This window comes from Hypomesus transpacificus, unplaced genomic scaffold (genome assembly GCF_021917145.1).
Source record: "Hypomesus transpacificus isolate Combined female unplaced genomic scaffold, fHypTra1 scaffold_199, whole genome shotgun sequence".
NCBI classification, from domain to species: domain Eukaryota; kingdom Metazoa; phylum Chordata; class Actinopteri; order Osmeriformes; family Osmeridae; genus Hypomesus; species Hypomesus transpacificus.
The window spans coordinates 1-55,256 of NW_025813741.1; the positions used below are offsets into that span (position 1 = coordinate 1).

At 50.6% G+C, this 55,256-nt stretch overlaps 5 protein-coding genes, 1 long non-coding RNA gene and 1 pseudogene across 10 annotated transcripts; 6 read left to right on the forward strand and 1 right to left on the reverse strand.

Moving 5' to 3' along the window:
- The first annotated feature begins 749 nt into the window (after positions 1-749).
- Positions 750-3,947, forward strand: LOC124489719 (annotated as a pseudogene).
- Positions 3,948-7,694: 3,747 nt separating this feature from the next.
- Positions 7,695-11,154, forward strand: LOC124489718 (E3 ubiquitin-protein ligase TRIM16-like). 3 transcript variants are annotated; one of them, XM_047052123.1, is made up of 7 exons: positions 7,695-8,399; positions 8,826-8,921; positions 9,140-9,373; positions 9,656-9,672; positions 9,721-9,815; positions 10,059-10,139; positions 10,260-11,154. In XM_047052123.1, the coding sequence occupies exons 1-7, from the start codon at positions 7,800-7,802 to the stop codon at positions 10,784-10,786; spliced, it is 1,650 nt and encodes a 549-aa protein (XP_046908079.1). In that variant the 5' UTR covers positions 7,695-7,799; the 3' UTR covers positions 10,787-11,154. The 3 variants fall into 3 exon arrangements, with proteins under 3 accessions (XP_046908079.1, XP_046908077.1, XP_046908078.1); XM_047052121.1 differs by having other exon boundaries at positions 9,656-9,815; XM_047052122.1 differs by having other exon boundaries at positions 7,700-8,399; positions 9,656-9,815; positions 10,059-10,118.
- A 2,395-nt stretch (positions 11,155-13,549) lies between these two features.
- On the forward strand, positions 13,550-17,119 carry LOC124489717 (E3 ubiquitin-protein ligase TRIM16-like). 3 transcript variants are annotated; one of them, XM_047052120.1, is made up of 7 exons: positions 13,550-14,440; positions 14,836-14,931; positions 15,155-15,388; positions 15,548-15,707; positions 15,826-15,851; positions 16,057-16,078; positions 16,223-17,119. In XM_047052120.1, exons 1-7 carry the CDS (start codon positions 13,841-13,843, stop codon positions 16,741-16,743), a joined length of 1,659 nt encoding a protein of 552 aa, XP_046908076.1. In that variant the 5' UTR covers positions 13,550-13,840; the 3' UTR covers positions 16,744-17,119. The 3 variants fall into 3 exon arrangements, with proteins under 3 accessions (XP_046908076.1, XP_046908074.1, XP_046908075.1); XM_047052118.1 differs by having other exon boundaries at positions 13,552-14,440; positions 15,826-15,885; positions 16,019-16,078; XM_047052119.1 differs by lacking the exon at positions 16,057-16,078 and having other exon boundaries at positions 13,552-14,440; positions 15,826-15,885.
- Positions 17,120-19,892: 2,773 nt separating this feature from the next.
- Positions 19,893-22,968, forward strand: LOC124489693 (E3 ubiquitin-protein ligase TRIM39-like). Its single transcript, XM_047052071.1, has 6 exons — positions 19,893-20,465; positions 20,704-20,799; positions 21,267-21,404; positions 21,657-21,804; positions 21,903-21,929; positions 22,382-22,968. Exons 1-6 carry the CDS (start codon positions 19,893-19,895, stop codon positions 22,966-22,968), a joined length of 1,569 nt encoding a protein of 522 aa, XP_046908027.1.
- Positions 22,969-35,657: 12,689 nt separating this feature from the next.
- On the forward strand, positions 35,658-38,631 carry fam113 (family with sequence similarity 113; the record flags this gene model as incomplete). The annotated part of the gene is made up of 8 exons (XM_047052072.1): positions 35,658-35,860; positions 36,039-36,120; positions 36,345-36,424; positions 37,345-37,577; positions 37,649-37,799; positions 37,967-38,195; positions 38,273-38,329; positions 38,402-38,631. Coding segments are annotated over exons 1-8 (1,065 nt in total), but the record flags the coding sequence as incomplete, so codon positions are not given.
- A 164-nt stretch (positions 38,632-38,795) lies between these two features.
- LOC124489706 lies at positions 38,796-39,590 on the forward strand. The gene is made up of 2 exons (XR_006958791.1): positions 38,796-38,896; positions 39,085-39,590. It is a non-coding gene; the product is annotated as an uncharacterized LOC124489706 (long non-coding RNA).
- Positions 39,591-40,555: 965 nt separating this feature from the next.
- On the reverse strand, positions 40,556-53,956 carry LOC124489704 (dynactin subunit 1-like). Its single transcript, XM_047052087.1, is given in 31 exon segments — positions 40,556-40,760; positions 40,849-40,938; positions 41,229-41,302; positions 41,837-41,990; positions 41,992-42,048; positions 42,259-42,386; positions 42,519-42,685; positions 42,901-43,043; positions 43,276-43,402; positions 43,540-43,544; positions 43,633-43,758; positions 43,923-44,084; positions 44,476-44,688; positions 45,038-45,106; positions 45,363-45,531; positions 46,008-46,168; positions 46,483-46,635; positions 46,773-46,886; positions 47,065-47,256; positions 47,549-47,653; positions 47,755-47,914; positions 48,110-48,188; positions 48,555-48,759; positions 49,206-49,403; positions 49,910-49,933; positions 50,086-50,235; positions 51,508-51,531; positions 52,356-52,373; positions 53,044-53,075; positions 53,215-53,296; positions 53,677-53,956. Coding segments are annotated over 31 exon segments (3,750 nt in total). The 5' UTR covers positions 53,908-53,956; the 3' UTR covers positions 40,556-40,622.
- Between the last annotated feature and the right edge of the window lie 1,300 nt (positions 53,957-55,256).

Below are 55,256 nucleotides of genomic sequence, written 5' to 3' on the forward strand. Positions count from 1 at the left end.
GGAGACTGGATAATGGAAAGACACAGCGCGCCCTCTAGTGGTGAGACTGACCAATAACACTGGCCTGCATCCAAAAACGACACAAACTGAGCACAAACAATTTAGCCTTTTTAAAGTCAATTTGGAGCATGTTGGGATGCTTATGGACCAATCAAATATTATTTAGTATCTGAAAAATTATACAACCCAAACAAAAAACAAACTGCACAAAACCAGCGCAAACGATTGAGACAACATTGCCGACGTTTTGCATTGGGTGGGGGGGCAACTTCACGCAGGTATAAAACCCTGGCGCGTGCTCTACGTCTGCATTCAAGGCTAGGTCAGGGCAGGCATATGTCGAACAAGCTTGATAACTGAACGCGATTAAAAGCGTGTTATTTGCCGAGTGTTGGCACGTTTACTTGCGTTCGAAATGAAAAAAATATAGCAACGCTAATATCCACTAAACTCTTCAATTTTCCTTCGTTTTTACAGATCCGTCACTATTATTTTTTTTATTTTCAGTATAAATTTACTACCGCAACAGTATATTTGTCAAAGTGATACGTGCAAGTGTTATGAACAAAAATGTTGGATAAAACAATTTAACAAATAACTTTGATTGCAGTTACACAACCTCTTGTGATTTGCTTTCAGTATAGTGACTCCTATCTTTCAACAAGGATTTTACATTTGGGAAAAGCAAATTGTCGGTTAGGACGACTAGGCTACATGGACAACACCTCTGCACACATGATCCTTCTCTTTACTCCCTAAACTCCACCCTCTGACAGAACCATGAAATAACTCCCTCCTCCCACAACAGTTGTTATTCTGAAGAAACGAAACTTATCTCTCTTTCTCTCGCTCCCTTTCCCTCTCTCCACTTGTGTTTGTGTGTGAGAGAGAGCGACCGTCACTACCACTCCAGCATGGCCCAGCAGGGAGTTGTGCTGGACCAGGACCAGTTCTCCTGTTCCATCTGTCTGGACCTCTTAAAGGATCCTGTCACCCTCCACTGTGGTCACAGCTACTGTAGCAGCTGTATCGAGGGCTGCTGGGACCAGGATGAGCAGAAGGGAGTCTACAGCTGCCCCCAGTGCAGACAGAGCTTCACTCTGAGGCCTGCTCTGAAGAGGAACAACATGCTGGCTGAGGTGGTGGAGAAGCTGAAGGAGACAGGAGGAGCCCAGGCCGCCCCCTCTGAGCTGACCAGTCCAGCTGGGCCAGGAGAGGTGACCTGTGACCTCTGCACTGGGCCCAGGAAGCAGAGAGCCCTCAAGTCCTGTCTGGTGTGTTTGTTGTCCTACTGCCAGACTCACCTCCAGCCCCACTACCAGATTCCTAAGATGAAGAATCACAAGCTGGTGGAAGCCACGTCTGGACTGCAGGAGATGATCTGCTCCAGTCATGACAAGCTGCTGGAGGTCTTCTGTCGGACAGACTAGCAGTGTATCTGCATGCTGTGTACCATGGATGAACATAAAGGCCATGACACGGTGTCAGCCAAAACTGAGAGGAAGGAGAAACAGGTAAGACCGGAACCATTAGTCATAAAAGTGTTTCAAGATGGAAGTTTTTATGTGATTAAGATTAAATATGCAAATCAATGTTAAAGTTCCCCTTTTAAGTGATATATGAAACAGGTTATTAATGATAATACCAGAATAATGTAAGAATATTATAAATACTTGTTTGTGTGTCTTTTTTTAAGCGTTAAAAAATATTTTTTAACGCTTTATCAACCTAGATTATTGAATGTAAAAGCATTGGACTGTTTTTATGATCTTATTTGAGTCCAAAGTGTGAACTCCTGTTTGGTCTACGTGGAGAACTATAAAATGTCAACAAGTGCTGACTCATGTCAGGAAAAGCAGGAAGAGTTAACTGCATCCACTCCACCAGAGTCCTGTACTGTAACTCCTACTGTGTTGTTGTCATGTGTGTTGTTCTCCAGGACAAGCTGGTTCTGAGTCAGCAGGAAGTCCAGCAGAGAGTCCAGCAGAGAGAGAAGGAGCTGAAGGAGCTCCAACAGGCTGTGAAGTCTTTCAAGGTCAGCATCAGGATCTCCACTACTGGAGCTGTGCTACTGGGAGATACCTGGATAGGACAGGTGGACTCTCTACATTCAGGAAGACTAATGTCTCTAGAGCGATATCTTCATGTATTTCTCTCTTTCTCTGTCTTTCTCTCCCCTGTCTCTCTCCTTCCTTCCCCTCTCTCCCTGCCCCCCCCCCTCTCTCCCTCCAGCGCTCTGGCCAGGCATCAGTGGAAGACAGTGAGAGGATCTTCACTGAGCTGATCCGCTCCATTGAGAGAAGGCGCTCTGAGGTGAAGGATCTGATCAGAGCCCAGCAGGGGGCAGCAGTGAGTCAGGCTGAAAAACTGCTGGAGAGACTGGAGCAGGAGATAGCTGAGCTGAGGAGGAGAGACGCGGAGCTGGAGAAGCTCTCACACACAGAGGACAACATCCACTTCCTCCAGGTAACTAGACTACCCTGGCAGCTCAGATCTGAAGCTACACTCACTGTCTGATCATCTATGTAGGATCTCTGCTCAAGCTGTGTGTCTGTCCATATGTCATTCTTCCATCTGTCCCTCCCTCTCTCTCTTCCCCCTCTTTCTTTCTTTCTTTCTTTCTCTATCTCTTTCTCTCTTCCCCCTCCCTCCCTCTTTCCAGAAGTACCAGTGTCTCTCCAGTACCAGTGTATCTTCAGATGTCCCCAGCATCTCTGTTCCTCCTCTTCAGTACTTCAAACATGTGACTGAGGTGGTCTCTGAGCTGAGAGACAAACTAGAGAAGCTGATCCAGAGAGAGTGGTCCAACATCTACACCACAGGTGAGCTGGTTCAACACAGCAGGTCTGGAGGAACAGCACATTAAGCCTCATGGACAAACATCATATGATAGGACAGACACCTGTCACATAAGCACATTATTGAATCAACGTGGTAAGGTACTGTATGTGTTTGTTGTACTGTCTTTGTGTGTTTCTGTATGTTTGTGTGTGGGGCCATTGGTGAATGTATAAATATCTGTGTGTGTATATAAATATACAGTATGTGTGCGTGTGTGTCTCCAGTCTCCACAGTGGATGTGTTCCTGCCTCCAGAGCCCAAGACCAGAGCAGACCTCTTATCATGTGAGTCTCTGAAGTGTCCAGGTCTCTCTCCACTGACACGTGTTGAATGATGAATCTGATCCAGAACAACAGCAGCTTTAACATGGGGACACATGAATGAACGTGTTATTAACTCTGATCTGGTCTCTGCTCTGCTCCCAGATTCCTGTCAGCTCACTCTGGACCCAAACACAGCATCTACACGCCTCTCTCTGTCTGAGGAAAACAGGAAGGTGAGACATGTACAGCAGCAGCAGCCATATCCTGTCCATCCAGAGAGGTTCACCTACTACAGTCAGGTGCTGTGTAGAGAGGCTCTGTCTGGACGCTGTTACTGGGAGGTAGAGGGGAGAGGTGACAGTGTTACCATGGCAGTGTCATATAAAGACATCATCAGAACAAACTATTACTCTTTCTTTGGTTCCAATAACAAGTCCTGGAGGCTACGCTGCTCTAGTGATGGTTACACGTTCAGACATAACAATGTTGTTACTGCAGTATCAGGCCCTCAGTCCTCCAGAGTAGGAGTGTACCTGGATCACAAGGCAGGTACTCTGTCCTTCTACAGTGTCATCTCTGACACAGTGACCCTCCTCCACAGAGTCCAGACCACCTTCACCCAGACACTCTATCCTGGGATTAGACTTTATAACCATGGTGACAGTGCAGAGATTATGAAGCTATGGTAGAGGGTCTTGTAGAAGAGTGATACCTTCATACCATCATACAGAACCCCTGTCATTGTTTTAGTTGGTTTATAAACATTGTTCTTTTGTGTGGAAACTGCAAGTGCAGCTCGGATCTAAGACGGATTCGAGAGACCGCAGATAGAGTGCGGCTAGTCTGGTTTGTTACATGTTTTAGATCTATTACTTTTATCACTTGTATTATTGTTTTTGTTGATTTTATGTAAAGCACCTTGAGCTGCAATTCTTGTATGAAATGTGCTATATAAATAAATAAGTCTTACTTACTTACTTGTATAATTACTGCTCTTTCACCTTGATGATTGTATATGATCATTTAGTCTTGGCTCTACTGGACAATATAAATCACTGTCTACTTCCTGTCCTGCTACTCAGTAAATAGAGTTTTAACTAACAATGTGTTGTAATGTTTGGGTACATGTGATCAGCTGAATAAAGACATGTGAAGCTGAAATCTCTTCTTATGGATACCATAGAAGAAGGATTTGTTTATCTGACTCACATCTAGTGTTTAGTCTCTCTCCCCTCTCCCCTCTCATTCTTTTCGCTTATCTTTTCCCCTCCCTCCGTCCCTCCCTCCCTCCCTCCCTCCCTCCATCCATCTCTTCCTCTTTCTCTCAGTGCAGTAACAAAGATTCCCCAAGAGAGGGCAGTGCAATCACAAAGCTAAATTTGAAGCTTTTTTCACTCTGTGAGCCATCATTTCTGGAAAAAGTGGAATTTTACTGTCCACGTATTGGAATGTGTTTTTCATACATGTTAACACCTATATTATGTTTATTAATCTTTTAGATAGTTGAATTATGATTCTAAATAGTGTGTGGAGTTTCTCTCTCTCCGTGCTTCCATATAGGAGCTGTTTGACACGCAGCGACAGGAGAAACATTCTGTTGTTGTGAGAGGAGAGGAGTAGTAGGAAGTAGGAGAGTTGTCTGGTAAACACTTCCTGCTCACAACATCGTTTACACTTTGAGTCTGTTGAGTGTTAAATATATGCTTTCTGTTCAGATAAATACGACAAGAAACTTGCCAGCTTGTCACATTCACAAACTGACATTATCGCAACACAAGGCAACATTTACAGTCGAAATTATTTAATATACAAATTGCTGCTTTCTTTGAAAATTCAGTGAAATCTTAGGTTATAGTAAGAAAAAAAAGGTTTGACTTGAAGTTTTTGTTTTTTTATCACAGAAAAAAACAAGGTTCTGCCAAGAACAGCAGTGATGACCATGTCTGTGACATCACAATACACAATACAAACAAGCCTGTATAGAATGTTTAACATCCAGTTTGCATCAGAGCAGAGAGTTAGTTTCCATGTGGTTTGCATTCTGCTCTAGTCTGTGAACAAAGGAAACTTACATTGACATTTAGTCATTTAGCAGACGCTCTTATCCAGAGCGACTTACAGTGAGTACAGGGACATTCCCCCCAAGGCAAGTAGGGTGAAGTGCCTTGCCCAAGGACACAACGTCATTTCGCATGGACAGAATCGAACCGGCAACCTTCTGACTAATAGCCCTATTCCCTAACTGCTCAGCTGTCTAACCCCCTTTGAACCTTCTATACTAAGTGTTGGTCAACCACATCATGGCATAATGTCGTACTACAAAGGACATGTATAATACCTTTGTTAAATACTGTAATGACTATGTTCTGGTGTTCTATAGTCTAATGTGGAGGGACATTTAGAATCCCTCTAGTCGTTTCCCTTCTCCAACACATCTGTTTCAAATGAATTCTCGTTATCAGCCTTCTGCTGAGCTTGATAACCTAGCTTTGGAGGACCAGTGCTGAAGACTGCTGCTCTAGACAGCGTTGGAGCCAAACCCTCCAGGAGGGCATTTCAGGAGGAGCAGGTTTGGAGCAGGGAAACGTAAACCTGCAGGACAGTGGGTCCTGACGACCAGGGATGATGAAGTCTGACAGGTTATGTGTCCCCAGAAACTGGATACATAACTGGCCTGGCTCGGTCCATCACCAGGAAGGTGTTGCCTCAGGGTGGTTTATTTTGTGTTCAACTGAAATGGGACACTGTTTCATGAGGCTGCTGTGGCTCTGTATGTTTGGTTTACTTCCACGTGAACACGGTCCATGTTGTGGTTTAGAGGGCAGGTCGACAGTGACAACATGGTTGCGTTTTTTTTTTTTTTTACTTTCAACTTTATTTATCCTTCAAAGGGAAATGAGTGTGCAGCAGGGGACACAAACATAGAACAGCGCCAAATGACAATAACATTACACAACACAGGACACACAATGAAGACACACCTTCCCCCAAACCCAGTGACAGGGTCCAACTGGGACAGTGGCCTACAACAGGAATCCATCATAATGGCCATAGGCAGGAACAAATTCAATGAAGAAAGAAATAAATACATAATATAGAAAAGGAAAAAAAATAAAAAAATAAAATTAGTCTGATCAAATAAAATGTCAGCCAAGTGAATTCAGGTTCATAATAGCCACAGGAATTAAGGAATCTCTGGCACAATCAGTTCTTCTACAGTGTCAACATTCATGTTATGAATAACAGTTTGTGAACACTGTGCTGTGACTTACAGAAATCAAAAATCATATCCTTGGGGAACATTGATAGATAAACAAAAGTTGTCACTCCAAGCAATGAAATCATCAACTTCCATGCCCCTCCTCCTCATTGTTTAAAAGGCTCACTATAACTGTGTCATCTGCAAACTTCACACATTGCCTATTCTCATACTTACTCCTACATTCAATATCAAATAAAAAGCAATGGTGAAAGGACACAGCCCTGAGGAGAGCCTGTGGAACAAAGTGACGAGGGTAATGAGTGTTCTCATTAGGAAACACACCTAGAATGTTGAGCATCCCGTTCGTAAGTCTCACGGCGAATGTGTGAGACTTGAGAGCAGGGTTTGGGGGTCAGGGTTTGGGGTCAGGGTTTAGGGGTCAGGGTTTGGGGGTCAGGGTTTGGGGTCAGGGTTTGGGGTCAGGGTTTGGGGTCAGGGTTTTGGGGGCCCTACAGTTGGGTACGTTCGCTTTTATCCAAGCGACTTCCAAGAGAGTTTTACAAAAAGAGCATAGGTTAAACATCACAGTCAGATCAAACAGAGAAAGAGAGACTGTATGGATACGCATAAATGTAGTGAGTGAGTATCAGTGGGTGCTTTATCCTTGTGTCTGGACACTGTCTGCAGCTATCTAGATGTGTACTTCTTGGAGACTGAATAATGGAAAGACAGAGCGCTCTCTAGTGGTGAGACTGCATACTAACACTAACCTGCATCCAAAGACGACACATTTACCTGCATATAACAGCACAAACCGAGCACGAACGATTGAGCCTTAAGTCAATGTGTGGGTGCAATGTTGGGGTGCTTAGTGCTCAAATATAATTTAATATCTAAAAATGGACAGCAGCCCAAACAAAAACTAACTGCACAAAACCAGCGCAAACAATTGAGACAACATTGATTGGGTGGGGTGCAACTTCACGCAGGTATAAAAGCCTAGCGCGTCCTCTCCGTCTATATTCAAGGCTAGGTCAGGGGCATGTCGGACAAACTTGATAACTGAACGCGATTAAAAGCGTGTTATTTGCGAGTGTTAGAACGGTTACTTGCGTTAAGCCTACATCGAAATAGACTAAATACAATATAGCAACGCTAATATCTGCTAAACTAATTCTAATCTGACCAATATTGGATAAAACACAAATGTTACAAATAACTTTGATAGCAGTTATAGTGACTCCTAATTTTCAACAAGGATTTTACATTTGGAAAAAGCAAATTGTCGGCTACATGGACAACACCTCTGCACACATGATCCTTCTCTTTACTCCCTAAACTCCACCCTCTGACAGAACCAGAAAATCACGTCCTCCTCCCACAACAGTTGTTATTCTGAAGAAACGAAACTTATCTCTCTTTCTCTCGCTCCCTCTCCCTCTCTCCACTTGTGTTTGTGTGTGAGAGAGAGCGACCGTCACTACCACTCCAGCATGGCCCAGCAGGGAGTTGTGCTGGACCAGGACCAGTTCTGCTGTTCCATCTGTCTGGACCTCTTAAAGGATCCTGTCACCCTCCACTGTGGTCACAGCTACTGTAGCAGCTGTATCGAGGGCTGCTGGGACCAGGATGAGCAGAAGGGAGTCTACAGCTGCCCCCAGTGCAGACAGAGCTTCACTCTGAGGCCTGCTCTGAAGAGGAACAACATGCTGGCTGAGGTGGTGGAGAAGCTGAAGGAGACAGGAGGAGCCCAGGCCGCCCCCTCTGAGCTGACCAGTCCAGCTGGGCCAGGAGAGGTGACCTGTGACCTCTGCACTGGGCCCAGGAAGCAGAGAGCCCTCAAGTCCTGTCTGGTGTGTTTGTTGTCCTACTGCCAGACTCACCTCCAGCCCCACTACCAGATTCCTAAGATGAAGAATCACAAGCTGGTGGAAGCCACGTCTGGACTGCAGGAGATGATCTGCTCCAGTCATGACAAGCTGCTGGAGGTGTTCTGTCGGACAGACCAGCAGTGTATCTGCTATCAGTGTACCATGGAAAACCATAAAGGCCATGACACGGTGTCAGTCAAAGCTGAGAGGAAGGAGAAACAGGTGAGACCAGAACTACTAGTCAGTGACTCATGAGGTACTTGGAAGAAAAAAAAAGTTCAAAGTTGGAACATGTGTGGTTTACATTAAATATAAATGTATATGCTCCAGTTTTATGTCATCTATAAAAATCTATAAACTGGTTTTTAATGGTAATACAATAGAAAACGATTTAACAAAGTTATTAATATATCACATGTATTTTTAAAATACTACAATTCTATATCAACCTAGATTATTGAATGTATAACCATTGGACTGTTGTTATGACCTTATTTAAGTCCAAAGTGTGAACTGTTCGGTCTATGTGCAGAACTATAAAATGTGTGACTCAAGTCAGGAAAAGCAGGAAGAGTTTACTGCATCCAGTCCACCAGAGTCCTGTACTGTAACTCCTACTGTGTTGTTGTCATGTGTGTTGTTCTCCAGGACAAGCTGGTCCTAAGTCAGCAGGAAGTCCAGCAGAGAGTCCAGCAGAGAGAGAAGGAGCTGAAGGAGCTCCAACAGGCTGTGGAGTCTTTCAAGGTCAGCATCAGGATCTCCACTACTGGAGCTGTGCTACTGGGAGATACCTGGATAGGATAGGTGGACTCCCTACATTCAGGAAGACTGGTGTCTCTGGAGGGACATCTTGATTCATTTCTCTGTCTCTCTTTTTATGTCTTTCCCTCTCTCTCTCCTCTTCTCTCTCCTCTCTCCCTCTCTCCCCCCCTCTCCTTCTCTCCACCCCCTCCTCTCTCCAGCGCTCAGGCCAGGCAGCAGTGGAGGACAGTGAGAGGATCTTCACTGAGATTATCTGCTCCATTGAGAGAATGCGCTCTAGGGTGAAGGATCTGATCAGTACCCAGCAGGGGGCAGCAGTGAGTCAGGCTGGAAGACTGCTGGTGAGCCTGGAGCAGGAGATAGCTGGGCTGAGGAGGAAAGACGCTGATCTGGAGAAGCTCTCACACACAGAGGACAACATCCACTTCCTTCGGGTAACTAGACTACCCTGGCAGCTCAGATCAGAAGCTACACTCACTGTCTGATCATCTATGTAGGATCTCTGCTCAACTGTATGCCTGTCCATCTGTCATTCTTCCATATGTCCCTCCCCCCCCTCTCTTTCTCTCTCTCTCTCTCTCTCCCTCTCTCTCTCTTTCTCTCTCTTTCTCTCTCTCTCTCTTCTCTCTCTCTCTCTCTCTCTCTCTCTCTCTCTCTCTCTCTCTCTCTCTCTCTCTCTCTCTCTCTCTCCCCTCTCCCTCTTTCTCTCTCTCCAGAACTACCAGTCTCTCTCCAGTACCAGTGTATATTCAGATGTCCCCAGCATCTCTGTTCCTCCTCTTCAGTACTTCATAGATGTGACTGAGGTGGTCTCTGAGCTGAGAGACAAACTAGAGGAGCTGATCCAGAGAGAGTGGTCCAACATCTACACCACAGGTGAGCTGGTTCAACACAGCAGGTCTGGAGGAACAGCACATTAAGCCTCATGGACAAACATCATATGATAGGACAGACACCTGTCACATAAGCACATGATTGAATCAACGTGGTAAGGTAGTGTATGTGTTTGTTGTACTGTCTTAGTGTGTTTCTGTATGTTTGTGTGTGGGGCCATTGGTGAATGTATAAATATCTGTGTGTGTATATAAATATACAGTATGTGTGCGTGTGTGTCTCCAGTGTCCACAGTGGATGTGTTCCTGCCTCCAGAGCCCAAGACCAGAGCAGACCTCTTATCATGTGAGTCTCTGAAGTGTCCAGGTCTCTCTCCACTGACAAGTGTTGAATGGTGGATCTGATCCAGAACAACAGCAGCTTTAACATGGGGACACATGAATGGACGTGTTATTAACTCTGATCTGGTCTCTGCTCTGCTCCCAGATTCCTGTCAGCTCACACTGGACCCAAACACAGCACATAGAAACCTCTTTCTGTCTGAGGAGAACAGGAAGGTGACACGTCTAAACCAGCAGCAGCCATATCCTGACCATCCAGAGAGGTTCACCAAGTACACCCAGGTGCTGTGTAGAGAGGCTCTGTCTGGACGCTGTTACTGGGAGGTGGAGGGGAGAGGTGACAGTGTTACCATGGCAGTCTCATATAAAGACATCAGCAGAACAGGCGGTAACTCTTTCTTTGGTTACAATAACAAGTCCTGGAGGCTACGCTGCTCTAGTGATGGTTACACGTTCAGACATAACGATGTTGTTACTGCAGTATCAGGCCCTCAGTCCTCCAGAGTAGGAGTGTACCTGGATGACAAGGCAGGTACTCTGTCCTTCTACAGTGTCGTCTCTGACACAGTGACCCTCCTCCACAGAGTCCAGACCACCTTCACCCAGAAACTCTGTCCTGGGATTAGACTTTATAACCATGGTGACAGTGCAGAGATTATGAAGCTATGGTAGAGGGTCTTGTAGAGGAGTGATACCTTCCTACAATAACCCCGTCAATGTTTTAGTTAGTTTATAATCATTGTTCTTTTGTTCTATAATTACAGCTGTAAGTTATAATAGTGTGAATGATTTGATCATTTAGTCTTGGTTCTACTGGACAATAGAAATCACTGTCTACTTCCTGTCCTGCTACTCAATAGAGTTTTAACTAACGATGTGTTGTAACGTTTGGGTACATTTGCTACTCACTATTGAGATGGAAGTGTTTAAAACTGCTGTTGTTTAAGTGATCAGTTCATAGTTGTCTCTCTGCTACTTTGAACTCCTGCTGGTGGTTATAATGGACCTGAACAGCTGAATAAAGACATGTGAAGCTGAAAGACATCTCTCATTATTTACACTGTAGAAGAAGGATTTGTGCTTCCAACACATCTATAGTCTTTAGTCTTCTCTTTCTCTTTTCCTCTCTTCATTCTTCCCTATCTCTTAATCTCTCCATCTTTCTCTCTATTTCCATCTCATCCTCCATTTCTCAATATACTGTTGTACTTTCACCACTAGAGGGCAGTGCAATCATAGAGGTTGATTGACTCAATTGATTTCTCTCTGGAAACTTTATTTCTGGACAGAGTGGAATTAGCTGGCATTTTTAGACAAACATGTTTTCATTATGATAGTTTACATTAGTAAATACTAAACGTGTATTTTCTGGATGCAATATTTCTACATCGCTTTGAATATTAAAAGGTCTGCTAAATGAGAACAATGTTTAATTAAAACATTTTCATATGAACCCCACAGAATTGCCAGTTAATTCTGATTTCAGGACACACATAGGACTGGGGTCCGTGAAACCCCACCCCGTACCTTCAACGCGTAGAGACAGCACCCCCTCCTCACTACCAGGACACACCATAGAGACAGCACCCCCTCCTCACTACCAGGACACACCATAGAGACAGCACCCCCTCCTCACTACCAGGACACACCATAGAGACAGCACCCCCTCCTCAATACCAGGACACACCATAGAGACAGCACCCCTTCCTCACTACCAGGACACACCATAGAGACAGCACCCCCTCCTCACTACCAGGACACACCATAGAGACAGCACCCCCTCCTCATTACCAGGACACACCGTAGAGACAGCACCCCCTCCTCACTACCGGTGAAGCTGTCAGCATGTTCATACGGCACACGCCAGAGCTGCACCGACGGTCAGGGGTGTGGACGACATCGTTAACGTCACTCAGCTTCTTTGTCATCCATGGAGTCAGATGGCTGAGCGGTTAGGGAATCGGGCTAGTAATCAGAAGGTCGCTGGTTCGATTCCCGGCTGTGCCAAATGACGTTGTGTCCTTGGGCAAGGCACTTCACCCTACTTGCCACGGGGGGAATGTCCCTGTACTTACTGTAAGTCGCTCTGGATAAGAGCGTCTGCTAAATGACTAAATGTAAATGTCATCCTGGAAGGACCTGAACACCTCGCTGACAGAGAGGGCCCTCAAAATAAGACAGAAATAAGGCTTTCCTCTTACAACTCTGTCTTACACCCTCAGTCGTCTTGGCACGCCCCCCCCCCCCGCCCCCCTAAGATCAACAACACTTTCTATGGTAGATTCTATTTTATTTCAAGACCTTTGATTGCTACCTTGAGGTGATTCAACCAATAGCAGCGTGAGATACTAAGATCAACAACACTGACATTTTGCACTAAAAACTGTGACGGACGTGTGAGTGAGAGGGTCAAAGGTCAAGGTGCCATGTTATGATGAAGTGGTGTGTCCCAGTTGTATGCATGTTGTACTGCATGCAACAGTACGCACTCTGTAAGGACAGCTGCTGTACTGCATGCAGCAGTACGTACTCTGTAAGGACAGCTGCTGTACTGCATGCAACAGTACGTACTCTGTAAGGACAGCTGCTGTACTGCATGCAACAGTACGTACTCTGTAAGGACAGATGCTGTACTGCATGCAACAGTACGTACTCTGTAAGGACAGCTGCTGTACTGCATGCAACAGTACGTACTCTGTTAGGACAGCTGCTGTACTGCATGCAACAGTACGTACTCTGTAAGGACAGCTGCTGTACTGCATGCAACAGTACGTACTCTGTAAGGACAGATGCTGTACTGCATGCAACAGTACGTACTCTGTAAGGACAGCTGCTCTACCTGCTGAAAGCAGAAGAAAAGGGTTGTGATGTGAGGTGCAGGGACAGACTCCCAGAGTGGTGCCAGGGAGCCGTGTTCCAGGTGAAGCAGGTGTCCGGGTGTCTCCACGACAACAAGATGGTCACCAACCAGACACACACAACCACAGTCTTCTGAATGTGTGTCAGTGAGGAGATGTTAAGATGGAAAGAGAAATAACCGAAGGAGAGAAAGAGAGAGAGGGAAAGGATGAGATACACACATGCAGGCAGAGATGATCACATAAACACACACATGCACAAGACAACGGTGTTCCTGTTTGGGGCTTTTAGACTTTAGTTGTGGGAAGAGGGAGGGATTTCCTGGTTCTGTACTGGTGGTACTGGAGAGAGAGAAAGAGGGAGAGAGAAAGAGAGAGAGAGAGAGAGAGAGAGAGAGAGAGAGAGAGAGAGAGAGAGAGAGAGAGAGAGAGAGAGAGAGAGAGAGAGAGAGAGAGAGAGAGAGAGAGAGAGAGAGAGAGAGAGAGTGAAGAAAGAGAAAAACTACTTGTGTGAGACAGAGAGTAAGGGAGAGAGGGAGATAACAGAGAGGAAGAGACATCCCATCTCCTCAGACAGAGAGAGGGCTGAGTGTGTTTGGGTTCAGTGGGAGCTGACTGGGAGCAGAGGAGACAGGCTGGTTAGAAACAGGAAGTGTCTTACTCCCTCTCTCTGTCTGTTTGTCTCCGTGTCTCTCCACCCTCAGCTAAACTCCACCCTCTGACAGAACCAGGAAATCCCCTCCCTCCTCCCACAACAGTTGTTATTCTGAAGAAACGAAACTTATCTCTCTTTCACTCCCTCTCTCTCTCTCTCTCTCTCCACCTGTGTTTCTGTGTGAGAGAGAGCGACCGTCACTACCACTCCAGCATGGCCCAGCAGGGAGTTGTGCTGGACCAGGACCAGTTCCGCTGTTCCATCTGTCTGGACCTCTTTAAGGATCCTGTCACCCTCGCCTGTGGTCACAGCTACTGTAGCAGCTGTATCGAGGGCTGCTGGGACCAGGATGAGCAGAAGGGAGTCTACAGCTGCCCCCAGTGCAGACAGAGCTTCACTCTGAGGCCTGCTCTGAAGAGGAACAACATGCTGGCTGAGGTGGTGGAGAAGCTGAAGGAGACAGGAGGAGCCCAGGCCGCCCCCTCTGAGCTGACCAGTCCAGCTGGGCCAGGAGAGGTGACCTGTGACCTCTGCACTGGGCCAGGGCAGGAGAGAGCCCTCAAGTCCTGTCTGGTGTGTATGGTGTCCTACTGCCAGACTCACCTCCAGCCCCACTACCAGGTTCCTGGGCTGAAGAATCATAAGCTGGTGGAAGCCACGTCTGGACTGCAGGAGATGATCTGCTCCAGTCATGACAAGCTGCTGGAGGTCTTCTGTCGGACGGACCAGCAGTGTGTCTGCATGCTGTGTACCATGGAAGAACATAAAGGACATGACATGGTGTCACTCAAAGCTGAGAGGAAGGAGAAACAGGTAAGACCAGAACCATTAGTCATAAAAGTGTTTGAAGATGGAAGTTTTTATGTGATCAAGATTAAACATGCAAAGAAATGTTAAAGTTCCCCTTTTAAGTGATGTATGAAACAGGTTATTAATGATAATACAAGAATAACGTAAGAATATTATAAATACACGTTTCTTTTAACGCTTTATCAACATAGATTATTGAACGTATAGCCATTGAACTGTTGTTATGGTCTTATTTGAGTCCAAAGCGTGAACTCCTGTTTGGTCTACATGGATAACTATAAAATGTCAACAAGTGCAGACTCATGTTAGTAAAAGGAGGAAGAGTTTACTGCATCCACTCCACCAGAGTCCTGTACTGTAACTTCTACTGTGTTGTTGTCATGTGTGTTGTTCTCCAGGACAAGCTGGTCCTGAGTCAGCAGGAAGTCCAGCAGAGAGTCCAGCAGAGAGAGAAGGAGCTGAAGGAGCTCCAACAGGCTGTGGAGTCTTTCAAGGTCAGCATCAAGATCTCCACTACTCTAGCTGTGCTACTGGGAGATACCTGGATAGGACAGGTGGACTCTACATTCAGGAAGACTGCTGTCACTGAAGGGACATCTGGATTTATTTATCTGCATTTCTTTTTGTCTGTCTTTCCCTCTCTCTCTCTTTCTCTCTATCCTACCCCTTACTCTCTCTCTTCTCTCCTTCTCTCTCCCTTTCTCCCTCTATCTCCAGCTCTCAGGCCAGGCAGCAGTGGAGGACAGTGAGAGGATCTTCACTGAGCTGATCCGCTCCATTGAGAGAAGGCGCTCTGAGGTGAAGGATCTGATCGGAGCCCAGCAGGGGGCAGCACTGAGTCAGGCTGAAGGACTGCTGGAGAGACTGGAGCAGGAGATAGCTGAGCTGAGGAGGAGAGACGCTGAGCTGGAGAAGCTCTCACACACAGAGGACAACATCCACTTCCTCCAGGTAACTAGACTACCCTGGCAGCTCAGATCTGAAGCTACACTCACTGTCTGATCGTCTATGTAGGATCTCTGCTCAAGCTGTGTGTCCATCTGTCATTCTTCCATCTGTCTGTCTGTCTCTCTCTCTCTCTCTCCCCTCTCCCTCTTTCTCTCTCTCCAGAAGTACCAGTCTCTCTCCAGTACCAGTGTATCTTCAGATGTCCCCAGCATCTCTGTTCCTCCTCTTCAGTACTTCAGACATGTGACTGAGGTGGTCTCTGAGCTGAGAGACAAACTAGAGGAGCTGATCCAGAGAGAGTGGTCCAACATCTCCACCATAGGTGAGCTGGTTAAACACAGCAGGTCTGGAGGAACAGCACATTAAGCCTCATGGACAAACATCATGTGAAAGGACAGACACCTGTATTAATATATGTGTGTGTGTGTGTGTGTCTCCAGTCTCCACAGTGGATGTGTTCCTGCCTCCAGAGCCCAAGACCAGAGCAGACCTCTTACCATGTGAGTCTCTGAAGTGTGTTTGATGTACTGTTTGTGTGTGTTTGTGTATATGTGTGTGGGTTTTTCTTTGTGCCTAAGTGTGTATATAAATATGTCTCTGTGTTTGTGTGTGTGCATGTTTGTGTGTGTCCAGCTTCCACAGTGGATGTGTTCCTGCCTCTAGAGCCCAAGACCAGAGCAGACCTCTTATCATGTGAGTCTCTGAAGTGTCCAGGTCTCTCTCCACTGACACGTGTTGAATGATGAATCTGATCCAGAACAACAGCAGCTTTAACATGGGGACACATGAATGGACACATGAATATTAACTCTGATCTGGTCTCTGCTCTGCTCCCAGATTCCTGGCAGCTCACTCTGGACCCAAACACAGCATGTACAGACCTCTCTCTGTCTGAGCAGAACAGGAAGGTGACACTTCTAAAGCAGCAGAAGCCATATCCTGACCATCCAGAGAGGTTCACCGATCACTGGCAGGTGCTGTGTAGAGAGGCTCTCTCTGGACGCTGTTACTGGGAGGTGGAGTGGAGAGGTGACGGTATTGACATAGCAGTCTCATATAAAGACATCCGCAGAACATGGGGTCACTCTGGCTTTGGTGACACTTCCGAGTCCTGGAGGTTACGCTGCTCTAGAGATGGTTACTGGTTCAGACATAACTATGTTGTTACTGCAGTATCAGGCCCTCAGTCCTCCAGAGTAGGAGTGTACCTGGATCACAAGGCAGGTACTCTGTCCTTCTACAGTGTCATCTTTGAAACAGTGACCCTCCTACACAGAGTCCAGACCACCTTCACCAAGCCACTCTACCCTGGGCTTGGTTGGTATAGTAGCAGTGCAGAGATTATGAAGCTGTGGTAGAGGGTCTTGTAGAGGAGTGATACCTTCATACCATCATACATAACCCTGTAATTGTTTTAGTTGGTTTATAAACATTGTTCTTTTGTTGTATAATTCCTGCTCTTTCACCTTAATGATTGTATTTGATCATTTAGTCTTGGCTCTACTGGACAATAGAAATCACTGTCTACTTCCTCTCCTGCTACTCAGTAAATAGAGTTTTAACTAACGATGTGTTGTAATGTTTGGGTACATGTGCTACTCACTATTGAGATGGAAGTGTTTATAACTGCTGTTGTTTAAGTGATCAGTTCATAGTTGTCTCTCTGCTACATTAAACTCCTGGTGGTGGTTATAATGGACCTGAACAGCTGAATAAAGACATGTGAAGCTAAAAGACACCACTCATTATTTACACTGTAGAAGAAGGATTTGTTTTTTTGACACATCTAGTCTTTAGTCTCTCTCTCTCCCCTCTCCCTTTGTCCCTCTCTCAATCTCTCCCTTTCTCTCTCATTCTTTTTGCATATCTTTTCCTCTCTCTCTCTCTCTCTCTCTCTCTCTCTCTCTCTCTCTCTCTCTCTCTCTCCCTCTCTTCTCTCTCTCTCTCTCTCCCTCTCTTCTCTCTCTCTCTCCCTCCATCTATTCATCTCTCCCTCTTTATTTCTCAATGCAGTAACAGAGATTCCCCACAAGAGAGCAGTGCAATCACAAAGCTCAATTTGAAGCTTTTTTCACTCTGGGAACCAGACTGAGAACCAGCAGATTGTGGACATGAAACCTGTCAGAGTTCTCCTGGATGGGCCTGTACAGGGACCCCTGTTGGTGGTCACATGACATCAACTCCTCCTTTAAATAGTGGAAGATCAACAAACCTAATAATACAGACGGGCACAAATTCTGTTTAGTGTCAGAGTTTAGTTCCTTCAGCAGCTGGACGGACTGGCCCTGTAATGTTAAACGTTCCTTTTTCTGCTACAGTAGTACATCTTTGTTTTGAAAGTATTAGAAATAATCTTGACTGAGACGTTCTATAACTGCGATGTGATGAAACACAAGGGACATGAAGCGGCTTTTGTGATGTCATAACTGTTTCTTTGTGAGGTAATAATTGTTCTTAAATGGTCTTTTGTGATGTCGTACATTTTCCATGTTCCTGTTAGTGTCTCCAGTCCCAGTGCAGCAGCAGGTGGTGAGAATGAGTCTGACCAGAGAGAACTCTGGTGTGGACCTAGAGGATCCTGCTGTGATGGAGGCCATCTTACAACAGGTGAGACTGGTTGATTCATGTTGATCTTCACTTTAAAGAAGAGAGTACAAATTCTTAGTCCAGACTCGCTCTCCTCCTCAGGTCCAGGTGAAGCTGAGAGAGAAGGGGCTGACTGAAGACTTCCAGCTGAGGTGGAGAAAGCAGCCAGATGGAAAGGTCTTCCACAAGGAGGAAGACGAGAGGAAGAGGAAGAGGAAGAAAAGGGACAGGAAACCAGCTCTGTATAATTATATTGAAATTATTTAGCTGACTCTTTTAGCCAAAAGACAAAACAGTGCATGTTGGTCATCATGTTCCTTTCATTTTGAGTAGACACAACTATGTTTTTTAAATGTTTTATTAATTCTGTCAATGTGAATTTTTCTGCACTTGTAATGTTCCTATTCAAAACAATACTTTCAAATCCCACACAAAGCTCTCATTAAACATTTTAATACTGAATATATGTGATTTCTTTTTTTCATTGAAATCAAAGACAAATTTCACACTGGAGCACAAACAAAATCAGATTGCTTTCCAACCAACGTCAGTTATTGAGTGAAGAAGCAACTATTACTGGAACTTCAAGATGGCGGCACTCTGGGAGGTGAGACAAGGAGACGAGCAGTCCAGGTAGCTGAGACAAGGAGACGAGCAGTCCAGGTAGCTGAGACAAGGAGACGAGCGGTCCTGGTAGCTCAGACTAGGAGACAAGCGGTCCTGGTAGCTCAGACTAGGAGACGAGCAGTCCTGGTAGCTGAGACTAGGAGACGAGCAGTCCTGGTAGCTGAGACTAGGAGACGAGCGGTCCTGGTAGCTGAGACTAGGAGACGAGCGGTCCTGGTAGCTCAGACTAGGAGACGAGCGGTCCTGGTAGCTGAGACTAGGAGACGAGCGGTCCTGGTAGCTCAGACTAGGAGACGAGCAGTCCTGGTAGCTGAGACTAGGAGACGAGCGGTCCTGGTAGCTGAGACTAGGAGACGAGCGGTCCTGGTAGCTCAGACTAGGAGACGAGCGGTCCTGGTAGCTGAGACTAGGAGACGAGCGGTCCTGGTAGCTGAGACTAGGAGACGAGCGGTCCTGGTAGCTCAGACTAGGAGACGAGCGGTCCTGGTAGCTGAGTCGCTGGAAGGGTTAAACTATAGAGGAGACCAGAAAGGGGAGGGGCTTAGGCTGATGATTGACAGCAGCACCTGCCCTCCGCCTTTCCTCACATGTCAACTTCCTGTTGGTCGAGGTAGGTCACAGCTTGTGGGTACAGTCCAGTGGTACCACCATCATGTTGTAGATCATCACACATTGGTGAAGAGGAGGATGTGAACTTAATAGAGACTGTTCTGTAGTTTTTCTACTTCAGTGTGTCCTTTAACTCGGGTCATGTGTGTTTGGTAGTGTGTAGTTTGTAACGAGCGATTGGTTGGACTTTGGTCGTTTTTTCCCCACAGGCAACTGATAAGAGTTCACAGTGCTGTTGTTAGATGCTGCAGGTTGTACTGAGACTAGACACAGCAAGAAAGTGTGTGGAAGCACAGCTTTTACTTCGATCCTAAAGTCTGGGGCCTCACCAGATAGAGCACGTACCACTTAGGCCGAAACGCAAGGACACAGGTTCGATTCTGGCCCGGGCCATTGTCCTGCATGTCTGTCCTCTCTCTCTCTTCCTGCTTTCCTGTCTCTACCCAACTGTCTCTAACCATGCAAAAACAGCTGAAGATGTTGTTTTGTTTTTTATATATTTAATTTAAACATTTGATGTATTCCACCATCCTTTCAGTTGACAAGATTGGGTATATTCAAAAGGACCATATTCAAAAGGAACAGCCTTAAAGATCAAAATAACCTGCCTGACTTTTATTTTACTTTTCACTCTAATTTCTTTTCTCCATTCGTGACAGATAGACCCTGTCATTCTCCTCCAGTCATGGCTTCCACCGTCCACTTCCTGTCTGAAGAGCAGTTCCTCTGCTCCCTGTGCACGGAGGTCTTCACCGACCCCGTCTCCATCCCCTGCGGCCACAGCTTCTGCCTGGCCTGCATTACAGAGCGCTGGCTGAGCCTCCACACCTGCAGCTGCCCCAGGTGCAACACCGTGTTCCCTGGTCACCCGGACCCCCGCCAGAACCCCTTCGCCCGGGAGATGTCGGAGGAGATCCGGGCGAGGAGACGGAACGGAGGAGTGCCCGTCCTCAGACCAGGGGACGTGGCGTGTGACGTCTGCACCGGGACGAAGCTCCGAGCCCTGAAGTCCTGCCTGGTGTGTCTGACCTCCTACTGTGAGACTCACCTGGAGCCTCACCAGAGAGTGGCCACGCTGAAGGTCCACCAGCTGGTCGACCCTGTGGAGAACCTGGAGGACAGGATGTGTAGGAAGCACCAGAGGCTCCTGGAGATGTTCTGCAGGAGCGACCAGACGTGTGTGTGTGTGCTGTGTGCGGAGACCGACCACCGGGGGCACCACACCGTCCCGGCAGAGCGAGAGAGCGCAGAGAAGAAGGTGAGATGTTTACGGTAAACTTACTTTCAGCCCAAAGCCACGCGGACTCTACAGCAGAAGGTCAAGGGTCAGAGGCGCCTAGGTCTAAGAGGATTTTGGTTGTTCAACGTTCTTCTCCCTCTCGTTCTTCGTTTATCCTTTCTTCTTTCCTGTCATTTTCCTCCTCCACCTCTTCCTCGCCTCTTTTCTTATCATGTACTCCGACAGCCAGTGATTTAGTTGTGCTTCTGATTCCAAGGCTCAGATGGAGAGGGCTGAGGTGGAGGTGCTGCAGATGATCCAGACCAGAGTGAAGAAGGTGGAGGAGATCCAACACTCAGTGGAGCTCAGCAGGGTGAGTTCACCAGGGTGGTTTTATTCCAGATCCCGAAGCTACGGGACGAACTCCGCGACACTGTCGCACACTGCCGTCGCACACTGCCGCCTCTCACTGCCGTCACACACTGCCGTCTCACACTGCCGTCGCACACTGCCGTCTCACACTGCCGTCTCACACTGCCGTCTCTCACTGCAGTCTCACACTGCCGTCTCTCACTGCCGTCTCTCACTGCCGTCTCACACTGCCGTCTCACACTGCCGTCTCTCACTGCCGTCTCACACTGCCGTCTCTCACTGCAGTCTCTCACTGCCGTCTCACACTGCCGTCTCTCACTGCCGTCTCACACTGCCGTCTCACACTGCCGTCTCTCATTGCCGTCTCTCACTGCTGTCTCTCACTGCCGTCTCACACTGCCGTCTCTCACTGCCGTCTCTCACTGCCGCCTCTCACTGCCGTCGCTCACTCTACGTCTCCCCCATCAGACGAACTCAAGGAAAGCGATGGAAGACAGCGCAAAGCTCTTCGGCGCTCTGATGACCGCCGTGGAGAGAAGCCTGGCCGAGCTCACCCGGGGGATGGTGGAGAAGCAGAAGGCAGCGGAGAGGAGAGCCGAAGACCTTGTCAGGGATCTGGAGCAGGAGATCTCGGAGCTTCGGAGGAGGAGCTTTGAGCTGGAGCAGCTCTCACACACCGAGGACCACTTCCTCCTCCTACAGGTCAGTACTCCCCCTCCACCTCCTCCTCCACGTCAGTACCCCCACCCCCCCTCACCACCTCCTCCTGCAGGTACAGTGCACTCCTTCAGACCTCACCATGTCTTGAAAGACACATCTTTATCATGCTGCTGTGTTTCTCTCTGTCTCCCCTGTCAGAGGTTCCCCTCCCTCACCCGCCCTCCTCCCACTAAGGACTGGTCTGACACCAGCGTCCACTCCCACCAGTGTGTGGGGACGCTGAGGTCCAAAGTGTCCCAGTTAGAGGGGATGTTGAAGGCAGCCCAGACCAAACAGGCCAGAAAAGGTCAGAATCGTCTCACAGGATCAAATCGCTAATGATAATGACAGTTGAGTGTCAGAGGCTCAGTTTGATGTTGTGTTTGGGTTTTGGTTCTTTGACAGAGCACGAGATAGTCCAGCAGTATGCAGGTATGATGTTCACAGCTGCTGTAACGCAATGCAGCTGACAATCACAATCTCCTATTCTGTTTTTCCTTTATATAATTTGAATTACAATTTTTTTAGTTTTTTATCATTGGCTTATTATAATCATTTTTTCAATCTTTATAATTTTATCATCATTTTTATTGTTTTGCTGTAACGCAAAGCAGCTGACAATCTCAATCTCCTATTCTGTTTTTCCTTTATATAATTTGTATTACTATTGTTTTTATTGTTGTAATCATTGGCTTATGATTTTGTTTATTCAATCTTTATAATTTGATCTCTATCATCATTTTTATTGTTGTTATCATTCATATAATTTTGTGTGCTTCCTCTCAACAAGGCACACTATTGTTATATACATTATGTAGCATTTTTGATGTTTATAGTTTTAGTTGTACTTATTTGAAGTTAATTCCTGCTTCGTCTCTCTCCAGTGGAAGTGAGTCTGGACCCACGCTCAGCCAACCCGTGGCTGGTCGTGTCCCGTGACAGGAAAAGGGTCTGGGACGGAGACAGAGAGCAGGAGAACCTTCCGGAAGGCCCCCGGCGCTTCGACACGGCGCCCTGCGTCCTCGCCATGCACGGCTTCACCTCTGGGAGGCGCTACTGGGAGGTCGAGGTCGGCGACAAGACGGCCTGGGATCTGGGCGTGGCTAGAGAGTCCGTCAACAGGAAGGGCGTGGTCACCCTCAGCCCCGAGGATGGCTATTGGACAATCTGCCTGAGGAAGGGGAGTGATTACAGGGCGTGCGATTGGCAGTCGCTCCTCCTGCCAATCAGAGAGAAGCCCTGGGTCGTGGGCGTGCTATTGGACTACGAGGAAGGGGTGGTGTCTTTTTACGATGCAGGAAAGGCTTCGCATATCTACTCTTTCATTGGCTGCTCCTTCACTGGGAGGGTGTTTCCTCTCTTCAACCCTGACATGAGTGACAGCGGGGACAACAAATCAGCTCTCGTTATTCGTCCCGTCGCCCCCGGCATCGCAGACAGGGGCGGGACTTTTGACGGCGTCACATTTTGAAACATATTTTTTAATGCGGACGGAAATATTTGCCTTGCGTAATACAATTTACATTTATTCATTTAGCAGACGCTCTTATCCAGAGCGACTTACAGTAAGTACAGGGACATTCCCCCCGAGGCCAGTAGGGTGAAGTGCCTTGCCCAAGGACACGTCATTTCGCACGACCGGGAATCGAACCAACAACCTTCTGATTAATAGCCCGACTCCCTAACCGCTCAGCCATCTGACCCCGCAATACATCTCTGTTTGGTTAATGAAAGGATAAACAACACACCTATGACACCAAGTCCTTCAAGACCAACAGATTCACTTATTAAATGAATTATCAGTAATATTTGTAGTAGATACTTAGAGTGATTTTTCTGAAACATTATGACCTGGAGTTGCAAGTGTATCTTTTTTGTAATGTAGTTTCTTAATACATAAATAAACTAACACGTACTCAACTACCCTGTCTACAAATTGGGATTTTTATTCAGTTTGACTTTGTCTCTCCTCATATCCCTCCTGTATCCTCTGTATCCACCCTGTCTCCTTAACCTAGTGACCTTATCTCCTCCCCTCAATTTCTCCTGCTCTGCCCTACCTTTCCATGTCTATCTCCATCTCTCTCTGTCTCTCTCTCTCCATTTCTCTCTCTCTTTCTCTTCCTTGTCTTCTGTTTACCTAGTTTGTGTTTAGATTGTCCTTTAGTCTGACCCAGGGTCAGCGCAACCTCCCAGAGTGACAACCTCCACCATGACCAGAGCAGCCTCAGAACTGACCCAGGATCAGTCTCCAGATGTATCCTGGCACGTTCGCTTAGTTGAGGTAATCAGATTAGGACACGGATCAGATTAACATGGGACCAGATGGAGCAGGGAGACACAGGCGTTCTGTCTGAGGCTAAACAGAGAAAGACACACACACACACACACACACACACAGGGAAGGATCAGAAGAGATTAAAACTGACAGGACTGCAACATTGCGCTGAGACACACAGAGAAGACCGACCACAGAGAACACAGAACACAGAGAAGACAGACCACAGAGAACACAGAACACAGAACAGGTTACAGGCTGTGACTAATGTACCATGTTCCCAGTCAGTCATCAGTAGTGTCACTGTTCAGCTACAGGACCCTGATGCGACAGAACCATCATAGTGAGTACACAACTGACTGTCTTAATGGGCTTATACTCGCGCTGGGAATGTGCTTCATGCAAATATTATCTTGGGCTAGTTAGCTCTGGCTAGTTAGCTGTCGGCTTGTTAGCTTTGCCTAGTTCGCAGCGTTATTGTTTGAAGGAATATTATTACAAGAAAATAACAATAATTTTTTCTTAAATTATCGTTATATGGTTTGTCTGCTTTTTACTTTAGGATTATTAATTTAGCATGTGAATCATAATTATTAAAAGTGGACAAGCAGAGGGTAGCATTGAAACAATGTTACATTTTGTCTCCGCACTGAAAGCGACCTATCATTCTGAAATAACATTTCAGTCTCTTTCACCATGCCAAACTCCCAGACATGACATGTGTGAAGTCAGCCGGTTATGACATCACTTCCGGCGACGACATTACTTCCGGAGCCCTCGAGAGCTAGCTGCTGATTGGTGTATCCAACAAGAGCTAGCTGCTGATTGGTGGATCCAACAAGACAGAGCGATGTCATTGGCTGTGGATGAGACTGCTGGGGATCTCCCAGTCAGGGATGTGGGACTGGTGAGGGGAGGGCTGATGCCAGCGATGACAGGTGCGTGTGTGTGTGTGTATAAGTGTGTGTGTAGGTGTGTGTGTGTGTGTGTATGTGTGTGTAGGTATGTGTGTGTGTGTTTTACTCTCTTCTTTGTGTCTCTCCAGACATAGTTCGAGACACAAAGTCATGGAAGAAGCCGCAGGTTCTGAAGATAAAAGGTATGAAGCAACTTCCTGTTTGCTCCTGGTCCTGGTCCTGGTCCTGGTCCGGCCATAGTTATGAATATTAATAATTATGTCCGTCTTCCATTGTATAATTACTATCTGTGTGCGTGTGTGTGTGTCAGACCGCCAGAGAGTGTTCCGTGTTCCCCGGGAACAGCTGGAGGAGCAGTGTCTTCACCTGCAGGAGGAGAACACCCTGCTAAGACAACACACACACACACAGGACCAGAGGCTACGCAGGTACACACACACACACACACACACAGGAGCAGAGGCTACGCAGGTACACACACACACACACAGGAGCAGAGGCTACGCAGGTACACACACACACACACACAGGAGCAGAGGCTACGCAGGTACACACACACACACACACACAGGAGCAGAGGCTACGCAGGTACACACACACACACACACACACACACACACACACAGGAGCAGAGGCTACGCAGGTACACACACACACACACACACAGGACCAGAGGCTACGCAGGTACACACACACACACACACACACACACACACACAGGAGCAGAGGCTACGCAGGTACACACACACACACACACACAGGAGCAGAGGCTACGCAGGTACACACACACACACACACACAGGAGCAGAGGCTACGCAGGTACACACACACACACACAGGAGCAGAGGCTACGCAGGTACACACACACACACACACACAGGAGCAGAGGCTACGCAGGTACACACACACACACACAGGACCAGAGGTTACGCAGGTACACACACACACACCCACACACTAACTTCTCCTCCTCCCTCCTCCTCCTCCCTCCCCCCCTCCTCCCCCCTCCTCCCTCCTCCTACCCCCCCCCCCCCTCCTTCCCCCCTCCTCCCCCCCCCCCCTCCTTCCCCCTCCTCCCCCCCCCCCTCCTCCCCTCTCCTCCCCCAGGATGTCCACCAAGCTGATGCGTGTGCGTCAGGGTCGCCCAGCGGGGCAGAGAGAGGGAGACCTGGAGGAGACAATCCTGGAGCTGGAGGCTCGGGTCGCTACCCTGGAGAGCCAGAAGGGGGCGCTGCAGAACAAGCTCAGCCTGGCCCGGCAGCACATCCTGGACCTGGGGGGGACGCACCCACTACAGGCTGCTCGGCTCCGGAAAACATTGTTAGCGTGTGGGCCGATAGCGATGTCAATCAAGTGCACCCTAAACGTTGTATTGTCGCCTGTGTGATATGCTGATGTGTTTGTTTCAAAGCAACATACAGACAGGGGATTTGAACCTGTGATCTGCAGTCAGATGCTCTAACCACCGAGCTATACCTAGACAGCATTAACACTAAAAACACACACATTTGAGGATCAAGAGCATCAAAAGGGCTGTTTGTTTCCCACCTCAGGGCGGGGCTTGGATGGGGAGGGTGGAGTCAGGCGTGCGGCCCAGACGGCCCCTCCCCGCTGCGGGGGAGCTGGTCAGGAGGAGGGGCAGCAGAGGAGGGTGTTGGAGCTGGAGCAGCTGGCGCTCTCTCTCAGGGAGAAGGAGAGGGAGGTGGAGGGAACCGTCAGGGAGATGAGGAGGCAACAGGCAGAAGGGCACAGGTGGGCACACACACACACAGGTGGGCACACACACAGAGCACACACACACACAGGTGGGCACACACACAGAGCACACACACAGGTGGGCACACACACACACAGAGCACACACACAGGTGGGCACACACACACAGGTGGGCACACACACACACAGAGCACACACACACACATACACACTTAGACACACACACACACACACAGGTGGGCACACACACACACACAGAGCACACACACACACATACAGGTGGGCACACACACACACACAGAGCACACACAGAGCACAAACAAACACATACACACTTAGAAACACACACATTCACTTAGACACACACACACAGAGCACACACACACACATACAGAGCACACACACACACAGAGCACACACACACATACACACACACACTCACTTAGACACACACACACAGAGCACACACACACACATACACACTTAGACACACACACACAGACATACACAGACACTTACACACTTAGACACACGCACACACACAGAGCACACACACACACACACATACACACTTAGACACACACACACACTCACTTAGACACACACACACGCAGACATACACTCGAACATACAAACATACGCTCACACACACACAGAGACACACACTGAAACGCACACACACCGTTCCACCCAGCTCCATCATCATGGCCGTAGCGTCTCAGTGACCCTGCTGCTCTTCCTGCCTCAGACTGACCATCAGGGACAACGTGGAGGTGATCCGCCTGCAGAAGCAGCTGAGTGACCGGAGCACAGCCCTGAGACTGACCCAGGAGAAGTTCAACCACCTGCAGAAGGTCAGGCCGACATCTGGCTTCATCTCCTTTCACCCATGTCACATGGGTTGACCCTAACCCTAACCCTAACCCCTAAACCCTAAACCTGCTTCACACTGATACTGACTCACTCTCCTCTCTCTCTCTCTCTCTCCTCTCTCTCTCTCTGCAGGCATACGAGGCTCAACTGGAGCAGGTGAGAGACCCACCAAATAAAAAGATCCCAAGCGATGTCCCAAATCAATACATAACTACAACCCCCAGCCGTTACGTCATTTATTCGCTCAGCAGGCAGGGGAATTGAACCTCTTAATCCGTAGTAAAACCCAGAGCTGAAGCCTGTGTGTCCTCCCCAGAGCCAGCAGTCCCTGAAGGAGAGCCAGGCGGCCCTGCTGGAGAGGGTGGAGGAGCTGAGTCTGCAGCTGAAACAGGAGAGGCAGAGGGCACTCACACTGGAGGGCCAGCTCAGTGCTGCCACCCTCTCACTGCAAGGCCTGGAGGAGGTACTGCAGCCTGTCCCCCTCCTGACCTGCCTGGTCCAAAACGTTTGTGACAGTTGATACTTGATGTGGGCTGCTAGACGGGCAGTCAAACTGTTTTCGGACTCACCGGCAGACCAATGGTGTTTGTGTCGCTGTAATGATCTGACACTGTTTCCGTCGTTCCTGTGATCGTATTCCTGTTTCTTTTTACTTCCTGTTTCCTGTGTTCCCGTGTACACACTTCCTGTTTACTTCCTCCTCCGTAGTTCCAGGAGAGAGTGTCGGATCTGGAGGGAGAGCGACGCCTGCTGAAGGAGAGCTATGACTCGCTGCTGGAGAGGTGGGGAGTATATACAGACACACTATGACTCGCTGCTGGAGAGGTGGGGAGTTTATACAGACACACTATGACTCGCTGCTGGAGAGGTGGGGAGTCTATACAGACACACTATGACACGCTGCTGGAGAGGTGGGGAGTATATACAGACACACTATGACACGCTGCTGGAGAGGTGGGGAGTCTATACAGACACACTATGACTCGCTGCTGGAGAGGTGGGGAGTATATACAGACACACTATGACTCGCTGCTGGAGAGGTGGGGAGTCTATACAGACACACTATGACTCGCTGCTGGAGAGGTGGGGAGTTTATACAGACACACTATGACACGCTGCTGGAGAGGTGGGGAGTTTATACACACACAGAGGTTGTGTCTGCTGCGTAGAACTTAGCCTTCAGTCATTGTGACCCCCCCACGTGTTGCGACAACTTTACCTCATACAAAAATAAAGTGAAGCATTTTCTTTGAACTGTCAGGCTGTCTCAGACCCCCCTCAGCGCGAAGGTTAAAATTAAATGCTTTTTATTTGTTGTTGTATTGGGTAAAGTTGTCGCAGCACAACGACGGGTCATTGTGACCCAAAGGCAGCACAAGGATTAATGACCTTCTAGCTACCACTTTTTACCTGCTCTTCTATCATTCTTTCTTTTCATCTTTTTGTTTATCTCCATCTCTCTTCTGTCTCTCTCTCTGTCTCTCTCTCTGACTCTCTGTCTCTCTTTCTCTTGATCTGTCTCTCTCCTCCACAGCACCTTGTCAGCCCAGAGCCATCACGGGGAGAAGGAGGACAAGGAGAAGAATCTGGAAAAAGAGAGGGAACGAGAGAAGGAGGAGATCTGGAGGATGGACATCAGGAGACTGGAGGAGATTCTGCACGTGGAGAGAGAGGAGAGAGGGAGGTTGGAGGAGGAGAAAGAGATGATGAGGCTGGAGAAAGAGAGGACAGTGGATCAGATGGAGAGAGAAAAAGGTAAGAAAACACAATTGCTTTTCTCAGAATTTCCTCAAAAAAAACTTTGAGACGTGGCTTGTAAATGCAGATTGTTTCTTGACTGACGACCGAAAAACTGTTAGAACTGATCGTGGATCATCGTCTATTTATGCTGTTTGTACTTTGCTTTCTTTGGGCAAAAGCATTTTATAAAAATGTGAATGTCTGCATCATCATCATCATTATGTTCTGTTTACCAAGAAGCCACTGCGTTAACGAGGGCCAATTATGAGCATCTGGAACAGGAAGTATTACACCTCAGAGGCCAGGTCGCATCATTGCAAGAGAGGCTGGACTCGGTCACAAAGGGTCAGAGGTCACTCACATCGTACTTATGTATAAAGAGTTAGGTGAAGAGGTTTGTTGTCGTGTGTGTCATCATCCTTCTTTGTGTCTCTCTTTCTCTCTTCCTTTCAATCTGTCTTTCTCTCTCTCTTCCTCCCTCGCTCACTCCCTCGCTCACTCCCCCCCTCTCTTCTCTCTCTCTCTCTCCCCCCTCTCCCTCTCTCTCCCTCTCCCCTCTCTCTCTCCCCTCTCTCTCCCCTCTCTCTCTCTCCCTCTCTTTGTCTCTCTCTCTCTCCCCTCTCTCTATATCTCTCTCTCTCTCTCTCCTCTCTCTCTCTCTCTCTCTCCCTCACCCCTCCTTCTATGTCTCTTTCTCTCTCAGGAGTTTGACATGAGTGTGGAGGACCTCAGTGAAACCCTTCTGCAGATCAAGGTTGATAAAAATAATATTTATCATTTTTAGTATTTTTATTTTTATCTTACAATAAAGATTAATCTAGTAAGATGAACTAAAGAGGTTGAACAAATATTTTGGGGAAAAAAAGACAATTTTGGGAGTGTTTTTAAGTATTGAAAAAGTGTTTTAAAGTTTTTACGGTGTCTCTCTCCAGACATTCAGACTCCAGCAGGAGGGCCGTGAGGGCCTGCGTCTCCTGCTGCATGATGGGAAGGGGCGGGCGGAGCTGTCTGGAGGGCTAGGCGGAGGCACGGGCGTCTCACGCAGAGACGGGTTCTAGAGCTGCAGAAGAGCAGGGACATGCTGCTGCTGCAACACCGCATCAACAGCGACCTGCAGGTACACACACACACACAGGCAGGCACACACACACACATACACACACATGCAGACACACACATGCAGACACACACACCCAAGCACATATGCACTGCCCCTCCTCTTGAGACCCGCCCCTCCTCTTGAGACCCGCCCCTCCTCTTGAGAACCCGCCCCCTTTTCCTGTGCCGTCCGTGCACTAGGCCGAGATGAAGACCATGATGGAGAGATCAGCGAGAGAGAGGGAGGAGATCAGAAGGAGGGTTGAAGAGAAGGACAAGCTTCTGGGACGAAGAGCCCTGCAGATCAACACCTTGCAAGGTAACGCTCAGAGTGGACAACAGATTCATACAGGAAGTGCAGCACATAATCAACTGTTTAACAAACACACTCTTTTCTCTCTGCAGCCCAGCTGAAAGAGTTGGCATACAGCCCAAGGAACTACAACCGGACCATACCACTACAGTACACCTGGCCGGGGGGGGGGGACCAGGAAATGGTGCAGCCCATTGAGGACGACACCACGTTCTCCCAGCTGAGGGCGGGGGAGTCTGTGTTGGAAATCCACCTCCGGGGGGCGACCTTCACCCCTGGGGGGTTACGGACCATGGGGGGAGCCCGGGAGGGGTCGGGAGGGGTCAAGGAGGTCGTGACCTTCTGCACCTACGCCCTCCTGGATTTCGAGATGCACTCCACCCCTCTGGTGAGGGGGACCCAGCCCGACTACGGGTTCACGTCCCGCTACCCGCTCTCGCCCCGGGACCTGGGCCGGCTGGGGGGGCAGGGGGGAGGGGTGAGGGTGGAGCTGCATCAGGCCCTCGGGGGCGTTCGTTTCGTGACCCGAGGGAGGGCGCAGGTGCCCCTGGGTGGGGCGGGCGAGAGGAGAGGGGAGCGGGTGAACGGACAGGTCAAGGTCACAGGTGAGAAGGTGAAGGACGTGGTCACACTGGGTTCACATATTTTTCAATCGAGTTTTTTGCTTTAAAAGCTGTTTTTTGATCACGTAAGTAGAAGGCTATTATCCACCTTCATCCCCTTTCCTCCTCTCCCTCCTCCCTCCCTCCCCTCCTCCTTTCCCTCCCCCTCTCTCCCCTCTTCCTCCCTCAGGCTCGGAGGGAGAGGTTATCGGGGTTCTGGACTTCTGGGTACGTCTTTTCCCCCCAGCTGAGCCAATGGACACGCTGCTGGAGAGAGGAGCTGATAGGCTGATGGACAGGCGGGCAGCTGTCACTCAGAGAAGCCCCGCCCAGCGCTCCCTAGGGTGGCCTGCCAGCACACACGAGGTGAGAGACACAAACCCATCTCATACAGACGGGTATAGCTTGTTGTCGAGTATTTGACTGTGAATCAAGAGGTGGCAGGGTCAAATCCCCCCTGTACTTTGCTCTGCTACATGAATTGGTTTAAATGCCATTGAATGATTACATACAACTCAGCTGTCTGGCTCACTGAGAGAGACAGAACAACTTCCACACGTGAACTTATATTTATTTTGATACGTTTTTGCATAATCTTCCCTTCCACGCAGAGGGAAATGTTCGACTACGGCGGCGGGATACCCAACGAACTGGAGGTGGTGCTGGAGCGCTGCATGGGCCTCAGCGCCCGCTGGCCGGGACTACTTCCGGACTCCTACCTCATGTACCGGCTGTACGACCTGCCGGCTCACGCCTCTCTGCCGGTGCCGTGCTGCGCTGACCCGCTGTTTAACGACGCGGTGAGCTACCCGTTAGCGGTGACGGCCGACGTCCTGGAATACCTCCGTACGGGGAGCCTTTGGGTTTACCTGTTCGACGACAGCGACGAGCAGGTGCCGCCTGCGTACCTGGCCAAGACCCCCGTGCCCCTGCGCTCGCTGGCGAACGGGAAGCAGATAAGAGGTGAGATGAGGAGGAGGGGGAGGAAGAGGAGGGGGAGGGGGAGGAGGAGGGGGAGAAGGGGGGGGGAGGAAGAGGAGGAGGGGGAGGAAGAGGAGGGGGAGGAGGAGGAGGGGGAGGAGGAGGAAGAGGGGGAAGAGGAGGGGGAGGAGGAAGAGGAGGAGGAGGGAGAGGAGGGGGAGGAGGAGGAGGAGGGAGAGGAGGAGGAGGGGGGGAGGAAGAGGAGGGGGGGGAGGAGGAAGAGGAAGAGGAGGGGGAGGAGGAGGAGGAGGGAGAGGAGGAGGAGGAGGGGAGGAAGAGGAGCGGGGGAGGAGGGGGAGGAATGCTTCATTGTTCAGTCACTGTCCATCCCACCATTCAGAGAAGCTGTAGCATCTCAACCCCTGATCTGATCCCTCAGTCCTCAGATGCTGTGTTCTTTCCTGTCAGGTGACTACGTTCTGAGGGACGTGGGGGGCGGTCCTAGGGGCCTCGTCCGCGTCTCCTTACGATGGAGGTACCCCTTCCAGCCACCAGAGGGAGCACAAGGACCCAGGGAGACAGACCGAGCGGAGAGAGAGACGGAAAGAGGGGAGAGGGAGAGTGAAGGAGGGGAGGGGGGGGTGGAGAGGAGGAGAGAGAGACCTGAGGAACCCCAGAGGCCTATCGCCAGGCCGAGAGTGAAGGTGATGTTTGTGGACGTTGATATCTTCTGGTGTCAAGCTCTTTTATGTTGCATCAAATTTATTCCTTCTTTTTTTTCAGACAAAGACAGAGGAGGCAAGGGTGGACAAACCTGTTACTTTAAAAGTAGCCCATGTTCAGGTGAACAAATGCGTTTTCTCGACATTCAACTGTCGATATTTAATTATTGTCTTTCTGTGATTTTCACGTCTTTACTTCCTGGGTTTCTGATCCAGCCCAAGCCTCCACCAATCAAGCTGCACCGACCCCAAGACATCCAATCAGAACGCGCCACTCCCGTGCCATCACCAGAGCCCAGCGGAGCCACGCCTCTCCAGTCACCCGCACGGAAGAGAGCCACGCCCCTGAGGTCATCTGACCTTCCCCAGGCCACACCCCTTCTGATCCTGGATACCAGTCAAACCACGCCTTCTCGCTCACCAACCAAGAATGAACAGAGACTGGCCACGCCCTCTCGCTCACCAACCAGGAAGCAGGCCACATCTCGCCCAGGCTCAGCCCGGTCAGCCAGAAGCTCCGTCAGTGAAGACAGGACTCTCCAAGTTAGTCCAGTTGGGATGTGATCCTTGTATGGAAGGGTGGTGTGTGGTCTGGATGTAGCTTGAATCAGAGGCCATGATACACCGTGTAACATCCCTCTGGAAAGACACGCCACATCCAGCCTGTAGAGGTTTGAGGAGAGGATGGGTGAGGGAACTAATGTTCATCTCCTCTTCTCCCCCTCAGGACGTTTCTTCTCTGGAGCAGGTGTCCGGGAAAGACGAGACGAGCGAGAAAGGTGCAAAACAAAGAAAAGTTGGCGTAGAGTACACCACACTGTTTGAAGGAGGATCTGGTCTGATCCGATACGATAGGATGCGATACGATTGACTTTTCTGTATACTTTCGTGAACATGAACAAGCTATGTTCATCACTTTGTTCGTGTTCTCTCTGACTCCTCTAAGCGACCCACGAGGACAGCGACAACCTGGACTCGACAGAGTCAAGAACCTCTTCTCAAAGTGATGTCATTGTCATTCCGAGACCTTCTAGACCAATCAGGAAGGTAAGAATTCCCACTGATCATTTGTCTGGTACAGCTTAGTGGTTAGAGCGTTTGACTGCGGATCAAGAGGTCACGGGTTCAAATCCCACGTTGTTTCAGGGAGATAAGCTGAGAGTGGAGATCCTTTCCTTGAGTTTTGGCCCCACCTCCCAAGTGGCCCTGGACCAATCCGTGCAGCGCGTCTACGTGGAGTACCGCCTCCTGGGCGTTCCCATGGAGACCACGGAGACGCCCATGTCCCTCCGTAAACCGACGGAGGGGGAGGAGGTTCATTACAACTTCACCAGAGGTGAGCGGGCTAGAGTGAGGTGGGCGAGGGAACACAGGTTCATCATGATGTTCATCTATGATCTCCTCCTCATTTGTCCTCTCTCATCCCTCCTTTCTTCTCCTCTTCCATCCTTCCTGATCTCCTCTCTCTCCTCTCTCTCCCTCCCTCCTCCTCTCTCTCTCTCTCCCTCCCTCCTCTCTCTCCTCACTCTCTCTCCTCTCCCCCTCCTCTTTCCGCTCTCTCTCCTCTCCACCTCCTCTCTCTCTCTCTCTCTCTCTCTCTGATAGTCATCTATGTGGACAGCTCAGAAGCATTCCCTCTCAGACAGTACCTGTACACCATGCTGGAGGGCAGTGACCCAAACCAGGGCAGGTGAGCTCAGCTGTGTGTGCATGTGTATGTCTGTGTATCACTGAGGGGGGTGTGGTATTAAAGTGTGCATCTGTATGTCTGTGTAACACTGAGGGGTGTGTGGTATTAAAGGTGTGTGTGTGTGTGTGTGTCAATGAGGAGTGTGTGTTATTAACCAGACTGTGAGTGTGTGTTTATACCCAGGTTGAAGTTCACAGTGGTCAGCGAGCCGCTGGATGAACACGAGGAGTGTGTCGATGTAGGCCTCGCCTTCCTGGACTTACAGGAGCTGCTGACAGGAAATGACATCATCGAGCGCCAGATTGACAGTGAGAATCGATATTTTCCCTCAACGAAACCTCCCCCCCCCCCCCCCCAAAAAAAAAAGTCTGCCACAGAAAATAGAAACAACAGTGGTTAGCTTGAGTTTTCCTGGGAGTTTTTAATTGACTACTTGGAGCTTATTAGGTTGATTTAGGTGCAGTTCTATGGGTGTTTATGAAGACCTCGTTGACATTGCTTGTAAAATAGTACAAATAAAATTGGATTTGACCTGAAAATATATCACAAAAAAACATATTTTCTCTCTGTGTGCCTCCATTTAACCTCAATCTCACGCCTACTCTCTTACTCCCTCTCTATTTCTCTCCGCGGTTGTAGTTGTGAGTGTGGACGAGGAGAGAGAGGTAATGGGAACGTTAAAGGTTTCCGTGGAAGCAGCGAAGGTTCTGACCGGAATCTACTGGGAGTTTCACCGACAGACAAAGGACCAAGACGACGAGAAGGCTGAGCCTGGCGGAGAGGAGGAAGAGGAGACGGAAGAGGAGGAGGAAGAGGAGAAGGAAGAGGAGGACACTTCGAAGAAAGAGGATCAGATTCGAGTGATGTCGTATGATGATGATGACAGTGATTTCTACTGAGAGATAAAGTTTTCTATATCGGTTAGAAATAAATACTCACTTTGACCGTCATGATACTTTAACACTGACAATTCAAGCGAAATTCACGACCTTTGAAGACCTTTCAAACCATCCAATGTTTTAGTAAATCAACCAGTTAATTTATAAAAACATCAATCATTAAAACCATGTGCTGTGTTTTTACTCAACAAGTAGTCTTAGTTTAACAGCTTTAAAGACTAATGTCAAAAAGCCCTCCGGTTCACGCACCCATGAACTCATTAATGTTGACCCGAAAAGGAAAAATGCTTTTGAAAAACACGGGTGTCCCCTATTGGACATCATTTGTAGTGTTAGCAACGCTTTTTATTTGCTATGGAAGCCACAACAATTGATTAGCAAAAACCAAAGAGGAAGAAGATTCGCGGTCTGGGTCGAGACGGTGTGAGATGTGTCATACTGGAGTCATCAAAGTAATCGTCTTATTCGCACTGGTTTGGCTAAGTTTGACCTCAAACCCACCAGTCGAAGCTGTCAGGCTTTAGTTAACGTTACTTTGCAAACTAGTAATCGTTATTGATACACATAATAAAAAAAAACTGCCGACCTGTCATGGTAAGTAGGCTATAGGCCTTCTTAAAACACGGCGCATTGTCAAAAGTTGGTCTGTCAACCACAGTAGGAATCTGACCATTGAAACCGGTGCTGGCATAACGATATTAAATTACTTGTCGTTACTTACCTGTGTTAAATAATGTTTATAAAACCAACCAGTTTTTGTTTTAATCCAAAGAAAGAAACCATGAAGAGCGTGAGCCAAGAGCAGGCGAGTAAACTGCTGCACAACAAGTTTGTGGTTGTGCTGGGCGACTCTAGTAAGTAGCGCTATGACTGAGATTATCCTATAGTTATTAAATTAACTGTCGTGCACACTTTTTAGTACAATCCACGATGTCAGTTGATGAGTCGTCAAAATAAATTTCCGACCCGGACATTGCTAGCAAGGTTTTGACGGAGAAATGTGAAGCTTAGCCTAATGGCGGAGCATTGATTTTTTTGGGGGGGTATTTTATTTAGTCTAATTTCTTCCTTTCCACAGTCCAACGTGCGGTATACAAAGACTTAGTCCTCCTGTTACAGAAGGACAGATACCTCTCTCAGTCCCAGCTCAAGACCAAGGTTAGACTAGACACACCTCGTCCATGAATTTCACCTCTATGCAGACTATTTGATACAGGAAAGGATGTTAGTTCACCTGCCACAAGACCTACAGAGCTCAATTGCACTTAGACTACATGTATTGGCAAGTAGATGAGGTGTGTTGGAATTGACTCAATTGGTATCTTTTGAGAGAGCTCCTCTCGTTTCATCGCATGGGGTTAGCTAAATCAAGCGTACCTGAGGCTTTGCCCAGGTCTGATAGCCACAGTAGTGGGCTGCATGTCACACACCATGCCCCTCTCCCTGCACTGGGTCATTCTGTTGGAGTTTGGTTTGTTTGCCCCCCCTTCCTCCTCTCCATCCTCCTAACCCTCCTCTCCCTCATCCTTCCTCCTCATCTATCCCCCCCCTCCTCCTGCACCATCTCCCCCTTCTCCTCTCCTATTCTTCTCCACCCTTTCCCACTCCTCCACCCTCTCCCCCTCCACCCTCCTCTCCCTCTCCTCAACCCTCTCTCCCTCCCCCTCCTCCCTCCCTCCTTCCCCTCTCTTCCCCCTCTCCTCCCCCTCCCCTCCACCCTCTTCCCCCTCCCCTCCACCCTCCTCCATCCTCTCACCCTCCTCCACCCTCCTCCCCCCTCTCCTCCACCCTCTCTTCCCCCTGTCCTCCTCCCCCTCCCCTCCACCCTCCTCCCTCCTTCCCTCCCCTCCACCCTCTTCACCCTCCTCCATCCTCTCACCCTCCTCCACCCTCCTCCCCCCTCTCACCCTCCTCCTCCACCCTCTCTTCCCCCTGTCCTCCTCCCCCTCCCCTCCACCCTCCTCTCCCTCTCCTCCACCCTCTCCCCCTCCTCCTGCACCATCTCCCCCCTCTCCTCCACCCTCTCTCCCTCTCCTCCACCCTCTCTCCCTCTCCTCCACCCTCTCCTCCCCCATCAGGGGGAGCTGGTGTTTGAGCAGGACTGCCTGGTGGAGGGGGGCCGCACGGGCCTCATGACTAACGGGACGGAGTACCGGGAGGTGCGTCAGTACCGCTCGGACCACCACCTGGTGCGCTTCTACTTCCTGACGCGGGTCTTCTCCCGCTACGTGCAGAGCGTGCTGGAGGACTTCCGTTGTGGCCCGAGTCCAGACGTGGTCGTGGTCAACTCCTGTGTCTGGGACGTCTCCAGGTGAGCCCGCCGTTCACACACACACACACACACACGTTTGTGTATCTCTCACACGTGTGTGTGTGTGTCAGGTACGACTCTCTGTGGGTGAGGGACTACAGGGAGAACCTGGAGCGGTTCTTCGAGGAGCTACGCAGCGTTCTCCCAGAGGAGTGTCTGGTGGTGTGGAACCTCACCATGCCGCTGGGCAAGAACATCGCAGGAGGGTTCCTGGTGCCGGAGGTATCATGTCTGTTTGTCAGTCGATTCATCGATTCGTGTTCAATCCAAGGAACGAACGACTCAGTGAACAAACAAGGAAGTAAATCAATAAATGAAGGGTCAAATGGAGCATGAACTTCCTATCTCTTCCTCGGCGTGGTCCTCTGACCCCCTCCGACCCCCCCCAGATCGCCCACATGGGCCCCACGCTTCGCTACGACATAGTGGAGGCGAACTTCTACGCAGGCAAGCTGGCGGACGCCTATGGGCTGGACGTGCTGGACCTGCACTTCCTGTTCCGCTTCAGCCTGCAGCACCGCACGCGCGACGGCGTGCACTGGAACGCCGTGGCCCACCGGCGAATCAGCACGCTGCTGCTGAGGCACGCAGCCCAGGCCTGGGGTGTGGCCCTGCCAGGTCAGTCTCACACACTCACACTCACACACACACACACACACACAGCTAGCCCTGTCTGACGTGGTGTGTGTCTGTAGATCCCAGTGAGGGACCCAACCAGAAGCCTGTCTGTGACAGCCACACTATGACCTTTGGTAAGTGACCCTGCTCTCTCTGTGTGTGTGTGTGTGTGTGTGTCTGACCCTCTCTCCTCCCCCCCCCCCCAGCTCCTCCCCCCTCCCTCCCTGAGCAGCAGTACTGGGGGAACGGGGAGAACTTCTACATAGACTCCCTCCCGTCTTGCCCCAGCTCATCTTCAGGGTACTTCAGCTTCGAGGAGGAGTGGGGTGCCCCCAACCCCGCAACCCTGCGCCCCCTTGTCCAAACCCTACACCCCCCTGCCCCAACCCTGCGCCCCCTTGCCCCAACCCTGCGCCCCCTTGCCCCAACCCTGCGCCCCCTTGCCCCAACCCTGCGCCCCCTTGCCCCAACCCTGCGCCCCCTTGCCCCAACCCTGCGCCCCCTTGCCCCAACCCTGCGCCCCCCTGCCTCAGCCCCGCGCCCCCCTGCCTCAGCCCCGCGCCCCCCTGCCTCAGCCCCGCGCCCCCCTGCCCCAGCCCCGCGCCCCCCTGCCCCAGCCCTGCGCCCCCCTGCCCCCAAGAGACGTGCCCGACCCGCGCGCCACCACCCACGCGGCCAGGCAAGGGCACGCGCTCCACACGGTACGTTCACTTTCATCTTATTTGGGATTAAAAAAGTGTGTGTGTCTGTGCACGGCTCTCTTCCTGTCTCTTGCTTTGTCACACAGGCTAGATTTGACTCTCAATCTGAGGGATTTTATCATTTTGTTCTCTGGCTGCTGTTATTCTCACTTGACCCTCACTTTATCTCCCCCCCCCTCTCTTTCTAGTAGCCTATCAGACAGCCCATCACCCCCACCTGGCCCCGCCCCAGTACTGGCCAGAGAACCAATACGTGATGAGGAACCGTCACACCAGGCGAGACCACGCCCCCTATGGTTACCAGAGACCAGCCCACTACTACCCCTACCCCCCCTACTAGCACTGCCCCCCCGCAGCTTCCAGTTCAGTATTATGACCTCATGGTCTGTTATGGAAACGGTTCTGTTGTTATGGAACCAGTTCTGTTATGGTTACCTGTCAATATTTAGTGCTTTTTATTGTTTCATGAAGGGTTTTCTCTGTAAAGCTTTTTTCGAAGACTTAACTCATTTTAGTGCCTTAGGATGACATTTTTGAAAATCATTTTACTCTCGAATAACCTACTTAAGTTTTAAAATGTGTGGAATTGTTAGTTTGTGTGCTTATTGCTCTTAAGTGTGAAGTATTATGATTGTAGTGTGTGCTTAACATTTTGACCCTGTTCCCTTAAATTTGTGTGTGTGTGTTTAACACAGTATCATTTTCTTTTCTTTTTTTACTCCAACTTTAATGTTTGCACTTTATTATGCATTGGGTGCTTGAGGGACGTGGTTAAGTATGAAACAGAAAACATTGGTACCAGCTGTGTAAGAACTTTATTGTTCTATAGTTTGCAAACATGTACAGGGGATTAGTGTGCTTGTATGTGTACATGGTCACTAGTGAGGAAACTACTGTTGAGGAATGTGGACATTTTACTCAAAAGAAACTTTATTTAACTGCCATGTCAACAACCGTATCCCAGGTATACTGACACTTAGAAAAAACGGATAATACAAAAAAAGCCTCAATTAGTTTATATTAGTCCTAATAAAAAGAGAAAAACAATTGTGTGACTTTGTCAGTCCCTAAGGGACAGACCACCAGAGGACAAGTATGAATCTGCGAGACCTATGTAGTGTAACTAATTACACCGCAACATCAACGTTAAAATGACGTAGATCTGATGAATATCCTCTGTCCAGATCTTTTACGCAGATAGCAGATAGATACGCAGAGAACAGATGTGACAGGATATGTTTTGGTCATTTCGATGGTGAGTTACAACTCGGTCCTGATGGTGTGTATAGTCTGGTGCAGATTACACAGAATCACCAGAGAGAAAAGATGCACACAGAACAAGACAACAAGCAGGAAGTGCATCGCAAGAATCTACTTCGTCCCAATCCTCCCTTCTCCAAACATTTCCAAAATATACGCTAGCCTGTCACGCCTTATTTTTTTCCTATTTATGACTCATTTAGATAGTACATAACGATAACCCACGGCAACGTTCTGGAGATGGAACCTAGATGAGAACACTAGTTTCTCTACAGGGTGGTGTAATTGACAGTTACACCGTTGGCCTCGTAGTGTAACAATAAATATTCAAATTTCCTGAGATTTTAATAGGAGATGGAGTGGACACGGAAAATAAAGTACGTTTTTTTTTTTTTTTCCTTCAACTGTGCTCTGATTGGTGTAGCTCGCTGTCGACCTCAGGCGACGAGGGCCAATGGCGTGGCGGTTAGTTCATGAGGAGGCGGTGCACCTGCTGCAGGTGCTGCTGTGATAGGACGAGGCGGTGGACCTGCTCCTGGCCCCGGGTGCAGGGGATGGAGACACGCCCCACAAACACTGTGCCCTCCTGCTTCTCCTGCTTGGCCTGGGGTCAGAGGTCAGAGGTCAGGGAGACAATAGGGGGGTTGAGGAGATATGCAGCTCTCAAAGCCGTGTGTGTGTGTGTGTGTCACCTTGACGAAGGAGGAGACTGGGAAGGTGGCGAAGTCAGAGGAGACCTTGGCTCCAGGCTGCTGAGACACCACATGCTCTGCTACCTCCCCCTGGAGAGGGGAGGAGGAGGGGGGTGGGGGGGGGGGGGGGGGGGGGGGGGAGGAGAGGAGAGGTGGGAGGAGGAGAGGGGGGAGGAGAGGGGGGGGAGGAGAGGAGGAGAGATGGGGAGTAGGAGAGGGGGGGAGGAGGAGGAGAGGGGGGGGGAGGAGAGGGGAGGAGACGAGACAAAGGAACAGGGAAATAATACAGCTTCAGGTAAATGCATCTATTTCAGCGTACATACAAGTTTAACTGGAGGATGAAGGGTGGAGGATGAAGGATGGAGGACAGCAGCTCTCACCTTGAGTCTGTCCAGCGCGTCTCTGAGGCTCTGCAGACGAGCAGTCTGCTCCAGCAGCTGGGCACTGGCACTGACTGGGGGAACACACACACACACCACACCACACACACACAGTTGTTAAGTATCTGATAACCGCACTACAATGGCACACTCACATAAGCTCATCTGAAGGTTTATTGACTAGTAATACTTTAGCACACACACACAGACTGACCAGGGCTCTACAGACACACAGACTGACCAGGGGTCTACACACACACACTGACCAGGGGTCTGCACACACACACAGACTCACACACAGACTGACCAGGGGTCTGCACACACACACAGACTGACCAGGAGTCTACACAGACAGACACACACACACAGACTGACCAGGGGTCTACACAGACACACACACAGACTGACCAGGGGTCTGCACACACACACAGACTGACCAGGAGTCTACACAGACACACACACAGACTGACCAGGGGTCTACACAGACACACACACAGACTGACCAGGAGTCTACACAGACAGACACACACACACAGACTGACCAGGGGTCTGCACACACACACAGACTGACCAGGAGTCTACACAGACAGACACACACACAGACTGACCAGGGGTCTTGCCGGTGATGTCCACCACTCTGACCCCGGCGCTCATCCTCAGCAGAGTGTCCAGCAGCTGGTCAGTCTTCCTGTAGAGAGCCCCGTCCAGCCCCTTTGGAGGGGGGGGCGCTGGAGGGGGGGGGGGGCCCTCCTTGGGGGGGGGTCCAGTGGGGAACGTGGAGGGGGGGCAGGGAGGCCAGCTGAGCCCTCATCTTCTCCGCCTGCAAACACAGGAGAGAGGGAGAGGAGAGGGGGAGGAGAGAGGGAGGAGGAGTTTAGACACTAAACTTCTCTCCACGTGGATATGGTCACACAAAAATATGTGATTTCTGTTTACAGATGAGTCAGCTGTATGTGTGTGTGTGTTTGGAGTGTGTGTGTGTGTTTGGAGTGTGTGTGTGTGTGTGTTTGGAGTGTGTGTGTGTCGTCACCTTGAGCCTGTTGTTTTCGTTCTTCAGGTGTTTGATGCCCAGCCTCTGAGCCTCCAGCTGCTGTTTGAGGAGAGGGGAGTCCACCACCTGCAGAGCCCCAGACAGAGAGCCTGCAGCTGGGGGAGCTGCTGGAGGAGGTGGGGGTGGATGGAAGAAGGGAGAGAAGGAAGAGAGAAGTTCAATAGGAAGCTTGTGCGTTCTGGTAGTCTGTCTCTACGTCTTGTGTTGTGTGTGTCCTGAGTGTGTGTGTCTCGTCTCACCTCCTGCCGTTCCCGTGACGATGGAGGCGATGCCGGAGGCGGGCTGGGCCCTGAGGCCGTCGATGGTCATTTTTGATTGGCTGGTGAGACGCTGCTTTAGCTCCGCCTTCTCAGACTCCAGCTGGTCGATGTCGGCCTGCAGGGCGTCCATGGTCTCTTCAAACTCCCTGAGGGGGAGGAGGGGAGAGAAGGAGAGATGTTTTAGGAGGGATGCGGTTCCGGAAGGTTCCAGATGTTAAAAAGTGAGAAGGTAGAGGTTAGAAGCGAGGAAGTTCCCCCAGGTTCCCCCAGGTTTCCCTCAGGTTCCCTCAGGTTCCCCCAGGTTCCCCTCAGGTTCCCTCAGGTTCCCCCAGTTTCCCTCAGGTTCCCCCAGGTTCCTTACTTCTCCTTCTTCTTGAGCAGGGCCAGGCTGTCGTCCAGCCTGGTCTGGATCTTCTCCACCCTCTCGTCTGCGTCCCTGGTGGACGTGTCCAGCTTCCTCTCCAGCAGGCTGAGACGCACGTGGGCCTCGCTCAGCTCCTCCCCCTGGGGAGAGGGGGGGTTATTGTGAGAGTGTATGTGTACTGTGTGGTGTGTATTGTGTAGTGTGTGTGTATTGTGTGGTGTGTGTATTGTGAGTGTAAGTGTATTGTGTGGTGTGTGTGTGTATTGTGTGGTGTGTGTATTGTAAGTGTAAGTGTATTGTGTGGTGTGTGTATTGTGAGTGTGTATTGTGAGTGTGTATTCTGAGTGTAAGTGTATTGTGTGGTGTGTGTACCTTGATCTTGAGGGACTTCTTGACCTCCTTGATGACGGTGTCCCTGTCCTCCAGACGTGCTCCCAGCCCTTCAGCGTCTGTGATCTCTGCCCTGAGGGAGGCAGCACGCAGCTCCACCGGGGGGGGTCTGGGGGGGGGGAGGCCAGGGTCACATGGGCAGCATCAACACTCATGTTTCAGAAAGTATCAACGTTCAACAGTCAGATATCTACAGACAGCTGTAGAAAATTTACCCCTCCCCTCCCCTCCCTCCCTCCCTCCCACCCTCCCTCCTTCCCTCCCTCCCTCCCTCCCCCCCCCCCCCCTCCCTCACCTCACCCCCTCCCTCACCCTCCCTCCCTCCCTCCTCACCTGTGCGTGGGGTCTCTCAGAGTCGTACTCCCCCTCCTGCATGGCGGTGGCCATCTTGTTCATGGTGGAGATGACAGAGCTGCAAGACTGACGCAGGCTCTCGTGCGGGCTCTCACCGTGACAACCGTACACCTGGGGAGGGGAGAGATAGGGGCAGGGGCTGTTATGTTGTGTTGGGGGTTTTAGTTATGTTGATCTGGCAGCAGTTGCCTCCACACACACACACCTTCGCTCACCCTCCTCAACACTACCTCCTAGGGCACACACACTCCTCACACACACACACAGTCCTGTACCTGCTGGACAGCTTTGAGGGTGACCTCCTCCAGGCTGAGGGCGCTCAGGCCCTCGCTCTCCCCCAGAGGAGCGACCGTCTGGGCTCCTGCAGCTCCCAGCTCCTGCAGCACGGCCACCACGCGGCCCAGCTGGCCCCGCGCCTCCGCCAGCGCCTCCGACACCTGCACACAGCCCCGCCTCAGTTAGCCCGCCTCAGTTAGCCCGCCTCAGTTAGCCCGCCTCAGTTAGCCCGCCTCAGTTAGCCCGCCTCAGTTAGCCCGCCTCAGTTAGCCCGCCTCAGTTAGCCCGCCTCAGTTAGCCCGCCTCAGTTAGCCCGCCTCAGTTAGCCCGCCTCAGTTAGCCCGCCTCAGTTAGCCCGCCTCAGTTAGCCCGCCTCAGTTAGCCCGCCTCAGTTAGCCCGCCTCAGTTAGCCCTCATAGTACCTCCTCACAGGGGAACCAACACACTGGGTGGTGTGTCTGTCCATAAGTGTGTGTATGAATGCGTGAGAGTGTGTATACGAGTCAGTGAGTTTGTGTACAAATGAGCGTGTGTATAAGTGTGTGTGTGTACCTGCGTTGGGAAGGCCAGCGCGGCCGGCACCCCGGGGACGTCCGTTCCAGGCATGCGACGACGGATCTTCTTACAGAACTGTCTGATGTCACTACAGGAAGTGTCCAGATCCCTGAGCAGGATAGAGAGATCCGCCCCTTCCTGTCCCGCCTGCAGGAAGGCCCGCAGACGCCCCACCTCCACGCCCATGCAGTCCAGGGCACTCTGGGTGAACTGGAGCCACGGGTCAAAGGTCAACACAGGTCAGATTCAGACTGGGGACACCTTGGTACCGTGCGATGAGAGTGTGTGTTAGGGGGAGAGACACAGACAGAGACAGACACAGACACAGATAGACACAGAGCAGAGAGACAGACAGACAGAGACACAGACAGAGACACAGACAAAGACACAGACACAGACAGACACAGAGAGACAGACAGACAGACAGAGACACAGACAGACAGAGACACAGACAGACACAGACAGACAGAGACACAGACAGACACAGACAGACACAGACAGAGACACAGACAGACAGAGACACAGACACACAGACACAGGGACAGAGACACAGACGTACCTTGATGTGGTCTCCCAGCTGCACGGTGCAGTCCTCAGCCAGCTCTGATAGGTGGATGCTGTACAGTTGCTGCGGAACCCAGGAAACAGTGTTAGTGTGTGTGTAGTACTGACTGTACGCACAGTGTACGTCTGTGTGTGTGTGTGTGTGTGTGTACCTGGTAGTACTTGATAGCCCTGGTCAGGGGCTGTGTGTGTGTGTGTGTGTGTGTGTGTGTGTGTGTGTGTGTGTGTGTGTACCTGGTAGTACTTGATAGCCCTGGTCAGGGGCTGTGTGTGTGTGTGTGTGTGTGTGTGTGTGTGTGTGTGTGTGTGTGTGTGTGTACCTGGTAGTACTTGATAGCCCTGGTCAGGGGCTCCACGTTGACAGTCTCGTCCAACTGGTCCTTGTGCAGCAGGTCGATGAGCAGGTCCAGAGAGCGCTCATGAACGCTCATCTCAGAGTACAGAGTTCCCATCCTCTTATACACCTCCACACTGCAGCTGCTCAGGGCCCTGCAGGGGCAGGTAGGACAGTTACAGTAGTGCAGTAACAGTAACAGGCTCAGTCACAGGCTCAGTAACAGTACAATAACAGCACAGTAACAGGCTCAGTAACAGCTCAGTCACAGGCTCAGTAACAGTACAGTAACAGTACAATAACAGGCTCAGTAACAGTACAGAAACAGGCTCAGTAACAGTACAGTAACAGTACAGTACCACGCTCAGTAACAGTAACAGGCTCAGTAACAGTAACAGGCTCAGTAACAGTACCAGGCTCAGTAACAGTACCAGGCTCAGTGACAGTACAGTAACGGGCTCAGTAACAGTAACAGGCTCAGTAACAGTAACAGGCTCGGTAACAGGCTCAGTAACAGTACAGTAACGGGCTTAGTAACAGTACCAGGCTCAGTAACAGTACCAGGCTCAGTAACAGTACCAGGCTCAGTAACAGTACCAGGCTCAGTAACAGTACCAGGCTCAGTACTAACCCCTGGTAGCGGTGCAGTGTGGCCTGCAGCAGGTTCAGAGAGTACACCAGGCCGGACGCGAAGCTGAGCTGCTCTCCTGGAGGACCTCGCATCCCAGGACGCACCACTGGGGTCACACTCAGGTCAAACTTCTCCTGGGCTTGCTTACTGATCAACTCAGCCTACACACACACACACACACACACACAGAGATACACACACACTTTACTAATCAACTCAGCCTGGGGGACAGGTGGAGCTTAACACACACAAGTTCTCTCACCTCTCTCTCTGTATCCCCCCCCTCCCTCCCCCTGGTACCTTGCAGATGAGCCTCCCTTCCTCCCTCGTCCCCCTGGAACCTTGCAGATGAGCCTCCCCCCTCCTCTCCTCCCCCCTCCTCTCCTCCCTCCCCCTGGTACCTTGCAGATGAGCCTCCCTCCCTCCTCCCCCTGGTACCTTGCAGATGAGCCTCCCTCCCTCCTCCCCCTGGTACCTTGCAGATGAGCCGGGGGATGAGCAGCAGCACCAGGATGCAGTCGTGGTCTCCTCCGTGACGCAGGAAGGAGTCGGGCATGAAGGAGGTGAGCAGGGACACCTGCCTGTTAGCCTGGCTCACCTCCATCTTCCTCAGCTCCATCTCTATGGCCTGCACACACACACACCACCATGTCAAAGAGGTAGAAGAGTGTTCTAGAGAGTGTGTGAGAGAGAGTGTGTGAGAGATAGAGAGAGAGAGACAGAGACAGAGAGACAGAGAGAGAGATAGGGAGTGTGTGTGTGTACCTTAGCATAGGCCTTGGTCTCTGCAAACTTGATCTTGAAGTCAAACAGCTCAGCTGGAGGTTGCTCCTGTTCTGCACTGGCACTCTGCTGATTGGTCAGCTCCCGGTTGGTCTCCTGCACACACACACAGAGATACACGTTACTCACTGTCTGGTGTACAACACATAAGTGACTGTCATGTGTGTATGTGCATGTGTGTGTGCGTGTGTGTGTGTGTGTGTACCTGCAGGCTGGAGGTCAGCTCCCTGTACTTGCTGATGGTGTGTGTGTGTGTGTGTGTGCGTGTGTGTACCTGCAGACTGGAGGTCAGCTCCCTGTACTTGCTGATGGTGTGTGTGTAGTCAGCCAGGGTCTCCTGTGCTGCCTCCACTCTGCGTTGGGCCTCCCTGACCCGCCCCCCCGCCAGGTCCAGCTGCTCCCGCAGCTCCATCTCCGTCTCACGCCCGTTCTCCTGGAGCTCGTCGTTCATCTCGTTGATGGCTTCCTGGGGTCAAGGGTCATGAGAAGGGGTTATATTGGAGGAGGAGGGGGTCAAGGGTCACCGAGAAGGGGTTATATTGGAGGAGGGGGGGGGGGGGGTGAGACTAGGGTGTTAAATGAAGAGAATGTAGGAACAGACTAGAACATGATGGATGTCAGAACATACAACAGGGTCAGGGTTAGTTACTATGACAACAAGGAGAAGGTTAGTTACTGTGAGGATGAGGAGAGGGTTTGTTACTATGACGATGATGAGAGGGTTAGGGGTTACTATGACGAGGAAGAGGATGACCTACCAAGTCGGTGACAGTCTCTCTCAGCTCCCTGACCTTCTCCTCCAGGTCCAGGTTTCTCTCCGTCAGGGTCTCCACCATCTCCTCCGCCCCCAGAGCCGCGTCCACCTGGAGCACACACACACACACCACACAACACACACACAATCAGAGCTCCACAGGTCAGCAGTAGGGAACGTACTCTGCTAGAGCGGTGGAAGGTTCCGGACCTGCTCCTTGAGCTCGTCGATGGTGACCTCGGCCTGCTTCATCTCCTCCTGCAGCTTCTCCCTCTGGGTCCTCAGCACCTCCAGCTCTCCACCCTTCTTCTCCATCTGCTTCTGAAGCTTCACGTGCTCCTGCTTCTCCGACGACGACAGGTCCCGCATCCTGGAGGGGTGGAGGAGAGGTGGAGGGTGTGAGGAGGAGAGATGGAGGGTGGAGGAGAGATGGAGGGTGGAGGAGAGATGGATGGTGGAGGAAAGGTGGAGGGTGGAGGAGAGGTGGAGGAGAGATGGAGGGTGGAGGAGAGTGGAGGAGAGATGGAGGGTGGAGGAAAGATGGAGGGTGGAGAAGAAGACCAACCTGACCAGCGCCTCCTTCAGCCGGCTGTTCTGCTCCTCCAGTTGCCTGACGTGGTAGCTGGAGGCTGCTCCGTCCGAACCTGTGAGTGTGTGGGGGGGGGGGGGGGGGGGGGAGTCAAGTACGGCCTTGTCCTCTACCAATCACAGTCAATCACAGCCCTGTCCTCTACCAATCACAGTCAAGCATGGCCCTGTCCTCTACCAATCACAGTCAAGCATGGCCCTGTCCTCTACCAATCACAGTCAAGCATGGCCCTGTCCTCTACCAATCACAGTCAAGCATGGCTCTGTCCTCTACCAATCACAGTCAAGTACGGCTCTGTCCTCTACCAATCACAGCCAAGTACGGCTCTGTCCTCTACCAATCACAGTCAAGTACGGCTCTGTCCTCTACCAATCACAGTCAAGCATGGCCCTGTCCTCTACCAATCACAGGCCCCCCTGACCTTTCTCCTCGATCTCGTGCTTCAGGATCTCCAGGTCCATGGTGAGCTCCTCCACCTTCTCCTTCAGTGACTCCACCTCCACCGTGAGGGACTCCGCACGCTCCTCAGCCATCTCCTTGTCCAGCGTGGCCATCTCGATGGCGTCCGCTGTGTCGGCCATCTCCTCCATGTAGCGTTCCTTCCCCTCCTGGGCCTCCAGGGCATCCTGACGGGGAACAGGGGGGCCGGGGGAGTAAGGGAGCAGACTGATATACTGGCACCAGGGTGTGTGTAGTGTGTAGAGTGTGTGTGTAGTGTGTGTGTAGTGTGAGAGAGTGTGAGAGAGTGTGTGAGTGTGTAGAGTGAGAGTGTGTGTAGAGTGTGTGTAGAGTGTGTGTGTGTGTGTGTAGTGTGAGAGAATGAGAGTGTGTGTGTGTGTGTGTGTGTGTGCGTGCGTGTGTGTGTGAGTGTGTAGAGTGAGAGTGTGTGTAGTGTGTGTGTGTGTGTGTGTGTGAGTGTGTGTGTGAGTGAGAGTGTGTGTAGAGTGTGTGGAGAGGTGTGTACAGTGTGTGTAGAATGTGTGTAGAGTGTGTGTAGAGGTGTGTAGAGTGTGTGTAGAGTGTGTGTAGTGTGTGCGTGCGCGCGTGTGTGTGTAGTGTGTCTCTCTCCTACCTTCTTGGCCTCCTTCAGAAGTTTCTGCAGGTCAGTCTGCTGCTCCTGCATCTTGCTCCTCCACTCCTGCAGCTGCTCCAGCTGGATGCGACTCTTCTCCAGCTCCTTCAGCTTGGCCTTGTCCTCCGAGCGCTTCATCCTCAGGGTCTCCAGCTTCTCCTCCAGGTCCTTCAGCTGGCCCCGCAGGGAGTCCTCCTCCTAGAGGGGGTACATGGAGGTTCAACATGGAGGTTCTGCCAGACTTCACACCCCAAGTTTCACTCAACACCCCCCCCCCCCCCCCCCCCCCCAAACACACACACACCAGCTGTAACGGAGAGAGCTCAAACAAGACAGCAGTAGTGAGGAACCAATCAAATCTCAAGACAGCAGTAGTAAGGAACCAATCAAATCTCAAGACAGCAGTAGTAAGGAACCAATCAAATCTCAAGACAGCAGTAGTGAGGAACCAATCAAATCTCAAGACAGCAGTAGTGAGGAACCAATCAAATCTCAAGACAGCAGTAGTGAGGAACCAATCAAATCTCAAGACAGCAGCAGTGAGGAACCAATCAAATCTCAGTCAGTAGCAGTGAGGAACCAAGAATCAAATCTTCTTTTATATTTATCAAACCACTTTGTTTCGTTCCTGCAAGTGTGTTAGCGTGACATGCCAGGTGTGGACAACACATGCATCCAGCTAGCCAATCACACGACCGCCCTACCTGCTTGTAAACGACACTCTCCCCCTGTTCACGCACAACAACACACGGACAGAACACGCGTGAGTCATCTTGTGCGTATCAAAACCACGAGATGGTCGTACAGAATGTCAAGTCCCATTGGCTGGGGGGGAGTAGAGGTGTGATGATTTGATTGGTTGAGAGGACGGGGGACCGACCTTGCTGGACGTGGCTGGGGGCGGGCCTCCGGCCGTGGCGGGAGATCCGCTCGGCAGCGGGACGACGGGCGCCCCCAGGGCACTCTGGGATAGCCCCGCCTCGCTGACATCACCAGAGAGAGAGGTGGAGAGGCCGGAAGGCTTAGGAGTCTGGAGGGAGGAGAGGATGGAGGAAGAGAGAGGACGATGGAGGAGAAGAGGAGGATAGAGGAGGATGAAGGAGGAGAGAAGAGGATGGAGGAGAGAGGACGATGGAGGAGAGAGGAGGAGAGAAGAGGATGGAGGAAAGAGGATGGAGGAGAGAGGAGGATGGAGGAGAGAGGATGGAGAAGGATGGAGGAGAGGAGGATGGAAGAGGAGAGAGGAGGATGGAGGAGAGAGGATGGAGAAGGATGGAGGAGAGGAGGATGGAAGAGGAGAGAGGAGGATGGAGAAGGAGAGAGGAGGGTGGAGGAAGAGAGGAGGTTAGACAGAGAACGGGAGGCAGAGAGACAAGGTAGAGAGACCAGACAGAAAAGGGACGTTGAAGAGAGAGATACACACGTGTAGCTAAACATGGGGCAAAGGTTGTGACCCCCACACCCTGATGGCAGGTGAACATGACCCCCAGATGACCCTGTAAGGACGTGACCCTGCTATGACCTCTCATGACCATGACATCACCTCACTACCCCACACAAACCAGGCCCTACGAGGTGGGCGAAAACGGCATAACAAAAAAAAATAATAATCCCTCTCGAGTAGACGGACAGTGTGATTGGACAGCCCCTGTCCAGCGTCCTGTTCACCGCATGTGTGGGTGAGGAGGAGGGGGGGGGGGGGCGGGACGTACCACGAGGCGGGAGGGGACGCTGCCAGGACGTACCAAGAGGGAGGGGAGGGAGCTGGCAGAGATGAGGCGGCCCGGGGTGCTCCAGTGAGACTCTGTTACGCTCTGATACAGCAGAGACTGCGTTAGCTGCTGGAGCCGGATGGCGCCTGTGCCGGCCTGGAGTTAGTCTGACAACTGTTACACTGTAGACTGGCTTTACACTGGCAACTGTACACTATCAACTTTACACTCAACTGTTACACTGTAGACTGGCTTTACACTGGCAACTGTACACTATCAACTTTACACTCAACTGTTACACTGTAGACTGGCTTTACACTGGCAACTGTACACTATCAACTTTACACTCAACTGTTACACTGTAGACTGGCTTTACACTGGCAACTGTACACTATCAACTTTACACTCAAATGTTACGCCGCAAACTGGCTTTACACTGTAAATACTTCTTGTCTATGTGTCTGACTGTTTGTTCCTTCTTCCTCCCCAGGAGGAACAGGATGGATCATGTGATGGATGGAAGGTGAATGGATTCAGACAGGTGAGCTCTGCTTCATCATTCGTTTTCACCTGTTTGTAAATAAGCTCACCTTGGTCGGACGGCGGGTTGAGGACTGGAGGAGGATGGGATAGATGCGGAAAGAGCGGGATACACACACACGTAAGACAGGCACACACACGTAAGACAGGCACACACACAGACGTAAGACAGGCACACACACACACGTAAGACAGGCACACACACACGTAAGACAGGCACACACACACACGTAAGACAGGCACACACACACACGTAAGACAGGCACACACACACACGTAAGACAGGCACACACACACACGTAAGACAGGCACACACACACACGTAAGACAGGCACACCCACCCAGGAGAGGGGGGGGCAGCAGGTTATAGCAGTAGCAGGTGAGGGGAAGTAGAGGCAGGGTTTGTTAGTCACCAGACAAACGCACACATCCCTACAACACAACTTCTCCACAACTACGACTATGCATTTCCAGCTGTAACACATTAGACCATCTGCAGTCGATATGTTATAGTAGATATGTTATAGTAGATATTCTACAGCAGATATGTTATAGTAGATATGTTACAGAAGATATGTTATCGTAGATATGTGCTCATGAGAATGAGAGAACAGTCGCTCAAGTAAAAATATAAACTTTGTGTTGAAATCATGAGTGAAAGCAGCACACATACACACACCATGCCTTTCATTGCAGGCAAAAACTTGTGTTGATACCTCCTCAAAATTGTACAAATGGTCAAATAACTATAACCCAGGAGAAAACGTAACACCATTTTTACAACAACGACAACGACAATAAATGAGACCAAAAAGCATGTTTGTGTCGTAAAAGAAAGCGAGGCATGCAAACGTAAATCAGTAAGATGACCGCGTGTTGAAGTTGAAAATCTCAGTACCTTCTTAAGGGCAGATGTCTGCAGGATTTGGGATAAGGAGAGACAAGAGAGGGTGGCATTAAGAAGACAAGAGAGGGTGGCATTTAGAAGACAAGAGTTAAGGGGGGGGGGGGGGGTTATTGCAAGGGGAGGAGGAGAGGTGGAGGGAGGAAATCGGAGAGAGCAGACTGAAAGAGTTCTGATGAGGAACAGACACCAGACTGAAAGAGTTCTGATGAGGAACAGACACCAGACTGAAAGAGTTCTGATGAGGAACAGACACCAGACTTCACCGTCTGTTGCCTCAGGGGAATCAGATCAGGACAGAGGGACACGACATCAGCTACTTGAGTTATCTTGGCCTCTGTCTCCCGTTCTGAAAGCTGCAGTGAGAAGAGTACTGTTCTCCTATCGCTGGTTTTGGAAATGTTTGTAGGTCTTGTCGGAAAGCGAGTGGTGTTCTGTTCACCTGGGCAAGTGAGAACCATACCATCCGGCCTTGTCTCTCTGTCTGTCTGCCTGTCTACCAGTGGTCTGTCTGTCTGTCTACCAGTGGTCTGTGTCTGTCTTTCTGTCTGTCTACCAGTGGTCTGTCTGTCTGTCTACCAGTGGTCTGTGTCTGTCTTTCTGTCTGTCTACCAGTGGTCTGTCTGTCTGTCTACCAGTGGTCTGTCTGTCTACCAGTGGTCATTTTGTCGGTCTTTCTTACCTGCTTGGTTGACTTTGGAGTCTCAAGAATGTCTGAGGAGAAACAGAGAAGACATGGTTACACACAACAACATGCTGTGGAGAAGGTGGAGAGAGCAGTGTGTCTGGGCCCGGCGCCGGGCCCAGGGCAGGTGGCCCAGGGCAGGTGGGGCGGCCCAGGGCAGGAGCTTACCTTTCTGCCTGAGGACCTTGGAGGTGGGGGCCTCCGGTGTGTCTGGAGAGGGGGTGCTGGAACCCTCATCCACCAGCTGAATCTGTACGGGCGTGCACAGATGGTTACACACTGTGTGTGAGTGTGTGTGAGTAAGTGTGTGAGAGAGACACAGAGCGAGAGAGAGAGAGGAGGGCATGTGTGTATGTATATATATATATATATATATATATATATATATATATATATATATATATATATATATATATATATATATATATATATATATATATATATATATATATGTATAGTGTGAGTGTGTGTGTGTGCGTGAGTGTCCCTCCCCCCTCACCTGGCTCTGCCCTCCCCCCTCACCTGGCTCTGCCCTCCCCCCTCACCTGGCTCTGCCCTCCCCCCTCACCTGGCTCTGCCCTCCCCCCTCACCTGGCTCTGCCCTCCCCCGGCTCTGCCCTCCCCCCTCACCTGGCTCTGCCGTACGAAGATGCCGTGGTTTTCCTCGCAGGTGAAGTAGCGCTTGCCCTGCACCGTGCCGTCGTTCTTGCCCTTGGCCTCGTCCAGGATCACGCCCACCCACTTGCCCGAGGCGAACAGCGTGGCGCCCACGTAGGCCACCGTGCCGCGCTGGCCCTTCCCGATCACCTCCACCAGGGAGCCCACCTTGGCCGGCCGGCCTCCACCCTCCGCTCCACTCATCCTGCTGATCAAGGCGCTGGTCAGCTGGAGAGAAAGACAGGAAGAGGGGTTGGGAGTGAAAGATAGAGGAGAGAGAGAGAAATGTGCGAGAGGGAGAGAGGGTGGTGAGGGGAAAAAGCTAATTGGCTCATGAACAAACACAACGACTTCACGTCCTACCGAACCTCTGCATCACCCGACCTATGACCTCCCCAACCCCACCCCTATGACCTCCCCAACCCCACCCCTATGACCTCCCCAACCCCACCCCTATGACCTCCCCAACCCCACCCCTATGACCTCCCCAACCCCACCCCTATGACCTCCCCAACCCCACCCCTATGACCTCCCCAACCCCACCCGTGACCTCCCCAACCCCACCCCTGTGACCTCCCCAACCCCACCCCTGTGACTCCTAACCCTAACCCCACCCCTGTGACTCCTAACCCTAACCCCACCCCTGTGACTCCTAACCCTAACCCCACCCCTGTGACTCCTAACCCTAACCCCACCCCTGTGACTCCTCCAAGCCCCTCTCCTCTGTCGGGCCAGGGTGGACCAAGCTGCCGGGCCTGAGCGCGGGGCACCGGACAGTCACACCCAGTCACACGGCCCCGCTCCTCAACAGTTCCCCCTGGTAAACAACCAAGCTCCCTGTCTCTCCTCACAGAAACAAGCATTCATGAAGACACCAGCCAACGCCCCCCCCCCCCCCACCCCGAGGGCCCAGCCCACGCGCTGATCTGGGCCGAGGAGGAAGAGGAGGAGACCTGAGGTTTTACACCTCCACCACTGGTGGAGGAGCACCCGTCTGGAGGGTGGAGAATCAGAAGACGAGAATAAATGTTGTTATGTTATTAAGGCTGAAGCCGGGGGATTCCAGGAGATTACCGGACAAATTTGATCTGCGAGGAAGCCGACGAGGGAAGAAAAAAATGTGTTTCACCCCTGGAGAGGCTGGAGGGGGAGAGCGTGCGTCCTGGAGGTGTGTCTCCACCATGAAGCGGAGCTGAGAAAATGACTTCAGCCATCGCTGCTCCACCTTCAGACAACGCCCTGACTTCAGCCATCGCTGCTCCACCTTCAGACAACGCCCTAACTTCAGCCATCGCTGCTCCACCTTCAGACAACGCCCTAACTTCAGCCATCGCTGCTCCACCTTCAGACAACGCCCTAACTTCAGCCATCGCTGCTCCACCTTCAGACAACGCCCTAACTTCAGCCATCGCTGCTCCACCTTCAGACAACGCCCTAACTTCAGCCATCGCTGCTCCACCTTGTTCCAGGCTGTGGTGAGTACGACCGCGCCACACAACACCCTCACGTATCCCCTTAGCCTAGCAGGGGTCGAGTTTGAACCTGCCGCAACC

Bases quoted from the DNA above. Each gene is read 5' to 3' on its own strand.
- LOC124489718 (XM_047052121.1), top strand. From the start codon at position 7,800: ATGGCCCAGCAGGGAGTTGTGCTGGACCAGGACCAGTTCTGCTGTTCC. The intron at 8,400-8,825 runs GTGAGACCAGAA...GTTGTTCTCCAG, and splicing joins CTGAGAGGAAGGAGAAACAG to GACAAGCTGGTCCTAAGTCA. The intron at 9,816-10,058 runs GTGAGCTGGTTC...GTGTGTCTCCAG, and splicing joins GTCCAACATCTACACCACAG to TGTCCACAGTGGATGTGTTC.
- LOC124489717 (XM_047052118.1), top strand. From the start codon at position 13,841: ATGGCCCAGCAGGGAGTTGTGCTGGACCAGGACCAGTTCCGCTGTTCC. The intron at 14,441-14,835 runs GTAAGACCAGAA...GTTGTTCTCCAG, and splicing joins CTGAGAGGAAGGAGAAACAG to GACAAGCTGGTCCTGAGTCA. The intron at 14,932-15,154 runs GTCAGCATCAAG...CTCTATCTCCAG, and splicing joins AGGCTGTGGAGTCTTTCAAG to CTCTCAGGCCAGGCAGCAGT.
- LOC124489693 (XM_047052071.1), top strand. From the start codon at position 19,893: ATGGCTTCCACCGTCCACTTCCTGTCTGAAGAGCAGTTCCTCTGCTCC. The intron at 21,805-21,902 runs GTCAGAATCGTC...GTTCTTTGACAG, and splicing joins GACCAAACAGGCCAGAAAAG to AGCACGAGATAGTCCAGCAG. The intron at 21,930-22,381 runs GTATGATGTTCA...GTCTCTCTCCAG, and splicing joins GATAGTCCAGCAGTATGCAG to TGGAAGTGAGTCTGGACCCA.